The following is a 61,169-nucleotide window of genomic DNA, read 5'->3' as shown; positions in this document are numbered from 1 at the left end:
CTTTCCTACCTTTTTCTGACATCATCCTCCCCTTAAAAAAAAAAAAAGGCTCTGATGGGGAACGGTTAAAAGTAGGCTAGTCCAGTCCCCCGTATTACATTGTCCTGTGCCAATGAAGCATGGTTAGTATCAGCCCCCAGAGAGCTTTGGGGAGTGCAGGGAAAAGGGTGTCTAAACTTTCCTAACTCGTCCTCATCCTGAAGCATTTTCTCTTAGATTGTGTTGTTTTTAAAAGAAAGGCTTCCGTAGGGGTGAAGAGGATGGGGAGAATGGTAGAAATCGTGGGGAAATGATTGTATTTATTAGCTGTCTTTCTGCGGCTGTCCCCATGGAGACAATTTGTGATGGCAAAGAATGCAAGGAGGGGAGGCTGATGCCTGATTGGGATGCTTTGTATTTGGCAAAGTGGCTTCTGATTGGCCTGGGAGAGCCCCGAACTCGCCGGAGTCGATATTCATTCAGCTTGCTCAAGTGCTTGCTAAACTGCATCCAAACACTGGCGGGCCCTGGCTGCCTCCGCCGAGGTTGGCGGTGTGTAACCTGCCTAACGAGATTAGCAGGGAAGGGGCTCTTCTCTGCAGCGACGCGGCCGCCAGCACCGGTGAGAAAAGCTGCCGCGCGCCGGGTGAGTGTCCGTGCTTGCTTACAGGGAGGCCACCCCGGCTTCTGCCCACTTCAGAGCTATCTAACAAGATTAGGCGCCGAGCTGGCTGGCATTCATGAGCCAGTCCCCGTGCCGGTGTGTGCTGGGGCAGCAGTGCGGGGCGGTGGGCTGCGGGCACGCGTCGGCTGCGACAGGAGTTTGCCTGCAAGGAGGCGAGCTGACGGACAACTTGTTTGGGTGGCTGAGAACTTTGACACGTCCCCCCACCTTCCCTCCATTTGCTTGGTGCTATTTGAACCAAAGCTTCTTGCTCTTAAGTCTGCCCGTCATGTTTTGCAGGTTTGCCAAGGTTTGTCCAAAGGCGGATTATAAACTTTTCATGAGAAACTCTGCACGGTGCATCCAGTGAAATGGCATCAGACAGTGAGGTAAAAACCCTACTGAACTTCGTCAACCTGGCCTCCAGCGACATCAAAGCGGCTCTGGATAAATCAGCTCCTTGTCGCCGGTCAGTTGACCACAGAAAATACTTACAGAAGCAGCTCAAGCGGTTTTCTCAGAAGTACTCACGGATGCCACGGTGTCACCCCAGCAAACCCCCTGAGTGTGGCTGGCGCAGGGGGGCAGAGGATCGAGGCCATGGCCCCCAGCCCGAGGCACCTGACCCCAGCCCCCATGGTGGGGCTGCCGCCGAGAAGGTGATGCAGACAGCCGAGGCAGAGGAGAGCCTCACTGGGGAACGGGTTTTGCAGGAGCAAAAACCTGAGGCTGTCCGGCCAGACCAGGTGCCCATGAGGAAGCGACAGCTCCCTGCCTCCTTCTGGGAAGAGCCACGGCCAGCTCAGAGCCTGACAGCCAGGGCCTTTCCTGCCAGTCCTGAGGGGCTCCCAGCCCCCAGAGACCCTCCTCCCTATGAGGGGAAGAAAAGCAAATGGAGCCCAGATGCTGCTAGCCCAGAGAGCCCTCCTGACCCTGCACCACATGCCGGGGAGAAGGACCCTGCCGGGGTCCTCTCAGGCCGGGTGGGTGCCTGGACCTGCTGCCCCTTCCCTTGCCCCGGGACAGGGGTGTACCAGCCCCCGGGAGCGCTGCCCCCATCGCCCTTCCCAGGGCTGGGACTGTGGAGGAAGAGTGCAGCCACACTGCCGGCGGAGGTGCCACACTTCTGCAAGGAGGCCGATGGCACGGGGCAAAAACTCTACAGGCCCATGGTTCTGAAACCCATCCCCACCAAGCCTGCCATCCCCCCACCCATCTTCAATGTTTTTGGCTATCTTTAGCGGGGCAGTGTCAGAGTCATGCTGAACACGACAGCTCCTGAGGGTGAATTGAAACGCCCGGTCAGCCACCAGGCATGAGCTGCTGGCAGCGTGGAGCGGCAAGGGAAGGAGACCAGTGATCACACCCTCTTCCTCGTGGGCGGGCTGGGGGGAATTAGTAACTGTTGGGAAGCTACTTGGGCTCCACTCTCCTCTCAGTACGCGGGTGTAAATCGAGAATAAACCTTACGAAGCCGGTGGCATGGAGCATGAGGCAAACCAGGGCTCTTTCATGGATGGGCATTGTCTGAGGCGCGGTGAGCGGGGCTGCAGGCCATTCATAGCTGCACTTGTAACACCTAGGAGACCTCCTCCATGTGGGAACATCTTTCTGGGGCTACCCTGCAGCAGCAGCAGTGAAATGACATGAATTAAACCCATTCAAAAAGTTTTTGTACTTTAAAGTCATTCCGGAGAAGTCAAGACATTCAGGTCACTTGGTTTTGCATGCAGGAGACTGAAAGGACAGTATTTAATGTAGAAACCACACTTGTGAATGATTTAAGCTCTTGTTGTATGTAAATACTGAAAGAATTAAAAGAAAAAAATAAGGGAAGAAAGGAGGTTAATTTTATTTTGGTGATTCTGCAAATGCAGTCTGTCTAATTTTATCCCAGGGAGTAGACACAGGTTTTATTTGCAACTGGTGGGGAGATATGAGGGCTGAAATCTCTGCCTATGCAGATTGATATAAACTTAAAAGTAATTCTGATGCTGGGAAATTAGCTAGCATTAAGCTGGTGCAAATGGAAGCAGGATGAATTCCCACATCAGGAATTACTCTGCACTAACAGAACAAATGAAGAATTGTATTAGTTTAATACAAAACCATGAAGTATGATAGAAGGAAAAAAGTGTAAAGAACAGCCTGCCTTGATTTCTGGCTCACAGATGTTTTTTGTTTTGCCCGATTTTAAGATGCTATCCCAAGACCTGGCTGTAAATGTTTTGCCTAGTATTTTCCTAATTATTTCAACAAATTGGCATTGAAGAATTTATTACAATTTTTTTTAAAGTTAGGTTTCTCTTAAACCCATGGCGAAAGTGTTACTAAGACACAGAACATGAGATCTGAGATGTTTAATATTGCAGGTGTATTTATCTATTCAGTTATACTGGAGTATATCACTGAAGTCAAAAGAAGAATATTTTGAGGGGTAAAAGGGCCAGAGAATGGACACCTGTGATATCCCAAGGCCTGAACCTGTACTGTTGCTGGAGCTAATGGGAACTTCACCCAGGTTCAATAAAAAGTGGCCTTGATTGATTTGGTCTCTGACTAGTGAAGCTCTTTATGACTCCTAGTATCTCTGCAAGGGTTAAAAAACAGGCAACATTTCATTCAAGCACATTGCAGTCATGAAAAAATTATCATCTGAGGCAACTGTAGAATGCCATTTTGGATCTTCTGATGGGCCTTGGTGTTGTATAACCAGGTTGCAACTTTCGTTAGAATACGAACTACTCACAGGCTAAAAGTATTTAGTTCTTTCCCCAAACTTCACATATCCCAACAATGTTCACTTTTATGGAAACAACATCTGTAATGTGTTAGTAGAGCAAGACAAAAGTAGAATTGGAGATGGCTTTCATTGCTTTCTCCTTGCTACCAGCACTTAATATATGTATCAATCCTGCATAAACTATTCCTTTAGGAAGAGAGCAGGAGCTATCTTTGATAGCACATACCTGCAACTACATGCAAGGTATGAGGTGGTAAAGAGCTGATCTAGGGGTTAAAGACATCAAGTTAGCTCTTGATCCAGAAGTGAAGATAGGAACATACTTATATGCCTTTCCCTTTTTGGAAAAAAATCCTTGAGGAAGCTGTCCCTCTCCCCAAGGACACTAACAGAAACCAGAGGCAGTACCCCCATTGAAGTTAATTGGAGAGCAATGGCTTTTAATTTACAGAGCTGTAGACAAGGAATTTTTTACATGGAAATAAGGGTCCATCAATAGCTCTGGGTCACTGTTGTAATCCAGATGAAGCCAGATGCTGAACTCTGTCTCAGTGCTGTCAGTGCAGAGCAGCCTCCTTGGTGTTGGTCTGGGTGAGCAGAGCAGGTCATGGAATGAACTACAGGTATTGCAGAGATTGCTGTGCACAAGTGTTCCTGCTTGAATTCAGAAGGGAAATTTCACAGTGCTGTGTATCACACCAGCATATGCATTTCTATCAAAATTAAAATACTTGGCAAAGTGTATAGCCTCTGTATAAATTTTATTTCTGGAGAAATCCAGAGAAAGAAGAGAGTTAAAATCAAGTTTCTCTCTTTTGAATGTTAAATTCTTTGTTTTCTTTTTTTTCTTTTAAAGTCTTTCTTTTTTAAATGTATGTTGCTGCACATTTTCCATGTAGTAGAATAGTGTTTTTTAAAGGATCGAACCAGATCATTCTAAATGACTTCTGACTCAGATATTTATACTCTTACTCTCAGATTTAAACTAATGTTACTTTTTAAAATCCTTTGTGACATGGATGGCCCTTGCTGGGGCTTTGAACTGGAGCAGCAGTGAAGTAAAACATAAATGAACAGAAGACAATTGTTAAGTATATTCAAAATCACTGAATGGGGATGTGTGAGACTTTCTGAAAGGTTTGCAAAGAATAGCAACTCTGTCTCCTCTTTAGTAATATGTACTGTTCTCTCATCCCTGAGATTAAAATCAGAATTATTAATTGTTCAAGCTGGGATTGAATCAGAATTTTCCTGGATATTTTTGTGTTTGGCTGTTGTTATTCAGGACAGCTGATAGCTCTTCAGAATCTACTTGTTTATTCATACTTTGTTTGAAAGATGGAAACATAACATTTGAGAGCTGCTATTTACAAAAACAATGCAAATTTAAACTTTTAAAACCACAATAGCTTTTATAAATAATGGGAAGGGAGAGGTAAATGAAAAAGCTTTCATACAAAATGAAATTAAAAAAAAATCAAAAAAAGTGCACAAGAACATCAAGTGAATTGCACATTTTGCAGTAAAAAAAGTACAGTAACCTGGTCGTGAAATATTCCTAGAACATTTCACATAAATTCATTGTCTTGGAAGGAGAATATTTATCACACTCAGTAAAAACAAGCCACTTTACTTTGCACTAGAACTACTGATCTGCTTATAAAGCCTGGTTTGGTTGGGTTTTGGGCTATTTTTCTTTTCACAGTAACTTCTAAGCAGATGCATTAAAGGCACATTGAATTTGTGCAGATTCAGTATTTTGCACAAAATAGTATGTCAGTGACTGGAGCGGAGAGGTAGCAGGCTCCATTTCAGTGCAAATAGTTGTAAACTGAGTATGTGAAGTTTTGCTGTAACGATCAAGCAGAAAGGACTCAATAACATTGTAATTACCAGATTCCCCCTCTAATAGACTCTTCTCACCTCAGTTTCTGTGCACAGCATGCACTTATCCTTCCCACAATTGTGTTATATTCCCATCAGACCAGTGTTCTCCAGCTTAGTGACTCCTGCTCAGGACAGATGGTTGACAGCAAACCAGGACTTGGGTCTCCCAATAGAAATGAAGGGCTCTTGGTTGAAAGAAAAATGGGCTTTCCATATTTGTGCCATTCAAACCTAGTTTCAACTTCTCCAAGGACATAAAAAGAAATTGCAGCTTGCTAGACTGTTGTGGACACAACAGTGTTGGCTCAGGGGAAATTCCCATTTTGGGATAGCTTATGAAATCCCACTTCTCTGGTTATACCTGCAGTTGGTGATTGTGAATCCTTTCTCTCAGCCAGGGTCTCCAGTGCTGTCACCGCACACCAAACAAACACTAAAGTGGTCTCCAGCAAGCTGTGTTTGTATCCATCACCCTCTACAACTCTGCTTTGTTACACTTATTTAATTTCAGGGACTTTTCTTCTGATTTATATCAACGTAAGTAGGACCCAGGCCTTCGCTATTCAGCCTCAGAAAGTGAGAGATGGATGAACTCCACAGGTGATTTTCTGTCTCTCAAAGTACTGCTTACCAATACAGGGCCTCCACTGGCAAAACTGGTCTAGAGATTTTCTGTACCCCATCCTTTTCTCTCCACCCAGTATTTTTCTAACCTGATGAAATTCCCTGTTCACACTGGAGGAGACAAGGAGGTAGATCCTAAACTGACAGTAAAGGAAGTCACTGGATGAAACATCACCAGTGGAGGAATCTCACCTGACTTTCCAAAGCTTTGCAAGAAGATCATCGTTCAGTGTGAATTGAAACTCTGTGGGTTGTTCAACTTTCGCATCCAGGTAGGGGACAGCTGTGACAGAATGCTGTAGCTGTAACCAATTTAGGTTTGCTCTCATCCTGTCCCACAAGTGCTGAGCACATTTTGCACAAAGTCATCACAAAATCTGAACTTGTGTGCCCAGACAGACCTGTATGTGTGCAACACACTTTAGTCCTGTGTTAAGGTTTAAAACTCCACACAAATAAAAGTCAGTGCAATGCATTTTCCCTACTTACATTTCTATCTGATTCCATGCATGGTATGTAGACCAACAAATAAAACCAGATCTGCCATGTCTGGGGGGGACTCCAAGCAGACCATGATGCACAGCTCCTTTATCACCTAAGGAAAGAATGAGTGTGCTTCTAGCATAAGATCTGCATAGACATCATTCCAAAATTTCAGTTCTTTCATACTTTCTTAGGTGCCTATTCAGGAATGAAGCACTCATCAAAGCAGTTCAGCAAGTCACACCTGTCAGCTGAGCTGTAGTCACTGCCAATAACCACTCATGGGCTCCTTGGCCTCCCCAGCTGTGAGGGAATGTGACTTGTTAAAAACTTCAATAAAAGAATTTCACGGACAATTATAGTTGTTCAGCAGATAGATGGTAACTTGTTAAGCTGCCATAAATCAGTTGAGGATCTGAGCTGTAAATAGGTGACCTAATTTTCAAAGAAGCTAAGATAATAACTTTTATCAGTTTCAAAGGGAGCTAATAGATATTTCAGACTTCCAAAGTCAGAAAATTCAGGGCTAAATCCCAAGGTTTTTAGTCTACCTCACTAATAGATGACACTAAATGTGATCCGCCTGGCTTCAGTGGAACTACACCTAGTGCAAGCAACTTGACATTGTTTAGGCACCTGAATAAGGATTTGGAAGCCTAATTCTGGATATTCATTTTCATGAATTTTGAAGTCTGACTTTCATAATTTTGAAATAATTTCTCTTTCTTCCATTGATAGTATTGCTGTAGCCACAGAGGTCCAAGGAGTTAGGAAAGGCTGGGTTTTTTAGAGATAAGATCTTCTAGGGGAGGAACAGATTAAGTTTGTGTAATAGTGTTGCCTTTCTCCTTCACACCACTCTGTTCCCTGTCCTCTAGGGCTTTGTTTTGTTCTGACACCAGATTCATGACAGTGTAAACCTACTGTTTACAGTGCAGCTACTTCTAATTTACACCAAGAAAAGAAAAAAAAAGAGCTCAGATTTACTTTCAAATCCCCAGTCTAGGAAATTCTCTCAGAATGACAGAAAGCAGAATGACATTGCAAATGTAATACAGAATGAACTCCATTCACTATGTGCAAATACAGTTCTTACTTCCTCCTTAAATAAACCTTTCCTTGATTTTTAAAGGATTCATCATTTCTGGATTTTAGTCTGTTAAAGAAATCTGAGATTTGAATGTTCAGAAATCAAGTACTCTACTCAATAAGAAAGATACAAAAAAAGAAAGTAAAAGTGTTAGCAAGGTGGTGTAAAAGTATCAGAGAATTAGCAACCCGCACACTTAGCAGAAATCCAAACAATAGAATAGAAAATACAATAAAAATCTCAGTCAGTGAAGGAAATGTGATTGTCTTCCCAAATATGTTGACTCTCAACAATTTGTTAATTGTCATCACAGCAAGGATGCTAAGATTCACCACAACCCTTGGATACCTTTGTATTCCTCTCCAAATATTGGTACGACTCATTTGTCAGTGTCAGCTTTCATTTCTTGTTCTTTACAGAACAAGCGCAGAGGTGAATCATATGTGTTTGCTCTTGAAAAACCTAACAACAGTCCTATCTTTAGCTCTGTCTCCTCCATTTTCTTCTCACTCACGCTTCAAAAGCATATTTCTCTTAGATTAGTCATTGGAGGGTGCTTGACCAAGCCAGCAGCAATTCCTCCCCGCTGTGGGCCCTTGCCATGCTGGTGATGCTGGGTGCCATGCTGGAAAGCCACTGCATATCCATCGTGCCTGGGGTCACTGTCTGTAATCGTGCTGTAAGTATCGGATCAGTCTGTCTGGGAGAGGCAAGGTGTCAAGAAGCTTAATGCGATTTCTTCCAACCAGGCTTCGTACCTTGATGCGGCAAAGATGGGAAAGAGGTCGCGGAGGTTCTGAAAGACAGGCAGGTTAGAAGCATGAGCAGAACAGTTTTAACTTCAAATGGGCAGCTCAGCTTGGCCAGAACAGTGTGAAGAGGAAAATGGGAGAAGGAATATAAAAAGGGGTGGTTCTCTGTAATGAAGGGATAAGGCGTCTGAGATTGATAGAAGATCATCTTTCTGGGACATGACACAGGGAAGAAAGTGTGGTTGGAAAGTAGGGTGTTGTACCCATCTCAGCCTTAGAGGTGGGCTTTCTAAGAGGATCTGTATAAGCCACTTCAAAGTATTCAGCCTTCCCACTGAAAAAAAATGCAGTAGGTACCAAATTTACCTTGATACCAGAAACCTAATTCTAATACTGTCTATGAAAGACTTTGTATCCTGAGGGAAAGGATATTTAGGAGAGCTCAATACAAATAAAGACTTTAAAGGCCTCTGGTCATAAGACTGCTGTGGGGATTGTCACACTGCCCACCTGTCCTGACCTGACTGCACCCCAGGTACAGCCAAATGGGCCTTTCTGCATCACAGTGCTCATTCCCAGTGAGTCAAATCCATGGCTGGTGTATGTTTCACATCACAGTCAATGACATCTCAGAAATTTCTAGCGCCTAATACCCAGTCCAAAGTATAATTCAGTTACAGCAAGGAAATCCTTTCCATTTTATGGGATGAATATTTAGGTGATGGTGACTGAGGTTTTGAATCTAACAATGGGACTAGTTGTGTCAGATTCTCTCCTGGGTGACCATACCTGCTTTTTCTTTAATGACAGCCCAGTCCTCATAGCTGTCAATATGCTCCTTGAGCCGGGAACAGAGCTGCACATTACCCACATAATCCAGGAGAACATCAATGATTGGCCCAGCCCAGCGACTTATCTCTGGAGTAGACACCATTTCACAAAACTTCAAGGAAAAACAGATTGACTACAGTCAATGAATGCACTTGTGGAAACAGCAACAATAACAATGGCCCTGACAACTTCAATGGTCCCACCCTTCTACCAGCTGTGAGGGAAATCACCGGTTTCCCTTCAGAAAACTTAAAAGCCTATTCTTTGACAACTGAGATTAGAACCCCATCTTTACAATCCCAGGATGACACAAATCCCTGGTGAAGTCCTAGCTTTGGAGCATGGAAGAATGATGAATTGTTTACAAGTCCAAAGGTCCTACTTCCACAGAAGTGTGAGGGCAGGGGAAAATTGCCCCAAGTCAGTGAGGGGCTGCTGAAAAGTCCATGCAGTCCAGGGCACTATGACCAAGCATTCTGGGTCCCTTCCCCTTCTTGGGAGGGGCTCTGTGGGGCTACCATGCAAAAGGAGGCTTAGGGAAAGAGGGAGATTCAGCAGAGTACAGCACCTCCTGCTTCTTATGAACCCACTAGTGTCTGCAGCTTTTGGGGACCAAACACCTTACTAGAAACAAGTTGGGAGAATGGAAGAAGTCTCTACTCAGATGAATCCCAGGCAGTTTTACTCACTTACGAGAGAACTATCCTGGGCCTAATAGAGAGGCATCTTCCTTACTCAGTCCTGGATCAGGCAAATTTTCTGTTGCCCACAGTGCGAGCTGCAGAATACTGAGCCATTGCATGGTGGGCTGCTTATGGAGATACTGCAGAATAGACTTAAGGACCTGACTTCAGGCAGTCTCATTTCAAAAAAAGTGGTGACTTTTCGTCTCACTTTAATCTAAATATGTATATTATATCAGTCAGCCTCATCTGTCTCTTCTAGTGTTCTGCATCTGATGAAGATATCTGTGGATGTATCTGCATGTGAACAACCAGGAAGTTTAACATGAATTAAATCATGCTGTGTGAGTAAGAATTCAGGCACAGAGCTGAATCCAATTGAATGATGGTGGCTTAAGCACCATCCATCAGCTTAGTCACTGAGACTGTATGCAAACACCCTCCAAGCTCACACTAAATGGGAAAGAAAACACACCAGCTTAAACCTCTTTCAGTCTAAGCTCCTGTAACTAGATCAAATTTGATTATACATCCATGAGTCCTAACTCAAAATGCATTAAACTGTTGTGTGGATACTCTTATTCAGAAATAAAATTATATTATCTTACCTAGTAAGGAATAAAGCTGCAGAAAAGGCTATTTTACTCAGGGTAAAAGCATTCACAGAGGTGTTTACTACTCTTCTCTTATTTTTCACTGAACATTACTGTGTATTGTTTCCCAGGAGAACTAGATACAGTGATGTCTGCAGGATCGCAGTGGACAACCCGCAGTTTCCTACCTGGACTGCTTATAGGAAGTTCAGTCAGTATAGCTGGCTGTCACTTTCCAGTGCATATGCCACTGCCATGCAGTTATCCATAGGATGTGCCAGCTGGGGATCTGCACTATCACCTCCATGCAGCAACTTCTTTATCAGTTTAAATGAAGATACATGTAGAGCAATAAAACACTGGATCTTATTTGCTCTGTTCTTGTCTCTCGCAGAGACCTTGCCTGCTTCTTTCTGTCTTCCCTATTCACAAGCTCAATCTACAAAAACATTTTCTGGAATAAACGTGTTTCAAAAGACATTGCAGGAAAATAAACACAACAAAATGTAGGAAAATAATGCAAACCTGCAACTGCAGGCAATGGGATTGACTCAGGGACAAAGTGGCTGTGAGCCTTTGTCCTCAGCAGAAACCTGAATGCCCTCTTGCGGCAGTACGATACCGCTCTCCCCACCTTCATGGGTTTGACAGCAATTCTGGAAACGTAGAGGAAGGCAGCAACCATTTGTCTGCATTCACTTTCTCCAGGACACATTAATTTAGTGGCAACAGTAAGGATTTATAGTTATGCATTTTCCAAATCCACTTACAGTAGCTCATAGTCTTTTAAAGACTAATCATTCAGATTTATTACCCTTACGTAATCTTACACAAGAAAAAAGAAAATGCACGTCCTTTGTGTGGAGAAGGCTACAGTTTCATAAGATCCTCTGTATTTCAGAATACAAACCCTAGCATAACTATGTATCTTGAAGCTACACCACACATGCCTGACTTTTATTAACCGAAATACTAGCAGTAAAAGCAATTTAAAAAGAGTATTAGAGGGAAAGAATTGCTTTTTTTTGTGTATGCATTTGTCCCTTACTGCTCTCTCTCTCTAGGCACAGATAAAATTTTGTACAGCTTTTGCTACCTCTACCTCATGTGCTCTGACCTTTGAGGAGATGACTGTGAGTGACCTAATATTTTGTTAGTTGATAGTTTTAGGTGAGATCCAGAGGGAACGGGTTTTGAGTGGCTAGAATACCATAGAGGGCTACAGACAAACCATCTCTCCCTGCCCTAGAATTCCATCTCTCTGTTCACTCTACCTGCTACCATATCATGAAACAAGGACTAGAGTTGATACATTCTATTAATTTTTCTTTGACAAAATAAGTGGAATCTTGGAAGAATTTTGCTGTGGCAAACTTTCTCAGGGAAAAGTCAGCTCTGTTTGGGATAAAAGATTATTGTGATGGACTCTTACCATCCTCTTTATAAGATTTGTTTGTTTGTTTGTTTTTTTCTCCAGATGTTTTACTGGAGAGTAAAGTCTTTTGGAAGACAGGACTGATAATAAGATAAAGATTTCCTAGGATCTTTTAATATTTTCCTTTATTCTTTCTGCCGCTGAAGAACATTTATTGGTAACCATGTCTTTGAGATTCTTCTGAATCCCTCAAAACTACACTTAAACTAGATAGAAGTTGATAGCAAATTTTGATTGGATGGTCAGACTTCATTTGAGATATATTGGGAGGAGAGAACATACAGAAATCAGAAAAAAAAAGTAATCTGAGATTCTGCAAAGTCCATTAAGGTACTGAGAGTCCAATCCCAGTCCAATGGAAGCTGAGCAAGCTGCACTTTGGAAAGTACCGCAAAGATACATGTATGAAATGTGCATATGCAAAATCTGTCTTTGAAAATATGAAATCATGGATCTAAATCTCCTAACCTCTTGTGAAAACTTCAACTATAATTCACAGTCATATAGCTAATGTAATAATTTATGCTCTCTCTCTGTGATTGCTTAGCCAGTAAACTTAGAAGGTGCAAATATTTACATTCACTAGTTTACCCTCATAAAGTGAAGCTCTAGACAATTTTAATGTAATCAGTAGATAAAATTCTGTATCAGACAAAACAAATCTTACAGGACATATAAAAAAAGCAGGTTTCTACCATCTATATGCTACCACCCATACATCTGTCAGGAAAAAATGCCTCACTCCTGCACCTCAGGCCCAGAGGAAAGAATGTTATAGAACTGTCAGTAAGGCTGTCAAGATGGCTATAATTCACTGTAAATTCAAGCTGGTGCCACAGAGGCTGTTGCCTACCTTCCTGCTGTCACTGAACATGAACTTGGAACATTCACAGACACTTATTGAGCCTTTTTTCTGTAAATAAAGTGGAGATATTGGCAACTTCTCTCATCAGAAAGTTGTGAGAAAAAATACACTAAATTTCTCAAGATCTATGGGTAGGAGCTGTCCTCAGAAGTCCTACAGGTAGACTGGGCAGTGCTTACCTGTACTATGGTTGGCTCCTTGGTCAGCTGAGGATCATTAAGTCTTTCCCGTCTGTAATTTAATGCAGGGTGGGGGCCGTTCCCATACTGACACTCGAAACAGGAACTTGCATCACAGCCCAGATCCAGGAGATACTTCAGCACGGAGAGGTACTTCATTGAAAACATGATGGTAGCTGGAAATGTGGTGGGATGACTTGATATATAAGCATCAATGTTTGCTCCATGGTCAAGGAGCAGTTTCATGGTCTTCATGCAGCCATGACGGATGGAGATGAGTAATGGGTTGATGAGGTCAATATTGGGGTTGGCTCCGGCTTGCAGCAGGAGCTCTGTGGCATAGATATTGTTGTTAAAAACTGCAAAATAGAGAGGGGTGGTGCGTCTGTCCTCATAAAGGCAGGACCGTTCATTGGAGAGGGCACTGTTGACCTCGTAGCCAGCATCTATCAGCTCTTCCAAGATGTCATCATTGTTCCGTTCGGCCGCCAAGTGCAGGGGGCTGATGCCACTACGTTTGACGCGGGTGCGGCTGGTCACAGGGATCAGCATGGAGACAATCCTGCCAGCAGGAGAGTCAGTGAATAGCAGTGAGCTCTAGGGGATTTACAAGCCTACAGCAAATCATAGCTTTATGGCTGTAACCATAAGACAGAGTACTTGGGTACAGGAACAACTCTGAGAGAAACCGGGGTGTAAACTTTAAACCTATCAACAACTCCCTCTGCTCCTACCTTGCCAAAAATGTGAGTTGTATGACCCCCTCTCTCATGGAGGAACCCTTTTTTTTTTTGATTACCACCCAGTTTCTGTGATGTAATGGCAGCTACAGGACCGACATGCTGGCACTCGCCTACCCTCTTGTAACTTCACTTAGGTTCCACAGCCCAAATGGCAGACAACCAGCCAGGATCTACCAGATGTCCTGCACCTTCATCACCATGCTGTGGGTAGGACTGGAGGAAAAGGCAGATACCCCCCAGCCTGAGGTGCCAGCAGAAAGGCTGTATCTCCTCACCTTTGTAGGTATCTCCTACAGAAAGGCTGTATCTCCTCACCTTTGTAGGGATTGCTTTATTGCTCAGCAGAGAAGGGTGCCAACATGAAGCGCTGGCAGGTGTTGTGGGTCACAGCCACAGCAAAAGGCATAGGTTAAAATACATATTTGGTTCCCAGACCTCCCCTGGCAGATTTTACAATTCAGTTATTGCCCTGCATTGATCCCTATCCTGGAGGCCCTCACTGTGTGGCTTTTGGCTGTGGCAAATCCATGGGGCTGTCAATGTCCGTCCCAGATCATGGGGAGCCAAAAAGACAATTAGTAAAGGGGAGAAAAAGAAATAAAAATATTCTCCAGGCTGGTTTCCATGTTTTAGCCAAGGGAGAAAAAATGTACAGCCAAGTCCTAAACTCCAGTAGTGAGGGATTGCTATTGGAACGCATGATGTGGCCTTAAACACAACAACATAAATCAAGCTGCTCTCATTATGTAATGTGAATTTCAAATATATGATGTATAGGAGCCCTGCAGTTGCAAATCTGTGATAATTTTTATGTCTGCATAGGTGTCATTGGAGCTGCATGACCAACCCAATAGGTTAAACCTTCATTTCCTGCTATAAAGTTGGGTGGTTTAGCCAAGGCACTAGGTTGATTGTGTAGATACAGATAAGTCACCTTTTAGTACTTCAGACAGAGACTAGGGACCATCCAATGTGAGTCTGCCTGCTGTTTCCAGAGATGACCATGCTTCCTACATAATGTCTGTGAAGAGAGGGGTATCTAAATAGGAACTTGTTCAGCAAGCCAAGCACACCTTCTTCTTTTTTTTTCCTCCCATGCAGATTCCTCTATCTAGCAGCCAACAGCTTTGGTAACACACAAACATGCAAAGCTCAGTTTCCTACCATGTAGAGAGTCTCCTTTAAAATGCTGTGTATCTTCAGCATGACTGTAATGGCTAGTCCCAACACTGGGCCCTCAAACATATATTTACATAATGAACTAAGCCAAATATAAGTGCCAGTCTCAGTAAAACCTTTATTTGTGACAATCTGGTGATCCTGTGAAATGATCCTGTGAAAGATTGAGCCTCCAACGCTCCCAGAAGCTGAAATAAGAGTTGAAGATGCATTGCATTTTACAGGTTTATGTTCCTATTTACATGATGGACTATTGATGTCTCCAAGTTACTTCTAAATCTCATTTTTAAACAAAAATGTTTTTCAAATTATGTAAATATCTTGGGAAATTAAGCACTTTTTTTTTCTCTAAGCAGCTGCACTAGTTTTCCAGCACTGTGATACTCGCCAGGGAGCAGGAGGTTTGGGTGCTGGTGAGTTGGCAACTTCCCACCATCAGCAAATGTTCTGTAAGAGCCTAATAACAAAAAGGGCACAGAGCACTGCGAGGACACCATGCCAAGTACCAGCATTAGTCATCCCATGATCAAATGTTTTGAAGATTTAAGGGTCTGTTTTGTTCTTTCCCTCCAGCGTATGTGCTTCAGCCAGCTCTTCACATCTGAGTTAAAGAGGCACTGCATCATTTCAGTCTGCAAGGGGAACCTGAACCTCCCTGCAGGAGTACCACACTCAGGCTCCACATCCAAATGCTGAAGTGTTCTAGAGGTCAGTACAGTCCCTGTACTCCACATTTGTTTTGGTATGATAAGCAGGAATACATCAAATTTGTATCAATTTCATTGTGTAGCTCAAACTTGTCTCTCTTTCTTGCCCTTCAAAGTGGATTGGTCAGTAATATGGTGCCTCTATCTCTGCAGCCTTTCCTGTCCCTCTATAGGGAGAATGCAGCTCAAATGAAGGCAGCCAAGACCAGAGAAGTCAGACTATAGCCCATGTCTGTCACAGGGCTGAGCTTAATGTACCATTTTGAAATGGTGTCAAGTTTCTCCTTAGTCCCGACACCTGCTTCTGTGATTTCTATTTATTAGAAATTAAATGGAGCAGGAGGCAGAGCATCCTTAGTAGGAGTGTGCCAAGAGTTTACTGATTTCTATTTACTTAATAAATCTGCTCACATTTCAAAAAGTCTTCCCTTCTCAGCATCTCAGTTCTGAGGGGGAAAGAGTTAAATGACTGCTTGCAATTGTTCTACAGCTCATGAGATGACCCTTATGAATTTCTGGTCAGTATTGACAAGGTGTCATTTAAAATAAACAAACACCAAGCAACAAGAGTTGACAGTTGAGCCCTGGGACCACATTCTTTGCTTTTTGATGGTAAGGAGCCTTCGTGCTCTGGCAAAAAGTTGAAGTGTGGAATTCCTGCAGAATTACGTACTAAATCTGCAGGAATACAGAGGTCACCGTGAAGGGTGTTATTTTACTGAATACCAAAGGAATTAAGAATGATCAGCCAATTGGGCTAAAGCTTTGTCATTTAGATAAATATTTATAAGAGAATATCTCTTTCTTTTGTCTTTCTCTTGTACTTAGTTTGCAGCAGTTGTGCATAAAAATTTGTGTTCAGTCTTTTACAAGTGAAACTCAGAGTTTGGCCTAAATTCTGGTCTCATTTATGCTGCTGGTTGTCAGGAATAACAGATATAAGACCTGAATCAAGCCCTTGTTTTTATAATATATTATATATATTATATATATATAAAACCTAATATATTACATTCATAATAATCACGTTGCAGACTTTCCATGTAAATTTCTTTTCAGGTCATAGTGTGGGACTACTGAGGGGAGGAAAATATTAAGAGAGCTGGGCTGGACTTTATATAAAAACTGGATACAGATCAACTTACTGTACTTTCAGATAAACTTTTTCAAAACTGGAGCTGGGTTCTGTCTCTGGTGCAAGGAAATGTCTTTGTAAATCAAACCCTGGAGAAAATTTTGAGTCATGCCTGCATTAATCTGTGTGGGGTATCCATGAACATGTTGTAAGTGTATAAACCTGTTACATAAATCGACATTGAGCTTCCCTCTAGAATACACAGCTTGCACAGGGAAGTAGGCCTACTCCAACAACAGAAAATTAATATCCTCAAGTCTAACAAAGTGTTTGGACAAGCTTAATTGACAGTCCCAAGCAAACCTAAACACTAGGATGAAAAACTTTATGGGAAGGTGTAATGATGTCAAAAGCTTTTATTCCTTAGAGACTGTGAAATATGTAAGAATCCACTCTAGCAGTTCTCTGCAAAGATAGCTGTATTGTCCAGAAACAGTCATTGCAGTTGGATAGACTCTCTCATTTGCCTGTTCTCTCATTTGCCTGTTCCTAGAAGTATTTTGATAGAAACTGCAATAATCAGAGGAGTCCTCTACAGTCAGAAAAGGGGTTTGTCACTGCAAGATGTGATTGTGTTTTGCAAAATTAGCTGTGGGTCGCTCACCCTTCCAGCAGCATGGGGTTAAAGACAGGAACTAAAACTTGCTGTAGGATAAGAAGTACATGCTATGGAGTCCAGGCTCAGAAGCATGCTGCAATGTCCCAGATTTTGAAAGAGCCAGGTAAACGCTATTTACATGACAGTGCAACAATCCCATCCTAGACAGCATCTTCTATATTGATATACTTTATCACAGACTGTAGAGTTTGTCCCTTTCCCAGAAACATCTCTGTTTCAGAGGACTGTAAAAATCTACCTGATTCCTGGTTATTTTTTTCCATTATTTACTATTCTCACTGTTTTAAAGAATATGCTCAGCTCTGTCCCAAACACATTTCATTTGAGACAGAAACCACAGGGTCTTTTTATGCATTTGTCTGCTATAATTAAGAGTTATTTAATCACTCAGTAATAAAATATATTTTCCAGACCATGAGCAATTCTTGTCCTTCTTTTCTGAAGCCATTCCAATTTCCTGAAAGGTTTCTGAAAGGGAGGATACCAGAACTGAACACCATATTCTAGCAACAATCTCACTAATGCCCTAGAGATTCACTTAACCACTTCCTGCTGTCAGCAACTGAATTATTGTCAATAAACCTGAACATAGCAGAGATGAATCCAACATCTTCTGCTTGTGCAGAAGAATCACAATGGACTCGTAGGAAACTACGCTGCAAAAACTATTGACTAACACTCCCCACCAATACTTTTTTAATTTCATCTCAAGAATGAGGATCTCAGTTTAATCCACTTCCAAGATACATGATGTTATTTAGCTGCAGTAGGTGATGTCTTAGTAAAGTTAAAGAAATCTTTCACCCTTCATTCCTGCTCACCCCATCCCATCCCAACCTGCAAACACACTCTTCAGTGTATAATTTCTGGCCCAAGCTCTGCAAGCAGAAAACCCCATCCTCAACTAGTAGCTCCCTTGCTCATAATGCCAAGAATTAGATCTGAAACATTACATTCTCCTTTTCATAAGAATGTTAGATTCCTGTCTAAAAGATGAAACTATAAAATTAAACTTACTCGCAAATCCCTTTTTTGGCTGCTATGTGAAGAGGTAACAGACCATCCTTATTGGCTTTGTTAGCATCTGCTCCTTGGGACAAAAGAAACTCCACAATATGTACATGTCCATTTTTACAGGCTTCATAAAGGGCAGTGGCATTATCACTGGCTTGAGTATTTATATCAGCGCCTAGGAAGGAAGAAAATCTTTTAGCACCAAAAGGTTAAAATCAAATGGAAGGAACATACTTTGAATGAACACTACATCTCCATAACACTGGAAATACAAAATGATGGGTATTTTATGAGGGAGAGTTTGTCATGGGTAGCAACCATTAGTCCCAATCATGAATCCAGGCTCCATTCAGCTATAGCTCAAAGGAAAAAAAACTTTAAAATGGGCTGTTCTTTATATAGCATGGCCTTTCCTTCAAACACAATAATTCCACTAATATTTATATGTTTTCACTATGTATATACGCTATTCCTGATCAGGAGTTTGGACTAGATGATCTCAATAGGTGCTTTCCAAAATTCTATGGATATGTATTTATGATATATGTTTATACGCATCATTTATACTCTATATATTCACACTATATTTATAGAATTTATACTATGTTTTAGTTTTAGCACATATCCAGGCTAAAACAATAATCTCTAAAAAGACATCTGCATAGTGCCAAGCAAAAATTCTAAACAGGCTTTATTTGGGCATGTCTTAATTGATGAATATTGCATTTCAAAACTCAGCACCTGAGATCATATCTCTTCACGAGAGCTGAAGTTTGGCTCCAGATAGTTTTACAAAAAAAAAAATAATTATTAATGAGCTACTAGATCATGTGGGAATTTTTCTTTCTTCAGCTCTAATGTGTGTTTGGCTTAATAAACAACATGCAAGTATAAATCAAGACAATACTTTTTTGCCATGAACAATTTGGAATCTAGCCTTTTCTGTTATAGATATTCAAGGCCCAAAAGCCTGGGTTTTGACTGTCATATACTGTACCATGGTGTTCTCAGGCAGGCTGCTCTATGTGCATCCTAAATGGGAATGACATCTCACTGGAGTTTTGCTTCTAAACTCTAACAAAGAAATCATGTTTGATCATGAAACATTTCCCTGTGTTCTCACCCTAAGCTGAAACATCTGTGTTGTGTTTGGCCCTTTGAAGGTGCTGTAGCTGGAAACATCAGGAGAACTGCAGTGACAAAACATAATGAGGGACTAAGTTCTTAATGAGAAAGAAGCCCTTTTTATGATGAACATTGCTCGTCATAAACAATGAATGATATCATTCCTGGGATTTTCAGAGGACCTTTTCAGGCTTGATACAATTGGACAGTTTTATTGGAATTTCTCCTGTATATTTTTCTCAAAATTGAACTTTAAGGAAATCCTCATATCTCTCTAGTTTGGAACACAAATCACATTCTGGCTTAGTTTCTAACATTGTAGGCAGCATGATGGACTAACTGGTCATGTAAAATTTTTTTTACAAGACTAGCTGGGCAGCAGAACACATTTTTTGTTCCCCGACTCATATCTTTCTTAGCCATACTAACTGTTTCAGAAGTTTTATTTCATCTGTGTTAAGCTCTTGTTTCACAACTGCAGGACCCAGATCTTACCTGCATTGAAGATGTTAGCCCACTGTGAAAATAAAATACGCCTGGAATAATATTAAAGTATGCTGTGCTTAGTGTAAAGCTGTTTCACACAAGTGGAGCATTAAAAGGTATGCTTAGTATAAGCTAGATTAAAATTCACTCTTTATATGGCTAAAAATTTACACATAGGGAGAGCTAGTCTGCTTCTACTTGATGTAGATCCATTAACTCTACAATCGTACTCTATCTATTTTCAGCAGAATACATTAAGAGGAGAACAGCTAACATGGCCCATCACTGCACATGTTCATGAGCAGATGGGGTAGGCTAAAGTTCAACTTCTGCCGTCTATTACCACCTACATCTGTCTTTTATGACTGATTGGATTTTGGGCTACATGTTTCAGCAATGTGAGTTTAGAAAGCTCAGGAAATGCAGTTAGACAGCACCATATTACTTCCCAGAGTAGGTGACCATGAATGAATGCTGAAGAAGTGTACGTGTTTAGATCATGCTCTCTGAAAGACCCTACCCAATTCCACCATCTGGAACAATGGGGTTTTAGTGCCTCTGCAGGCTAGGTCTTGCCTCCAGAGACACGAAAAATGCGCCAGGGAGAGCTACTGGAAACTTCTAATTATTAAGAATTAAATGAATTAAGGCATGTAATGGCACGGCTGTACTCACCACATTTTGCAAGGTATCTCAAGGCTTCCAGCTGCCCACTCTCAGCTGCCACAAATAAAGAAGTGATCCCGTAGGCATTTGCCGACTCAATCTTGGCACCCCCTTTCACAAGAATATCAATAATCTCCAGGTCATTTCGGGAGACAGCCTCATGGAGAGCAGTCCATCCTCGATTACAACGATGGTTGGTATCCGCATTGTACTGTACCAGGAGTCTTGCGGCTTCCGCATTCTTACGCTCACAGGCTGTTTTGGAAAAATGGGAAGAGAGTAGGACAGGCTTTTGAAAATATTCTGGGTGTTGTATATTCATTTCATGTAGCCTAAGGCAGTGTAACACCAGTAAGCCATAGTAAGACTAAAGACCCATTCAGGTACGAGGGCCAAGGCTGCTGCCAAAAACACTGTCTGGGACTCCTAAAGGATGTGATAGTGAAAACAATCTTCAGCTGGGAGGTGGAGGTGGTGTCCTGTGCAAGGGTTGTGCCAAGCCTGGTACTGGGTGGAATCCAGCCCAGCACATTTGTACCAACTGGACACCACAGTGACCAAGTGAGGTGACAAATGTGGAGGAAATAATTTACGAAGAACAAATGTGTTTACATAAATCATATGACATGAACACTTTCTTTCCAAATTCTGTGCAAACTGACCCTTTATCTTACTGTCCTGGACTGTAAGATAAAGCTCTATATAGACAAGGAAAAAAAAAAAAGCTCAAACGAATAGGACCCAGTAAAGGATCCTTAGAAAACAATAATTGTGTGAGTCAGTAGCACTTTCTCCGCCTGAAACAATTTTTAGTTAAAGATCATCCTGAGCTAAAGAAAGGTTCTTAATCATTAATAGCACTTCGTTGATTTTTATTGTACCAATTTGTCCCATTGCTTTTTGAATCCCAAATCATCAGGTTTCCCACCCACTTTTATGGTGGGATCCCAAACCAAAGGTACCTAGGATAAGCAGCTACATTTACAAACTCCAATTAGCATTTGTTGTACAATGTACAATGTACAGAAGAGAGGTTGGCACATTTCATAGCAATTGGGTTCTTTTCTTTGAAATAATAGTGTCTTTTTTTCACAGAGGTGCCACCTTTTGGTTTTGATCCTTCCCTTGGGATATCTCCATGACTTCCTCTCCCATAAACAGGTGTCACTCGTGTACTGAAAGCAACTATGTAATTAGCTGCTTCTGTAATTACCTATCTATAGCTCTTAAGAGTTTAATTTGCTTCCATATGAGGGATGGCTACTTTGTTATGATAGACTTTTTTTAATTTGTTTTTTTTGTTTGTTTGTTTTTGTTGTTGTAAGATAAACTAGAAGATATTGCATCAATGCTAGCACATTGTTATTAAGAGTTTTTCTCTGGCTAAAGGGTTTTTTCATATCATTGTTGTTGTTATTATTATTACTGTGAGCACTACTATTACCACCACTACTGTGTGTTTAATGCACAGCTGAACAGCTTTCCTTTAGCCAACTAAAAGCCAGAATTTTAAACCAAAAGCATTTTAAACTGAGCAGCTCTAATGACAGGCATCCAAAGCTGGAGGTAAGATTGGTGTTTTAACCAGTAATATGTGCTTTTAACGTTTTAGAGTGCTAAAAATTGTCACGGCAGGAGCAAAGGCAGATTGACATGAAGGTGTGAGAGATCATCTCCTTCTATGAATCTTTGTGATGTCACGGATTTATTGCTATTCTGCTACAGAAAGAAAGTGTTCTCTCCAACTAGCAGCAAAGTAAGATGTCCACATTAAATACTTTATCCACCTCACTGAATTGTTTATAATTTTATGCCTCGCCATAGGACACAGCTTGGCCTGACTCACACAGTATATGAATCACTGGCATGTCTACAGTTACTGTACTCCCACATCGAACATCTACTTAGATCCTACTGTTTAGAAAAGCATACATATTCCAGTACTCTTCTACTTGTTGTAAGTTTGGGACATTGCCTAGACAGCCTGTGCTTAGGGCCCCACTGAACCTCTCACACCCCACCCTCAGCACCACATCAAAGCTTGCACCCTGCAGGGCAGCTGCTAATCCTGTTTCTGTTACAGATAAGAAAAAAGGCCGTGGCCCAGCAGGTCAGACGTAGGAGATAGAGGACTACTGCAGGGAAGTAGAAAACAGGAGCTAATTGCTGAGTTTCTGCCCTTCATCACAGGTGATCCTGCAGTTCTGCCTTGGTGGCGCCAGAAGAGTTCAGCATCCCTGGAAAAGCAGCTACACACCTTTGTAGAGCGGCGTTTCTCTGGCCTTGTTGGAGATGTCGGGCTCAGCCCCAGCCTGCAGCAGGGTGAGCAGGCAGTCCAGGTTGCCCCGGCTGGTGGCCAGGTAGAGAGCTGTCTCCTCATTGAGAGTGCGTTGGTCGATGGTGCTGGGGTACGCTGTGGAGGAATGGTGAGCCCAAAGTCATTACGGCGTGTAGTGCACGAGTATCTACAGCATCATCACCTTCCAAAATCCTTGGAGTTTCAAGTAAGTTTTTATTGTTTCTTTTCCTTTTCCATGATCAATATAAGTTAGGAATATACTATAAAGTTACTATAATTCAGATTGAGTATCTAAATCTGTCACCAGTTTAGATTAAAATGTTCAGCTATGGCTACTAGTGATGCAGAAAGTTGTTGAGTAACTTTAGCAGCAATTTGAAAACGAACTACAAGAGTTAACTGCCTTCAAGCACCAGCAAAGAGGTGATGGGTTGGATCTCCAGCCAGTGGGAAGTGAGGTGATTCCTGTCAGCTTTGGCAGCTGAGCAGCTCATAATAGTTGAGAGCTCAGCTTCAAGGCTTTAGTGTGAGAAATCCATGGCTTGGCAGGATCCATCCCAATATCAGTTTCTCCCAAATATCCTAACTTTTAAGGCTTCAGTTTGGAAACCTATTTTTCAAGAGAAAATGAAATTAATATACAGTCAGAGAGGTTGGAAAAAAGTTTCACACGCAGTCCCAGGCCAGGATTGGGATGCTGCTAATACTGCCTTTTAGTTTATTCATATTCTTCTTCTCCATTTTGTAATTAATTAGTTTTAATTTCACTGACCTTTTTGCAACAGGCTCAGGCAACCCACTTGGCCATAGTATGCAGCTTCGTGGAGGGGTATCCAGCCATCCTTATTAGGTTTAGAAAGGTTTTTTCCTGATTTCATCATGTTGCATACTGCTTTTTCATCTCCATCCTTGATCGCTGCCACTACAGGGTCAAGTTCTCTTTGAAACAAGATTAAAACTTGATTACTGCTTCCTTCATTACTGAGAAGCTTTTTGGAGCAACATTACTGTATCATTTGACCAAAATAGCGAACCCCTTCAGCCTATATACCAAGTATTTGTGGCCCTGAGGTGTCTTGCCACAGGTAAAATTTGTCTTCTCTAATTTTACCATTCTCAGCAAATAAGAAGAATCACTCTCTAGAGGAACTAATCTCTCTCCTCAGAGAGTAAGGAAAGCGTAGATGTAACTAATCTCTGACATAAACACTTATTTTAAGTATCTGGATTTGGGGAATACTAGCCCTGCCCTTGCTCTGTACACTGCGAATTGTCCATGGCTGTGATAATTACTTCACCTTGCTGTCCCATGTGGCATGGTGCTTCCATATGAGCTCTTTTAAACAAGATCAACTTTGAAGAGCATTGCCCCTGTTCACCCCGGAAGAAATTTTCAGATTTACAGGTGGCTTTAGCAAAAATTATCAATAAATCTTACTCTTGTATTTTGAAAATACTTCCTATTTCCTTACACAATACCATTTTCAGAATTTAGCTGATCTGGTAATCACAGAATCACAGAATATACTGAGTTGGAAGGGACCCACAAGGATCATTGAGTCCAACTCCTGGACCTGCACAGGACCATCCCCAAGAGTCACACCATGTGCCAGAAAGTATCATCCAAATGCTCCTTGAACTCTGTCAGGCTCAGTGCTGTGACTACTTCACTGGGGAGCCTGTTCCAGTGCCCAAACACTGCCTGGGTGAAGAACCTTTGTCTTGTATCCAACCTAAACCTTCCCTGACATAACTTCAGGCCATTCCTTCAGGTCCGTGTGAACATTAGGGTGTTTGTCTTGGCTCTCCTTTTTTTCATCCAGGGATGGCTGAAAAAAAATACACCCACCTGACTGAAATTTGAGCTGCCCTTCATCATGTCATCACAGAGATCCACAGCTATAGTTATCGAAAAATATATCACAGCTACAGCATTGAAAAAACAGATTTTCAGAAATAGTAACTACTTCAAACACTATTGACCTTAAAAAATATGTCTCCAGTGTCTCAGTAAGATATATGACATGCTGGACACTTCTGAAAATCTGGTTGTTAGCTGTTAAGTGGTTCATGACTTGATCCATTCTAACCCAACAAACCACTCACAGGCTCCACAGGGTCAAATAAGTTCTAGACACAAGGATTAAAAGGAATGAAAAACTATTAGGGAGGAAGTGAATATTTAAAAGTCTCTCCAGAGTTCAAAGTCATTGAAATGTGTAGAATCAGTGGATATATAAATAACATGTAAGTAATCTTTTATTTGGTGCTACCTAGTTCTGATACTTCCAAGAAGAGGCTCACTGTGAAAATCTACAAAAAGCATAAAGTGTGCTCCATGCCACCCAGCATGAGGCACAACGAACAGCCTACAAGTGCACTTTGACCTCACAAGCCTTCCCTCTGCCAAGGATGCATTCCACACACTTCAGGCAGTGACCCATTTCTCCAAGCTCTGTAAGAGTGGTTGCAGAGCAGGGCTGACCCAGGCACATGAGTCCTTCTGCAGAGCAACAGTGAGAGCTACTGGGAGTCTCCCCACAGAGCAGGGGTCACAACACTGCCTGACAGTCACCATGTCCCCAGTCAGCGGTGCCTGCAGCAGGGCCTGCTGCCCTCCTTCCACCTCATCTGAGGCTGCCAGGAGCGTGATAGAGGCAGGGAGCTGGGAAGTGGGTCCTCTACAGCCAAGTCAGGCAGGACCCCTGCCTGTGGTGGGCAGCAGCTCTGTGCATGATGCTGGGCTGTGCCTTCCAGTGTTGGCATCTTCTCGAGCTCCTGCTGAGCTGTGCTGGGACAAGGCAGCTTTCTTATTTTGATGCACTAAATAACTAAGCTCTAGGACAGCTAACATTGTAAAGGAAGAAGCACTTTTCCAGTTCTAATGGGAACTTGCAAAAAATTAATGTGGGCTATACTTTCAGAGACAGAGATCAAGAGGTTCATGAGAACATAGGAGCATTTGTGGTTTGAACTAACTCTATGGAGAAAAACTTGCAGTCCTGAAGCCAGAGAGATGTGGGAGACAGGTGTGTGTCTCAGAGAGATTGTTAGCATAGACAGGGTAAGAATACAGTATGTGTTAAAGGTCATGCAGGGTAGTGATTATGGGAACAACTTTAAACTCTAGCTATGACAGAATGAAAGTCTAAAATACCACAATAGAGTGAGATCAGAGACATAAAAATATGGGCAGGTTAGCACAGGTCTCCTCACAAAGCAGATTACTGGTACAACCTCTGTATTTAGTGCGAGTTACAGGGGCAACGCTGGATTCCATTGTCTTGCAGGGGCTGGACAGACCAGCAGCCTGAAACTCACACAGGAATCACTAATTTCAGTTTGCCCAAAGGTACCTAATCTGTGCCATAAACATTGATATTAGCATTGAAAGAAAAGTCACCAAGCTGCTTCTCTGAGGATAAACTCAGGGCCTTGAAGTAGAACAGGTGAACTCAATACCTATGCCAGAGAATGGGAGAAAACACCATTTCCCAGGTGAAAAAGTGCTTGGTGCCTCTTGCTCTTTCTCTACAGCTGAAAGCAGTGATTTCAAAACAGTATAGTCACAAAAATAGCAAGACTGGAATGGGGAGAGATATGGGACACAAGGTCAGGCGTTTTGCCTGAGAAGATAGCAGCTACAGCAGGCAGCTGTCTCCCTGGTCACAGCCCTCCCAGGAGGAATCAACTGACCTCCGATAACTGCCAGGCTAAGGTCTCAGGGACATTGCTGTAACTCTAGGCTGTTTAAAGTACCCTGGGGACTAAGCCTAAAATTGCTAATTTTGTACAGATAATAAGCTTTTATACAGGTGTTAGAAACTGAGCATTTTGTTGAAGTCAGCTGACAGCAACTATTGGCGTCTCTGGCTGGGAGAGGAGGCGGAGGTGGGGGATCTTCATCTTTCAACGCCTCTGGCACCAGGCTGCTGAAACCATCTGTTGTTCTGTGCAAAAGTTCGTGTTACACGTACACTGCAACCTCAGGATTTGGGCACATGATAGAGTTACCGGCACATAATGAGTTACTGTGTGCCAGGTGGACCACAGTTGTGGCAGGAGGCTGTGCATGGGGCTGGCACACAGCAAATGCAAGGTGAATCACGTTATCTGAGACCTCAGTGAAAGCAGGAGGGTACCTCGGATTTGTGGCAGGGTTAAAAATGTGTGAAGAATCAGTTACTATTCTGTTTAAGCCCTCAGATCTTGAATGAAGCAAACTTCTGTCGGGTTCCTTGACCTTAAATGATTCCTGAGTAAGATGAGGGGGTTTACTGGATGAGGCTGCAGATGCTTTAGCCAAGCAAATTCCAGATCAGAACAGAAAGTTTAATGAATCTCCATGTGAAATCCTTGTTTTCTGCCTGGTTTATAATTGGCTGTTATAAAACCCCAGCATATTCTTCTGCCTGGATTTCATCAGATATAGAAAAAACAAGTATTAAAACTATGATGTAAGTCTTAATATCTGATGAAATCTTAACCTTATAGGCAACTCAAAAGAATTACTGCATTTCAAAGGCCAGTAGCCAAGACAATAAATACTCATTGCAGATGAAATATATGGTGAGGTCAATTTGGAGTGCTGCAGAAGAGGTTCAGTGAAGTATGGAAAAGTTCATGAAGCTCTTTCGTTTCCTGACAGCCTGGAGTGATGCAGGTAGCATTGAAGCAACAGCACTTCCCCAGGTGAAGCCAAATATCATCCCTTCCTGGATCTGAGACTAGGATAAAATATCATGCCATCATGCTCTCCTGTGGCTTCCCAGCTATATTTTTGCTCTCACTTGGCAGAAGAGGAGGGCTGGTTTATCAGCCTTATCCCAGCCTTTTTGTGGGCTGAACTCAATCAAGCTGCTTGATGCAGAAGAACAGCCTGCACCCCATCCTGCTGCTGGACCCAGAGCATCATAGAGGCATGCAAGGAGTGCAGAGCACCTACTGAGAGGATGTGATTTCAGTGTGGCCAAGGGGAGCTGGCAGGTGACAGGGATAAGGCAGGCTTCATGCTGCAGCAGAAAGAGATGTTCACAATATCACGGAGGGCAATGGCAGCGGAGGGCCAGGAACAGACCCTCCATCAGCCAGGATGCAGGGGGAAGTGAGGAAGATTGTAGAGCTGGTTGAGGCATGAAAGGAAGAAGAGTGTTGGAGGAGTAGTCCCTGCAACCAGGCATCCAGGGAGAGACTCGTAACACAGATAAAAAAAGTAGATTTGAACTGGGTAGATAAAAAGGGCAGGGAATTTTTTTCTGCAAGGATACAGAGAAGTGCTGCCTACAACACTTTTCTCTTGTCATCTGATAGCTAAGGGCAGGTGCACGTATCTAGTCTGCCTGCAGAGAGCTGTAATAAACCTGTCACAGTCCAGACATTTCCACTACACTCCGGCACTGTGGCAGAGTTTAGGCCACCCCATTGCCTGTCTGCTTTCCTCATCCAAGACTCTGTTCACCTAAGCTTATTTGCAGCCCTCCCAACAGCAAAGCTCAGCCAGGAGGATCAGAGTCAGTCAAGCTAGTTTCCTCTTTGGGCAAGTAAGCCCTCTTCAGTGTGGCAGAACAGCACAGGTATGGCTGGGAAAAGGCACAGTATCTTGGGAGCATTTATAAAATATTTACTTTGAAGGACTGCACTTTTTTATCTCGTTTATATATGGTGATATATTTTTTTCCCCATTCTTCCCCATTGTTGAACCCTGAACTTAATACCAATGCAATATGCAATTACTATCAGCACCTGCCTGCCTCACCTACCGTGTTGATAAGTGAGCCAGTGTATATAAATCACACTGCATTTGTCCCTTCCCTGCTGTCCTTGTCACCTCAGAGCTACTGACTGACCAGGAATCCCCAGGACATGTGCACTGAAGGGATGCAGAGAGATGAAGAGGGAGAAGGGAACAAGGGAGGTTTGAGGTGGCTCAACTGCAAGAGCCTGGGCATGGTCTGGGGCAGCTAGGAGGCTGGAAGGAAGAGCAGGAGTGCAGTGAGGGTGCGGTGCAGGTGTCAGCAAGACCTCCTCCAGATGAACACACCATCTCCTCCCACCAGACACCATCACCACCCAGAAGTGATGTCTTAGTGGGAGAGTGGGTAGCAAGGCTTGTTTTGACTGTGGGGTAAAGCAGGAGAGGAAGAGGGAGACACTTACACGGACTGGGATGTGCTGCACAGGCTGCTGTCGTACCTTCGCCTGACACCCCAGGCTGCCCCCGAGCTGGATGGCTGAGCACGGCCTGTCTGCTGGGCCGCCAATCTGGAGTGGCGATGACATGAATGGAATAAGGAAAAATACTCCGAATAGGAGAAACAGGTCATGCTGAGGCAGAAAGAGAGACACACATCCACAGAAATGGAGCGAGAAAGCCTGCCGGTCAGGGCGTTGAATAAAAGCAGATGGCCACGGCTTGCACTGCACTGGATTCAGCTGCTCACTCGGCTCGAGTTTATTTTTGGCCCTCTGAGGAAGCGTCAGGGGATTCAAATGACCATATAAGACAACAGTGTGGTTAACCCTACCACCACCGCACAGGAAGCAGGCATGAGGCGAGGTGAGGTGACATTCATCGCCTCCACAGTGCCATGCAAGCAGGTCAGAGATGAGTGCAGAGGAGGACCCAGGGTGTCTGGGTGTCAGCTCCATTTCAGTTCGGCTCTCCCAGGTGGCAGAAGAGTTCAGCAGTGCTACAGATCTGGTGATACAAGCTGGAAAGATTTTCCCTCCAGTGGGAGGTCAAACTCTGCTGGGCTAAGGCAAGGGCAGGACAGGTTAATGCACAGAAATGCTAATGCTGCCTTTTGCCAAAATAGCAGTTATCAAAGGATACCCAAGGAGGACAAGACCAAATGGCCAGGGAAGCCCTTATTCTCCCCAGCATCGGGTCCCCACAGCACAGCTGACAGTTTAAGAACATAGTAATGACACTGAAAAGCCACAATCTTTGGTGGGGAGTAGGATTGCAGGCTATACTGCATCCTGATTCCACAGCTATGAACATGCTTACATTGAATTATCATTGAATTGTTCCCAGTTTCCCACCCTTGGAAACCAAACAACCACAGGTGTTAATGAGCAAGGCATCAGAGGGTGGAGTTATGACAAAGGAGGAGCAAAATTTTGGTTACTCCTAGTTTATTAAAAAATGAAAAATTAGTTTAAAAGGATATTTTCCCTTGTTTTGGAGGTGATTTTGGGACCTATTCCCTTTTCCCTTGAGAGATCTACCTTATATAAAATGAAAGGGGAACATGGCCTGTGTTCGAAACTGTCAGCAGGTCTCTGTGATGACAGCTCAGCATTGCAGGGGAGGGGGATGGTGCCACAATTTGGTATCTGGAGCTGTTCTTGGCTGAGAGTAGCATGTTTGAAATCTGACTGATCTGAAATAGCCACATCCTCTAAAAACTGGAGTATCTAAAAGGTAGCCAGCTCACATTATACCTATTTTTTGCATCTCTCTTATGTTTTCCCATAACAAATGCTGTCCTCCCTCTCTGTTAAAACCTTAACTTGGCGTATAGTGTGTCCCTGAGGGGGAAAGGAGCAGGTAGCCCCGGGAGGGCTTCTGTGGCTCAGGAAAACTTGTGCTTCTTTTTTTTTTTTTTATTTGTTACTTAAAACAGACAGCATCAAGTATATTCTCCTTTTGCTGTGAGCACATAAATTGTTGACCTCATTGGATTTATAGCAGACTCCGGCTTTCACACTAATGACAGGCTTGCAGAGGAGCAGCCTGGCAAAGCTAATTAGAGAGCACGTGGTCCGACAGGGGAGGCTGTTTTCCATTCCCGGGCAAGGACTCACTTACCTTTGCCAAGGGTAGATGCGGTAAGGTGGGTTGTGGGGGCTGGCATGGCTGGGGGTGGCCGCCGCACCAGCACATGCCACCATTGACTTCTGGTGGCTCTGGGCACCTGGCTGACCTGCGGGGTCCTCCTCCAAGCTCTGCTGAATGGCCATCTTTATAAGCTCATCTTCACTCAGGCTACTGTACAGACTGTATTCCTCACAGCCTATTGTTTGTCTTTGAGTATTTGCTGCCGTTGTAGCCATTTTTATTATTCTTTGCTTTCCTATAAAAAGAAATTTTGATCATCAAAATCTGGAAAATGAAAGAAAAACTCAACTGTCTTGTGCTCAACTATCATCTCTGCCTCTTGATTAGACTGACCAGAAAATCCTTCAGAAATCCTCCACCAGGGAGAGAATGTTATCAAAATCTGCATGTAAACTTAATGAACTAAGTCTTTTCTATCACACAGAAATAACTGGTTTAACTGGTGTTTTAAAAAGAGGAAGTGAGCTGTTGCACACAGGGCAGGTTTTTATCTGCTTCTTTTGGTTTCCAAATCTCAAGGGAAAATAGGTAAAGGAAATCCCCGTAAGATTAAAGAGGTACAGTTTTGAATTTTATTTCGGAGAAGACCAATGGATGTCTCTTTTTATTGGCTTTTTCTTGCTCTAATTGCTGGAAATTAAGGGAAGAGGTTTGTCTCTTTGCTGGTTTTTCTGAAAGGACAGGTTCTCCACCATGAAGTGTAAAGAAACTGTTGAGCAAGTTTTTCCTCCATATCTGGAGATCTCTCGAGCAACATGCAAAGCTATGCTTTGAAGTGCCTTTGTTTCACTCAGCAAGGAAAGCAACACAATATTGCTGTGTTTCACTTCTGATTTTTTTGCTTTTTCACAGAACAAAGTTCAAGGTCATGAGTGAGCTGGAAATGAGAGAAGGGGGAAATACTGGGGCACACTCAGCAATCACAGAATGACTGTGAACCACCAATGCAGCATGGACTAAAAAGGCCAGGATGATCCAAAATACTGAAGAATTTCCAGCAGTGATAGGGAAGTACTAATGGCATGAATGGTATGATGCTCTAGCAGGATCTCAATTGGATGCCAAAGAGCACTCTGGCCACCAGTGTTCAAGAGCCAAGGGATTATTTTATGGGAGGAAAAGGAAAAGCTTGCCTCAGAAGATGACAGCCAACATGGAATAGGTTTACTTTTTATAAGCACTGAGTGAGAACTGTGTAAAATAATGGAGAACAGTGGGATGAGGAGCAACAGGAACAAAGCTACCCAGGAGGACATGAGCATGACAGGGTGGGACAGGGACCCAGCAGGAGGGGGCTGTGGAGGCATGTCCCCCAGGTGCAGAGAGGTGAGGGGCTGGCTGAGAGCACCTGTAGGGTTGTCAAAAAAGCTTCCTGACTCCACCGTGTCTGCCGGTCCCTGTCCCAGCGATGCCACAGCAGGGTTGGTCTGCAGCTCCACACAGCCTGGCTGTGCCCAGGTTCAGGTCCTACTGATCTGGGCCACCCGGCAGAGCCACGAGCATGAGCACCACTGTGCAGGAACCTGCCTCAGCAGGAGCCTCAGGGGAGCCATCAGCTTCTCTTCCCTGTGCAGCTGCTCTCTCCATCAGGCAGAGCCTCTGCCCCCAGCTCACCAGGTGCCTGGGGCAGCCTGGCTTCCTGGGCACTCGCACCTACATTGATGGCAGACAGGTCCAGAATGCCACAAGCCTCACACCAGGAAAGTACCCTGCTATGGTAGCCCTTCCTGCTGCGTGCACAGCCCAGAGACGGTCCTGACCTGGAGGAAATGGTAGCTCCCCAAATGGCAACAGGGCCATATCTATGCATGTCCAGACCCTCATGTTTGTTTCTTTAACCATAATTTAAAAAAACCCACCCCCTCACAAACTAATACAGTTTGAAGAAATTGCAAGAACTTGAATTAGGCCATAAGTAACTTAAAATCTTGAATTTAAGGTTTTCACTTCAGACATGGTGGTATCTCCCACATCAATAGCCACCTCAGACTAGCCAAGCCCACCCCAGAAGTGTGAAGACTTCAGGGTAAAGGGAAGCCCAGCAGATTTCAAGCTGACATTATGACGTTTAACAACAAAGGATGTATTTCACATCCATGAAAAATGCCAAAATAAAACCTTCAATTGGCTCTAAACAGTGCTGCCAAATTTTGATGGTTTTTATTTTTTTAAATTTATTTATTTTGTTTATTTTTTTATTTTATTTTTTATTTTCATTTTCAGCTGTATCTCTCATGGCTACAGTTAGTTCCCTTCTCCAGTGGGAGCTGGTATGCCTCAGCTCTGCTATGACCCTTGCTGTCCCAAAGATCCAAGCCCAGACACCAAGCAACAGATAGCTCTTGTATGGAGCTGCTGCCCATCCTGCACCCCAGCTGCTCCAATACCTGTCTTTGGCTGTGCTCCAGTGAGTGTCTGGCCAAGAACAATGACACAACTTTGTTTCTCCAGCAGCTGCTGCTGCTGTTTGGCTCTCTCAGCTCCTGAAATGCTGAGCAGCACTTGCATAGCTGCCCATAGGTACTCACGTAGTAGCTGGTGAATGGCAGATGTGTGGAATCCACGGGCTGGAGTCAGAGGGCTTGTCTGAAGCATCCAGCACTGCATCCAGCACTGTAATGCCTTAATGTACGGACCTGGCCCCAGTGGTGACTCAGAGACCTAAACAAAGCCGTCAGTGCAGAGGGCAGGATCTGATCATAAGCTCCTAATGGAGGTGATGCACAGTGACTCTTTGAAGGACGCAAGAACGGAGATGAAACTGCTCCTCTTTGAGGGCAACCTGCACCAGTGCAACCTGGGACACAGATCCCTTCTCAATATCCTGCCCAATCCCATCACCGGCATCCTTATGCCACAGGAGGTAGGGCAGGCAGTGAATCCATCCTCACTGTGCTTCTGAGCTGGGTGTTGCAGTACTTTCAGGGGCAGTCAGGGCTTTGAAGAGTGTGCAGGAGACTACTGCGAACATGATGCCACACCCTGGCACAGAGGAGCTAACTGATTTAGCTATCTCACTAAATTCCCAGTGGATCTAGGTATAAAAGCCATTTCTGCACATCTTCCCCTCCTTTTGTTTCACACCTCGTTAAGGCACAGAGAGTGAAAGGGAGATTTTAAGTTTGCATGGATCATTCCTATTTCACCCGCTTATTCTTGGTAGGGGTTAACTGGGTCCAATCCACTTGCAGAGCAAAGGGAGAATGTTTCCTGCATGTTGGTGAGCCTCACTAATCTAAATATTTTGACAAGAGTTCCACAGAGTGCAGAAACAACAGTGTTAGCTGCAGCTCGCGCCACTGACTCATCCTGCAGGGAGAAACTTTGTAGGGCTCAAAATAAAGCTTTCACGTCTGCTCATTGAACTACACAAACATGATGAAGGTGTGAGGGTCATATCCTGGGGCTGCAGGAGCTTTTGGGCCCTTACTGAGAGCCAGAGACAGCCTTGACTGCCCTGAAACCCCACAGAGACTGTTATAGTTGGGCTTGAAGCCATTCTTGCATACCCCTGCCTGTGTCCCCTTGCTCAGATTGACCTGTGTGGTGTGACTGAGTTTGGCAGGAGGCACAACACATGCCTTCTCCCTACAGCTCCCTGTGTGACAGCCCTGAGTGGAGTGGAGCAGAGCAGAGCTACCACCCTCACCCTACCACCAAAAGCACCTGGGGATGCTTTTGTTTGAAGCTGGAGGACCACAGGGCACCAGCACTGGTCCAAATTATGTCTATAAGAAGTCACAGTGAGCCAGCTGAGCTGCAATGACAGGCCGAGCACATGCCCTTGGCTAGAGGCTAAAAGCACCAGCACCTGGTTCAGTTTACCCTTCTTTCCCTATGGCTGAACTTGGTGTGTTCCTGTGAGTTCCTGGCACTGCCCTAGCTCAGCTGATACAGCAGGGCTAAGGTTACCCCATCTGAGGCCATCAGTGAACTGCCAACCACAGCCTTATGAAAGCTCACTAGACTAATGTGCTGTAAGGTAAATATTTTCCACATCCTGTAATGAAGGTGTGAAAAAAAAAAAAAATCTCTGTTGCTAGAAATGTTTGAGCCGGTTTGGAATAGTGGGATCTGGCCAAAGTGGTCTTTCTAAATGCAGCTTGAATCTATTTTCTTGCCCTAAGCCTCCTTAGCGTAGGTTTACAGTATTGGAATCAGATTTATAAGTTAAATGCTGGGTTTACTGTTCACCCTAACTTCAGGTTTTGTGGGGATGTTTTAAGGTTTGGCTGTACCCTGCATTTCTCTGACAGCCCAAGATTCCATCCTCACATGCAAGTAGCACACAGCATTGCATCTACTGGGACAGCAGAACCTGATTTTTGAAGCTGTGCCCTTATTATTCCTTAGTGAATGCTTTGCCTTCAGGTCTGGATGGCTTCACAAGTGATCTCTCTTGGCAGAAACATATCTTAGGATGCTGCTCTCTGTGCTGCCACTTAGTAGTTCAGTCTGACAAGATCTTCAGGAATCTAGACTTACCACCATTTCCACCTAGAGTCTGATACTTATTTTTAATTTTGCTGTCCTGATTTCAGAAAGAGTTTGTTTATTTATATGTAGGAACCAGGCCTGTACTATACAGGGGTAACTTAGCTGCATCCAGTGACCAGAAGGCAAGGTTAGAAATGAAATGCTTGTGCCAGGGCCACACTGCAATGCTCTGTCTTGAGTTCGTGGGCAGCTATACCTGGCAGATCTCTGAAACCAAAGGTATTACTCAAAGGGTGGCTACTAGTAATCACCTCCTTGATAGCAAAAACCACAGACAAACACAATTAGGTTGCTATTATAGTTGGACGACAAGATCTGTCAACGTACAGTGTTTGGGAGAATGGGCCTCTGATCCCTGATGCAACATAAATAAACAAGGATTACAGCTGGCTTTGAACATGCAGAACCGTGCAATTCAATACCATTAGCATCTGAAACAACTGGTCCCCATTGATAGCACTTCCTTAAAGAAAAGCTTAGGGGAGCTGCCTGTCCTCCCTTAATAGATTCCAGGCAGCAGAATTAGCAGAATTACTTATTTCTGTCAAAGGAGGGTGGCAGGTGAATGACAAGGTCATTAAGGGAACAGAGCCAGACTTTGCCTGCCTTTGGCTTTTATCCCAGTCAGCTGGTAACTCAATACAGGACCTTGGTATTTACGGCTCAAGGTGTGATAAACCATATTTCTAAAAACATTACCGAGTCTCTGGAGGCTGCAAAAGAGAGAGGAGAAGAGCAGCTTCATAATTTTGTCTTTTGCAAGGAATGATTAAGCCCCAGCCTCTGCAAATATGTTTGCCTTTCCACGTATTTGTCATTACTTCTGAAAGCAGAAGGAGCACGTGGGGGAAGGCAAGCACGGCTGGATGTCTTCACAGCAAACCAAGCCTCCACTTCATTTCTTACTGCGGCACCTTTCAGGACAGATCCTCTGTGGGCAGTGGAAACCAGATCAACTTGCAGCACTCAAAGTACTCATATTTTTGCTGCATTTTAGGTCAGTTTCCAGATAAATCTTTGCAGTTCTCTAAGGATATTATGCTGGATAACTACTACAGGGAAGCAAATGATTTTTTAAAACCAGAAAGATTTCAGTGCCCATCAGATCTGCCAGATCTGAGACATCAGAAGAATGACACCTCATGCTGTCCGGCTGCAGCAACAGGCAAGGATTCTTTGTAGTGACAGCTTATGCAGACGGCTCAAGTTCTAGCCCAGTGCTGAAGGAGCAAAGCCAGGCTTCCCGAAGGAATCCTCTGAGCAAACAAATCCCCTTGTTCAGCCCCAGCTGTCAAAACAGGTCACCTATCAGCCTGGCATATGCTCTAATGCCACAAAATCATGATTTTGCACAAATTCTTTACTGGAAATCATACACCTGCAAGATTTTATTTCTTCTCAGAACACATTAATTCACACAGCAATCAGTGCAATATTAGCTTCTTTTCAAACCAACTAAACATTTATAAATTAAAGAAATCATTTGCCAAGGTGATTTTTCTCCTTCACACTGTGCCTTGTATGCTACATTCCACTTTAGTATATTGTAGCTACAGCACTGATTTCTGAGCAAGATATTCTAGGGACAAAGCATCACCTGCAAGTTAAAATAAAATAAGGAAAAGGCAGAGCTACTGTTCTGTTTAATACCAGAGAGTGTTTTATGGCATATTTGAAAAAAACAAACCCCCAAATAAACAAAAGCAAATCACAAAACTTTTCAAGACTGTGTTAGGGTGTTAGGTTACAAACTGTTGTAGGAATAAATATTTACATAGACACAGTAAACCGAGAAGTTGAAAATACTAATTAAGTTCAAAACATGCATATTTGCATTACCTTTTTGTTCTGAAATAAAAGGGTAAAAATACTGTTGAAATGGGTTATCTCCTTGATTAAGTCTTAATTCAGAAAATCCTTGCTGGTATTTGTCTCCCTGCTTTGCCTGGATGTTTCGATCAACTGCAGGACAGCTTGGAAACACTCTCGCTTTGAAGCCTGGAGTTTATTTCTGGATCACCCCATGATCAGCGAATACAAGCCAAAATATAAGTTGTTCCGAATCTCAGATTTCCTGTTTGAAGATGCACGGCAGAAACTTTTACTGATCCTGAAGTTCTTCCTTGTTGCGTTATCTGACAAACTTCACTTCATCGAGCATCCTGTAGCTAAATGACACAAACTTGACCTTTCTATTACATCATTATTTATTGTCCCTGACAAGTAAACCATATATGGACATGTTTCTGGAACCTAAAGAAGAAAAAAAAAATTGCCATGTAATTTTGAAGTAAAATATGCTGTCCTGGAGAGTTTTATTTACTTGGGGGGAAGTGAGCTCCCTTACCTTTTCTTTTAGCTGATGCTTGTTAAACAAAACAGCCAAACATTACATGAGTATTTACTGATGTTTTAGAGTTGTTCATATATTTTTAAGGCTGCAAGTTGGAGACTTCAGGATTCCAAAAGATGACAAAAGCAGTTGTGAACCTGTTGCAAGTAGTATTTGTAAGAGCTTACTAGTGGAAAAGAACTGCTCTTGTACCACCTAAATGTGAACAACAGACACTCTCTCGGACTCCTTGAGGCCATAAATGGGAAGTGATAGCCACCTTCCCCACATCTGGAAGAGGGCAAGCTGGCCAAGGAGATTCTGTGAGATAGCACTGACCCAGGGATGAGTTAGAAGAAAAGAGTCAGGCACATATAGGAGAACTGACACTTGGATCGGCTGGAACATTGAGATAATAATGCTCAGTTTGGGAAGGTTTCCATGTGTTTGTCCAGCTAACACAATGAATGAAGGGAAACTATAATACAGTATCAAAATTATGCCTATGCTTTTTCCTTCAGCTTCTGCTTTACTGATTGCCACAGCAAAATGTTGCATATAGAGAGAATAAAGCCTAGATTGCAGTGGCTCTGCAATCCTTTCTGAGTACCTTGTGAAGCCTCAGGCTACCTGTACATACCCTGTCAGTGCATAAACATCCCCATCTAAAGTTTAGCAAGAACAATCTTGAAGGGAAAAAATGTAGCCAAACCATATAATCCACTAATATGCAATTCCTTCCAACTCATCTACTTCTTTTGTAGGGTCTTTGAGGACCAGCATGATTTCCCTCTCCATGCTTGCTCCTCAATCCATTGTGCTCCAGCATGAGAGGATGGCCAGCACATGACACATCTCCCTTCCCTGCTGTCCAAAAAGCTGTCTGTCCCTCATATCTAGTGCTGGGGCTGTTGTTTTGTCCAAAGTTAGAGTCATTCAGCAGTTACTGTGACAGGCAGAGGAGCCCTGGAGGTCATCACCGAAAGTGTGTGAAATTCTTACGCCCTTGACAAGATGTCAGCCAACCCTCTGTGACTTTTAAACAATATCCAATGCTTTTTTTACCCTGATACTACCTCAAGATTGTAACTAGCCTTGGCTTAAAACCAAAACTGAATATCTGCTACTTTTAACCCTTCTGCTTGCTTTTTGGCAATCTCTCAGCAAATTCATGCCCCTGTCACGGTCTGGTTGATCACTGAACTCAAGAAAAAATGCTGATACTGTGATGCAGATTCACACTTCATACAGGCAAAGGTGTCTGTGTCTTCCAGGATGGACTGTTTGATTAACACAAAGATACTGGGGCTCGAGGTCCCGTAAGCCATGAACATTGTAGGTGGTTGCCCATGACATTCAAAGCAAGCACACTCTTCAGCTCCCTTGCAGAGCTCTGTGCACCCCCTTGATATATTTGAAACTTCTATAAATGCTGATGCACAATTTTCCAATAAAAGCACAGGACTCTGCTTCAGAAGATCTATTTTCAGATACCACTAACTCTCCCTTTTGTCTTGAGTAAATCATTTAGCTCCTCTGGGTATCATTTTCTACATTAGTGAAGTGGAAATAATCAAATGCATTAACTTCAGAGAACAGTCCAAAATTCCTTGCTGATGGGAAGCCAACAGGACTACTTATATGGATAGAGATTGCTGAATAAGGCCTTATTTAATTAGTATCTGTGAAATCCTCAGAGTAAGACCTCATAGAAGTTTGAAATTTTAATTACAGAAACAATACTGTACAGAAATGAAATCATACATTTGGGGGTTGGTTTTTTTCCCAATAAAACTGTGCTGTGTCTTTATTACAACACATCCAAAGCATAATAATAACAATCATTATGATTTATTAGCATTGCATCAGATTGGCTAATATTTCCCCTGGGGCATGCAAAGTTACAGATCTGCATTTTCAGCTTAACCCCAAGACATTCCAATAGATTACAAATGTCACCTGAAAAAATAAATATGTACATTTATACTATTTTCTGGAACAAATTTCAAGCTCAGACACTGCATATTAGATCCACTTGCTTTATCTTTAAATAAGAGTCATGGAAATGTCTGACATGCTGATGGGGGAGTCAGCTAGGGTCTCACAAACAGTGAAAGAGATTTGAATCTGCGAGAGGAAAAGAAGGATGACCATGTGAAAATGAATGGCAAAATGAACAGCAAGATAGCTTTATTCTTCATGTTTCCTCTAAACAGCCAGCAGAAGTCAGGTTAGGAAAGCACATTTAACATTTCTTTTGTTTTTGGATTTGTTCAGGGTCTCTCCTTCCTTTAGTTGAATTAAGTATTCTTCATCTCTACTAAGCTACACAGTTGAATCAGGCAGCTGAGGCTTGAGAAAAAACAGAGTTGATTTGTGCATCCCAGGGGACTGGTGAGCTTTTTACCGATCCATTCTGTATGCAGAGCTGCCATAGATGTGCCATCACATGATGAAATTCATGAAATTACCACAAATTGTATTCCATAGACTGTACCTACCTATGGTGACTAACTCAACTGCATCCAAACACTTGGCTCATGTGTGGCTGTTCTGAAAGGAAGAAAATGCTGATTAGTTCTGACAGTAACAGTTCCTGGACAGAAAATCCTCATAATACTTTCCTTCAGAACAGCATACCTCTTCGTGCACCAATTACATGGAACTGTTCCCTTGTTACTTAGATCTGGGCTGAACTTTTTTGCTGCAGAAGGGCAGCAAGGTGTTTATGGTGTCATATTTCACTGAGAGCATAGAGCTAGGGCACACATATTTTACCATCATATTCCAGCAAGCAGAGCTTTGCATTCAGTGTTGTCATGTTGTGCTTCCATCGGACACTCCCAAAGTTCAAATGCAACCACTAGAACCACAGGGAACTCTCCTGTGCCTCCTGCTACACAACCCACATTCAAATAACAAGAATATAGAAACTCTCACAGGGGAAGATGGTTTCAATTTCCTTTGCAAGAACTAATGATTGCTTTGGCCACAGTATCCCAAGAGAGGTGAGGAGTAAGAGGCACTTGTATGGGAAAAGGTGCAGGATGTCACACATGCCCTGGGGGAATGAATATGATAGACATTATTCCTTGCTGACTTTGCTGCCTAAATACTTCATTGCTGGAAAGATGTAGGTGTTTTGAGATCACTCTACTAAGAATATAATTCCTCTTTCATGAGGAATTTATCCCACTTTAATGGCTGCTGACACACACCCCGAGTCAGAGTGGTCTTCGACTCACTGTAGAATTTCCATCTCTGCACAGTGGCTCCTCACAGAATATTTTTCCCTTTCAAATCCAACCAAAATGAAGTCCTCAATCCTCTGGAAATATGACATGAGCACCAAGGGGAACAGCCAGTATCCAGGGTCCTGAGCCCCATTTCAGGTATCTGATAACTCAGCCCTGCCAGTGAGCTTTGGAAGAGTGTGCAGCTACTTCAGTCACACCTCTCTGCAAATGTCACCATAAGGTCACATCCACTGACTCAAACTGAAAGAAGAATCAGTCAGAGGGAACATGAAATGCTAATATGAAGTGAGCACAACCCAAAGACTGTATAAACAAATATATGTTCCTTGGAGGAAGAGGGAAATCATAACCATTATCATTTAGTTCTCTTTGCTGTGCAAATATCATTTATCTTATTTTATAATGTATGTTAGTAAGAACTCTGATGAAAGACTCGCCTTTACCTTGACCTTTAAGAAATCCACAAAATTCAGAGATATTGCTGCAACCCCATTGCTTTGAGGCTCTTGGAGGACGAGAACAGCAGCCTGAGACACAAGCTGCCATGAATAGCAAAGGTCCTGGAAAAAAACAGTGACTCCAAACCAGCATTGATGGAAAGATGAAATTAATTCTTACGAAAAACAACCTTTTCACAGTTTTTTAAAGGCAGTCTTTGGAAATATACAATGGTTTTTTACCTCTCCATTTGGTCCCTTAGGCTAGTTTATGAACAAAGTCTCTTTTGAAGCTTTTCTCTGGTACCCTCTAATTCCATTAAGACTAATTTGTTTCTAATTTTTTGTCTGCTGTATGTAAAAAGACCTATTACATTGCTCTCCTTTCCTTCCTGCAATGACATGAGAACAACAGGCTTACTATGTATGGATCTGTCTTTGCTTTAGATGCCACAGATAAACAGACCGTGAAAAACAAAACACCTTAATTCCGCAGCTTGCAGAAATGTCCATAACTTTTAACACAAGGAAGTTCAAGGAATTACGACTTTCTATATGCTTGGAGTGAACCTAAGATAGGTGCTAGTGGAGTGGCAAGGCAGAGCAGGGCCTTCCTGTGAACAGGCCCAGGGAAGACATGGGTGGGTTGGGCTCCTGAAAGATGGATTCCAGCCTGGGATGGATGCTGGAGGTTGCTTCTGACCAACCCCAATGGAAGTGGGTTCACTGCCACGGGGCTCAGAAACTCAAAACAGGGGGACAAGCTGCCATCCACATTGACTCCTGCCATGTTATTCTGGCCCACTACCCTGGTGAGATATCCAGGCCTGGGGCATTGCCGGTTGCTGTGCAGACAAGAGCAGTGGAGGAACCAGAACACTGTGCTAAAGGACACTGCACCACCATCTCTATTTACCCAGTGCTGGTTTTGTGTGCGGTCAAATTCATATGTGATAGATACCATACCTGAAGCCCTTGTCAAATGCACTCCTTTCTATTGCCATGGAGAAAGCTTCATTATCTTGCACTGACTGAGCATGCATGAGAGAAGAACAGAGGTTTATGCCTCCTTTACGTTCAAGTCACAAAGCAACAGGTTTGTTTTGCAGGGCTGACATTTAATTATTTGCCCTATAACTCAGGTTAAATTCAGAGCTAAATTTAGGACAAGTGTCTGGACAGAATGTCATGACACCAGTGTATATCTGTTGCACGACATACCATATGAACGAGTAATTTTCAACTCAGTTAAAAATAACCATACACTTACCTAATTCAGCAGACTTCTGGGCTTTGTCTACTGAGCTGGTAAGCAGACAGTGCAATAGTAAGAGTCACAAGTATACTGTGGGAAGAAACATCTCTAAAAGCAAGAAGACAAAAAATATCCTTCTGTGTCTGTTCTCTCTTTTTTTTGTGTGTCAAGTAACAAGTACTGTCCCATAGTAACATAAGTATGATATCTGGATTATCTTAAAAATCGATTTGAATAAGTAAATTAAAGTGGAATTGTGAAAAGAGTTTTTTCCCATTGAAGTGAGAGATCTCTGATTCCTTAAGGGCAGAGTCAAATGGCTGTTAATGCTCCCACCCCAACCCTAGAAGAGGACAGATTTTTTCACAGTAAAGAATTAGCTTGCTACTACCTGGTTTCCTCAGCTACAAGATGGCTATATAACACCAATTAATGTGGCTGCATCAGGGAGACTCAGATCTCCAAACTAAGCATCATTAGCTTCCTGAGCTGTGTTTGGAGATAATAGCTCCAGGGAAAACCTAAACACAGGAAAAACATACCTGTTGTACAAGTGTCAAAACCACAAAGGGAGGTAGCAAATCTGTTTAACACCTTTACAGATAAGATGAGAACAGCACAACGGCACAGATGAATGCTGGAGTAAAGAGCTGAACTTCAGCCAAGCTGCCTTGATGTCACCCAGAGCTGTAACAATAAGGAGAATTTATTTTCTCTATTTGAGCTGCTGACATGCTTCTGTCCTTTGGCATTTATCTAGACCTACCTTGCTGATAAGGAAAGGTCAGGGTGTTTTCACCAGGCCTTGGATGGTGGGGCTGTGGGCACTTCAGCCATGCAGGGGTGATAGCCATCAATATCGAGTCCTCCAGCTGGAGGAGCTGGCAGCCTCCATGGTTCCTTGCTGTGGAAACATCCTTACAGGTCCCCAGCCCCACTCATGTCCCTGGAGCTACAGCCTGGCAGAGGGAAGGTCGCCAGGATGAGACAGTAAATGCTGAATGCTGCTGACCATCAAATGGAGGGGCCAACAGCTGTAACAAGCAACCCAGCCAGTTATCGAGGTGCTCTGGGAGCACCAGGGCAGCTTCTGGGGCTGCTGAGCAAGCACTGATGGAGTGCCTGTGACAGCTGAGCAAGGAGAGGGTTTTTTTTCAAGGCAGTAGAAATGGGATACAAGCAGTTACCTGGGTCACTAAGCTAAAGCTGGTCCAGCCCAAATGGAAGGAGCTGGTACCTGACAGTTGCCTCGTAGCTGATGGGAGCCTGTGCAGGCTCAGTGTGGGGGCAGGATGATCAATCATATCATGGGCTACAGAAGGTACTGCCAGGTATCCTCAGTAAAAAAATCTCACCCTTAGGTGGGACAGTCCTCTGGGAGGAGAGCAAGGCACAGTACTATGACAGTGTAGGGAAATGTATCCATCTACTTTGTGCTTGCTCTCCAGATACAAAAGCACTTTGCTGTGAGGGCATGCCAGCATAACACCTTTCAAAAGTGCTTAAATCATGTTTACTGTTTTTTCCTTTAACGAGTGATTTCCTTTTGACCTGAGATTGTGAGACAAGATAATGTGCCAAACTATTCACACTATATATGAGTGAGGTTAGTGCATGCACAGTTTCAAAGACATTTTTCTTGAAACGCTGCAAAGACTGAGTCATTTCTTGGTTGGCACATTCTATTTTTCATGAAAATGATTTTGCTTTCTCTGCTGCAATTGTACATCATGTCTGTCACATTAGTTGTGGTCACTGTTACATATAATGGATTAACCTCTGATATAATCTTATTTTCTGTTGCTTGGCACCTAAAAATCAATCAGGCCATTGGTCAGCTTAGGTCAACCCCATAGGTTGACCCTGACAGTGGTAGTTTAGGAACATTTGCAAGAAACTTTGATCAGGATAAATCGTTTCCCTCAGAGACATTCTGCCAGTTCATGGTGACTGGTTTAAATTTTCAAAACTTGGCACTTTGCAATCTTTCCAAATATTTTTTGATTATTTACTCCTCAATAGTCCCATTTTCATATAACGCTGAACCCAGATTTGAATCTTGCTCAATTCTTTATCTCCGTGACATTTTGAAGCCTCGTGTCCCAGAGCTGCAAATAGCACATTCTTGTGCTAATGTTGTTCAACTTCTGGCAACCTCTTGCTGTGTACCAGCAAAGACCCACAAGTGGTTTGAAAACCAGGAGCAGAGACCTCACTCCTCAATGTATGCTGGCACTGTAAGTCAGGTTCTAGGGGAAAGCCAGGCTGCAGGCACCAACCTACCTTTAACACATTGAGTCACACGGAAATGACACTGGGGTGTATGCTGGAAACACGGACTTCAGGTTGCACAGGAAACTGTGGCTAGCTTTAAAATACAAAGGAAAAAATCCAAAACCTGATACATGCACCAAGGCTTCACTTTTACAGTCAGCAGCTCTTAGTGAATATGTCAGGAGACATACTGGGGCAGTCTGTGCAGCACATGGCAGCACCAGAGCTTGAGACACATTTTTGTCTGAAAAGAGCCAAAACACTCCTAATCTCAAAGAAAATGATTGATAGTGTAAATTTTCACCAGTGCTATGAAATGTTTCTGGCAATTGGTTCACTGCTCAGGATATGAAGACGAACGGAGTGTTTCATAACAATGTTATCAATTTTTTTTAATTTTTTTTTTTTTTTAAAGGGGAGAAAAAAGGAAGATTTACCAGAAACCACTGGAGTAACTGTAGGGTGCTGTCCTCATTACTGATCTTTGTAATCACAATCCATACCACATGTTTGGTCCCAGCATTGTTTTGTTTCTGCTCTGCAGCACATCTGTGTGACAAAGCATGGGAACTAATATCAGTTTGGTGGTATGTTCTGGTATGTTGGTTCAGTACCAGAGAAGATAATGGAGTCACACTGGAGTAAATGAGGAGTCAAAATACCCTAGGGTCTTATAACACACTAGAAATAAGTAAATATGCAAAGAAAGAATAGATCAACCAGGCATTACCAACTTTTCTTTCTCTGGGGTAATTATATTTTGTTACTTACGAAAAACTAATATTTTCTCTTCTGAGCCTCTTGTCATGCAAAGCACATGAAAAAGGACTCTGTCTCTCTCTTCATATATATATGTGCATATGAACATATATCTTACTGGAAATTTTGTATACTTGGGAAAAGACAGTGAAGTCCTTTACCTGAGGTATCCATTGCAGGTACAAATTAGTATGGCAAGAGAATAGCTGGGAAAAATATTGCAGAAGATGTGGGCTTTCTCCATCTTTCTTCATATAAAGAAATAGTTCATATAGTTAAATCTCCACTTCCAGACAATTTCCATCTGTCTTTACCTTCCTCACTGTATGCAGGAAAACTGACAAAGGAGGGCAGGCAATGCAGACTTTTGCATTTATTTATGTACAGAACAAGCAGATTTTTAGATACTATAAATCAGTACATTCCTGATTATTTTAGTGGAACTGTATTTAATTGTTTCCAAAGTAGGAGCACAAGAATCACTTCAGGGAGAGACATGTATGTTCCATCAAGAGATTTTTAAAACTGTGCTTCAGATCCGTGAAACAAAGTGACACACAAATGGTGCACTGCAGGTGATTATGCTGAATTGGAGTAAGCAAACAAAAGAGTTTATTGTAGTAAGTATATATCTTTACCATCCTGGGTGTACAGGTCAGAGTTCTGTACTGGCTAAGCATCCTCAGGAAAAAATCATCATACAGGTTAGCAGCATAGGATGCATATTAGCACCGAACCAAAAGAAATTATGAGAAAGTAAATCTGCAATTACATATAACTAAAATGGCATAACCCAGATACAAGCATGGGACTCTGCACCTCTTGCTTATTTCATAGAGGAAAACCAGGCTTTGCTGTGCAAATGAAACAAAATACTGCTGAGACAACTCCCATTTAGAAGAAGAATAAAAAAAAAAAGATAAAATTTTTGTAGCTCTGCACATGCTGCAGTAAATATGCACAGATGCACCACAGATGCAAAGAGAGAACTAGGAACCATGTGGAAAAAGGACAGCACCAAGAAAGCCAAACAGCTTCTGAAAAATTAAAGACATTAAATTCCAACCCTCCAATTCTGTTTGTAGCATTTGTATTTTGATGCTATCCTGGGAACTGATTATACTGATTTTTTTGCAGTTGATTTTGAAGCTTTCAGGTTGAAAGTTCCCCCAAGGTGTTACATGCGGCAAGGATGGGCATTTGCCCAGATAAGGTTGTTAACATGACTTGGCAGATCTCTGCACAGTGGCAAGCAGTAGAAATATTTGCCAGGGTAAGCCTGATCACCTGGCCTACCATCTCTGCCTGGACATGGCTAAGGCTTCTGGGGGAACAGGGCTTACAGCTGTGGCCAGGAAGTGGCTCTCCACTGCTCCCCTCTGCTCAGCAGAGATTGGCAGGAGATTTGCATCCATCTTGAAATTTATATTTTTCCAAATCATAAATTGGTATAATTAAAACAAATGGGGCTGGATTTTGTTGATGCAGGCAGAGGCTGTCAACATTTCCACCCCCAACTCTGCTCCCTTTCTTTTCAGTAGAAGTCATCAAAATGCATATGGCTTACTGAATAGAGCACTGTGTGTTGGGAAAGGCTCCTAGTATGCTCCCAACGTCATGTGAGAAACCAGGCGTCCCCAGCAATCTCAAATGAGGTATTTGCTGCATGTGAAGAAAAGCAAAGAAATGTTTTGTGACCCAGTTGGGTGAATTCAGGTAGGTGACTTCAAATCCCACCACACCCTTGAATATAAAAGAAGAAACCTTGATGGGGAACATGGTGCTTGGAGACTCTCAGAAACAACACTGCTTCTAAAGAATTTAGGACAAAAGGGAAGAACAACTGAGTAGTAACTTTCCTGTACATGTAAAGCAGCTCTATCTGTAAACTTAGCGTTGTACATTTAAGGGTGGCATCCCACAACATAAAACCAAACTGGTTGATCTCAGTAGACACTGACTGAATTTAAATTTGTTTTGCAACATGGGGAAGGGAAATTGTAGAAGACAGTGAGATGATTCATAATTGCAAAATCAGAATTTATAGCAAATAATATGGAGTCAATAAAAATAAAAAGACAGAACACCATGATTAATACAACACATATGTGCACAAGTGGTTGACTCAGCCCCAGAAAAGCCTAGAACTGATCTGGGAAACTGAGTATGTGCAGCTGCTGCTCACATTAGTCCATCTAATCCATCCGTCATCTCTAATGTGCCCACCACTGTGGTATCTATTTGCATAGCACAGAGCTCAGGCAAATACATGTATTAACCTACTTTATCTAAGTTGCTGCACAAACCTACTTACATAGGTGCTTAGGGCTAGCTGAATTGCCCATCAGCCTTCTCAAAATGGTGCAAGAGGTCCAAGAAGCACAGTCCTTCCCACATATGTTGACAGTATTTCTTTCCAGTAGAGTATCTCTTCAAAAGAATCAGCCAGAAATGCCCATTAATTTTGCACATTTCGAGACCATTCTCTTATAGTTCGCCTTCAAAGACCTCCAACCCCAGTAATAAAACACTCCAGACTTCTAAAATTTATAACCATAAACAAATCAAATATGTAAGATCACATAAGACATTTTGTATAGCACTAATCCTGGAACAGAAGGCTCATTTTTCATATCATATCTCTCAGACTTATTCTGTGCCCAGTGGAAAATCTGTAGCTGGGCCTATATCTCACTTTCTTTTTTGTAAAACCTATGAGACCAGGTACTTTCTTCAGTATTCCAACAGTTATGCCCACTGAATTAATCTCTGCAGAGGTGGCAAGAAAAACTTTTAGCCTGAAGAAAATCTTCAGGAGCTGCTTAGCATCCATCAGTACCAGAAGATTAATTCAAGAGACCATCACACTCTTGAATTACTCTGATAAATATATGTCAATCTTGCTGGGCAGGACCCGAGAGAATGCCCTGAAGTTGTGTCAGAGGATGTTTAGGTTGGAAATTAGAAGAAGGTTCTTCACTCAGAGGGTGGTGGTTGGGCACTGGAACAGGCTCCCCAGGGAAGTGGTGACAGCACCAAGTCTGACAGAGTTTAAGAAGTGTTTGGACAATACTCTTGGGCACATGGTGTGATTCTTGGGGTTGGTCTTGTGCAGGGCCGGGAGCTGGATTTGATGATCCTTGTGGGTTTCTTCCAACTCAGCACATTCTGTGATTCTTCGACCTGGGCTCGCATATCTATAAAATTTCAAATTTTTGGAATTAAACAGTGATTCCAAAGTGCAATTTAAAGGCTGTCAGGTTGGTAATTTTTAGGTTGACTCTTCCTGTTGGAAGCCCTGCCTGCCTCCTTTGTGCCCTGCCTGCCTGCCTTTCTCCATTGTGCAATATGATGCAACATATTTGCTGCCTGGCCCCTGAGTGCAGTGCTAAAGTATAATCTTTGCACCAACTTGTCAGGAAGCTAGACAGGTCTGTTTTATGTTCCCTCAATCTGTATTTAGTCCACTTTGTCTTCATAGGGAGCCCTGCCCAGATAGATATATACATATTTATAAAAACAGCCATTCATTTTATACACAGAACATCTCAAAGTACAGCCATGTCTGTAAACATTTGGGCCAAAACCCCTCTGGCATTGAAACCGCTGATGCCAGAGCAATGAAAGAAACTCTTTTCTTTGTCTCAACGCAACCCTTTCTCATCTTTGCTATGATGCACTACCGAGCAGAGCTGTGTGACCGTATGCCACGACAAAGCACCACATATCATTGCTATTAACAGGCTTAAGAAAGGTACTAGAAAGAAAATCTCATTACTGCAAGCTGATATTTCTCATACAAGGTCTGATTCCAGATGCAAATTCTTGATCTGTTTGTAAACATGAAGTGGAGTCTTTATTTCTTTTTACATTCCATTTAACTTAATATTGAACTGAAAAGGAATGGTGGAATAGCAAAAAACACTGGAATGACCTTGCTTCATAAAATAAAATTTTCCAGGTAGTGTAATTGTTTTTGAAACCAATCAAGCTTTATAAAACCCAGAATATTAAACTTCCCCTATCATCGATTCATAAATTTTTAAAGAACTTTTCAAACAATTACTGTATTCAGTATGCGAAGGACAAATCTACAAGAGATAAGGAGATGCATCCTGCCCTCATCTTTTCTAATTAACCTTATTGTGACATCAACAAATGCAACTGATTCCCTTTCAATTCACATCAGCATCACTGAGCTTATGACTTGGCCAAAGAATTAATTATGTCTCAACAGAAAATCTGTAACTAGAAATATCATCAAAAGAAATACAATGAAGGCTGTTGCCCGGTCTGTCTTTGCTGGCAAATAAGTAATTTTTTAAAAACATGTCAATTGAGTAATTTCCTGGCTGATACAAACATCTTGTCCCACATCAATGGTGTTACCTGCCAGCAGAGAGAGTCCAGGTCTGGAATGAAGATAACCAAGGTGACTTGTGATTTTGCCTGGCATGGCCTAGGTGATAGACAGCATCATCAGTACTAACATATGGACAGTCCCTTCTGCTGGTCCCCAGGGGAGGGGAGGAGAAATTATCACCTTCAACCCTCTCTGAGAGATGAGCTCTTGCTCTCCTTACTTACATATTGTGGGTATGAGATCAAAAAGATTGGAAGTCCTGTATGACATTTTGCTTTTTCTGCATATCCTTGGGTAACTTGATTCTTTAACAACTTTACACAGGGAAAGTCAGCTGTGAATTCTTTTCTAAGGATGAAATGCCTGCTGAAGCCAAAGGTCATTTCACAGTGTACAGGCAAGTGAACATGGAGTAAGAAATTAATGATTTTAGTGATGCTTTGGTTGATTTGATTGACTGTTGTATATTTTCCCATGGAGGAAGAGGACAGACGTGTCACTCATGTCCCCATCATCCAGCACTATATGATTCAGGGCTGCACTCGGCATTTCCCAGCTTGATCTAGCCATGACTATACGAGACCCTAAGGACTGCTCAGACCCACCTGTCAGTGTCCTACCAGCCTCACTGGTCATAATAGTGTGAGTACAGCCCAGCCTAGCCCACCACCTTCTCCTTTACTGCACCTTAACTGCACCCTGATCAAAAGGTGCCTTCCCACTTTATGCTTCTTGGGGGTAGTGGCAGGATGGGACCTTGAGTCATGGTGGCTCCTTGCATGCTCGCAGGAAGTCTCATGGTTTACTTCAACCAAACAGGGAGTTCCTAAAACTGTCACACTCCTGTTCAGGTTTGGGATCACCATATAAAGAGTATGACTGTACTGTGAGGGTCAGGAGTTGGAACATGACATTTTGACCAGATTTAGGACAAAGAGATTGTACTCTGAATTGGCTTTATGCAGTCACAGGGGGATTTGCTGTGTGCCTTTACTGGCTTGCAAAGCTGATTTTCTTTGTAGGCCCCCAGCAAGACACTGAAAAGCAGTGCAAGTGTGCTCCAGAAGACTCTGCTTCTAAAGAGAGGTCAAAGTCAATTGTGTCACAGCAGAGCTTGTTGCCAAGTGGCAAGAAATTAAAGTGAGGATGAAATCTGCGTCCCAGCAAAGAGCAGAGCTGACCACCAAGCACATCAAGACATAAGCATCCTTCTCCACTGTGCTGGGAGAGGAGAGCCCTGGCATCAGGGTTTAGTCCTGCTTCATTCCTTTGTGACTCTCTTCTGGCTGTTCATGGCTAGTCTTTGCACATTTACACACATTGCAATCAGTAGGAAATTTAAGCAACAGGCATAGTCCATTAGAGCAGGGGAATTGCTGCAAACTAGTCTTTCTCCAAGGGAGAGTAAAGTGCTCGCCGTCTCTCTGGGGGACATCCCACATGCAGTGACAGGAGTGACTTTCATAATTTACCATGACACGTGACTCAGTGCTGCAGCCTGCATAGACTGCGGTCTAGGTCTTTGCTCGCGCTGTAAAATCCTTCAAGTTGGATTTAGCAATGGCACTGAGGTCAGTTATTACATGAACATCTTCCCCTGCGCTCCATTCCCAGTGTGAACACTTCAATTGTTTGGGACTTGATCTGATGGAAGCTAATACATCTATCCATGGCACTGGATAATCTGTCAGTTTACCAAGACCCTGTGTGGAATGTCTCATCCCCCTGTTAAATGCAGCATTTCACTTCTTTTGTGCCAGAATGCGAATCAAACTTTTAATTTTCATAAGCTTTTTCAGTGGGAAAAGAGGAAATGAGGCAGCACAAACTGCCAAGCAGAAGTAGAGTCAAATGAAATGACAGAGGGATCGAAAAATAAACTTGTAGCAGAGCTGAAAAATTGAGAGTGAGGTAAGGGCTAAGCTTCCCCTGCCACAATATCCAACTGGTGCATCTCCATTGTTCCATCTGTTCTGTTAGCAAAAAAAAATTAGCACAACAGTACAGTATTGGTAATAGGAGCAAGGTACTAAAAGGGACTCATTGCAACTGCAAGTCTTGTCCCCTGCTGTTGTTAGTAAACATTATGTACAATCCTCATTCAGAATATAATGAGAGCCATCAAAAAGGAGCAAGGAAATCTGGGCTAAACACAGTAAGGGGCTTTAAGAACTGCTTAGCTTGACAAGATAAATGGTGTTTTAAAGCCAAAATGGACTCAAAATCTGGGAGCTCAGGTTCCTTTTGCAGTCAGTGGAGATTAAGGTCTGTTATCTAGCCTGTTTATCAATAAAGCAGCTGTGTAAAAAATGTGGATGATGGAGCACTGCCTCCCCCTCCTCTAGTCATGATTAAAATACAGTGCCTCTTGATCATGGTGAGAAGCTCTCCAGGTTTAAATCCTAGGACATCAGTTGGTGATCAGCTACTTTTGATGCAGCTGAGAGATGAGTAAAGAATGAAGCTGCTCAGCCTGAGCAGTGCTGGGCACATGGTGATGCACAGCCTGCAGCTCCCAGGAGGCTCTCAGTGCCTATGGCAGAGTGCTAAGTGATTTAGGCACCTCCAGCATTAGAGGGCTTTCAAGAGGCTGTAACTTGCAATGACAGTGTGCCAAGGGATGGTGTCCAACATGGCTGTAGCCCCCCTAGCTCCTGTTAAACCCAGGAATATAGTGTTCAAGACCTCTTTCCTCTGATTACATGCTTTCTTCTAATTGACTCATGGCCCTTTATTTCTTTTGCTGCCAACTCTCCTTTAGCTTAACTGGCTCTTTGTTCTCCCTAATGTTATGCCCTTGCTTTATTTATAGAAAGCACTGGTATCCACTCTGGGATACCAGTGATAACTTTCTCACTAGCGGTGAGCCAGCCAAGTTCCCGTTGTCCCAGACAGGCTCTCAGCTCCCCTGCTCTGCTCAGCTCTCCCTACGGCACCTGTGTGGTCTGAGTCTGCCTTTCAGGAACACTGCATGCAGCATTTGGGAGTAGATCTCATTAAAGTCTAGTACCATGGGACATTTATACTTGCTATTATTAAGTATTATGATTATTAGCATTCCTATTATTTCAGGAGATCACTGGGAGGCTGAACAGTCAGAACTGCTGGATTTCCCTCTCAAAGGATAGTTGTTTTATATACTACTCCAACATCATGGAAATCCTCCTCACGAGGCATAACACAATTAAAAGTTCCTTTGACACCAAAAGATCCTTTTAACAACATACTTCATTCTTACTGTTAGAACTAACTCTTCTAAAATAGTCATGTGTTTCTTCATTTTCTTTTTGGGCAGCAAAAGGTAGAGAGGAAAATTGCTAAATACAAAGTATTTGAAGGTTTTCTGCGGAAAACCAGTGACAAATTGCCTAATGGTGTTACTCTAAGGCACCTGCTGTTTCCTTCACTGTAATAGCAGCAACTGACACTGCCTCCCTTTGCTCCTGAGCTGGGTCCAGTACTTGCAGCCAGTCACCAGCACTCAGCTGTGCAGAGGTGTGCTGGGCTGCAGCTGGCACCTGATGGCAGGAGGAGCAGGTAGCGAGTCACACCGACTGGGACTGAGCCTGCATGCCTGGTTAGCACTGTCAAGTGGTAGGCAGAGGATGAGGGAGCCAGATCTCTTCTATAATAGCAGCATCCCAGTTTGACCCTGGGATCTACATAGCCTTACAACTGGGAACTAGGAGCACAAACTCCTCCAGGTGATATCAAGGGACAAAATTCTTCAACTTACCAACACAATTCTGCTTGTGAAGAAAGTAAGTCAGGACTGCATAGTGCAGCTTAGCAGCATCACCACAATTGATTGATAGGGTTGTCTGCTTGGGAATTAGGTTAGGCCAAGATGACACGAAGTTGCTGAAAGGATTCACAAAGTATATGGTTCATTTCTGCCTTGCTCAGCTTGCTACTGAAGATGGGGTCTAAAGCATGCCTCTTGCACAGGAAGCTCTGAGACCTGCAAACACCAACCATGTACCACAGACAGCAGGTCTGCTGAGCCCGCAGAAGAGGGCTGTGATACTTGGATGGCTCCACCACATTACCCCTGCAAGCACAGACTGGACTGAAAGTATTCTGAGCCTCCTGAGCCCTGTTTCCCACTTCCATCATTGGCTATTAGCTCTGTTTTGCTCCTGGCTCCACAAAACCGTACAACACTAAGGTGGAGCCAACTTGAAGAAACCTGCCTGGACAAATTGCAGCCTACTGGCCTTGCTTAGCACTTTTCTCAGACCACATAGGCACATTCTCAGGCCTCAGAATTTGGGTTTTGACTATGGTTAGATTACCCCCCTCCCAATGACTGTGGATCTTGCCCTGAAATGGCTCTACAGCACATGCTTGCATGGGAGAAATGTGGATAAGACACATTTCTGAACTTCTGCTTCCACCCTTTTGTGAGTGACACAGTCTGTATTTCTCCATTTCTTTATTAGATTAGAGTTGCAGTAGAAGATACTCCAGACTGTTTTATAGCTCAATATTTTTTAGCAAACTGGTTGTGACCCCTGTAGTCCCATGCAAGACAACCAAGAGGGCTGTAATATGTTTAAACTTTTATTACACTATAAAATTAATACAGTCCTGCTCCCTGACCTGCCCGCTCCTCATATCTAAGGTCAGCTATGCTCTGTCAGCTTATCCAAACAAGCAAATCAGTCCAACAAGCTTTGATACTTTTTTCTCCTGCTTTTATAAAAAATATACTGGAGTCAAGGGAATATTTGTGTTAGAACGAGGGGGGCTACCATCCAGTGGAGGCTGTTAAACATAGATCCAGTTTGCAGAACGCTAACTGGGTGCAGATAAACCCATTTGTGTTTTAATGCTGTATTTAAACACTTAGGTGATTTTCTTTTAAATAAATCACTGTTGGGTTGTTTACATACGGGTGAAGGACCTGTTTATCATTACTAAAATCTCTAATCCTGCTGAGTTACACATACCTTAGAGATGACACATTAAATGCATTTTCATAAATGCGTCTTAAATCCTATCCAAATACTTTCTAGCATTCCAGGTCTTTGGGTTTTCAGTCCAGTCTCAATCTGGAGTGATAATTTTGCACCAAAAGATTTACCAGACAGAGTTATTTAACACCTAGTCAGGTGTTAAGCCTATAAATAGTTTATCTCTTGGCAAGATTTAGACCTTGAGCCATGAAAAGTCACTGGCTTGTTTTCACTGTGAGGTCAAGTCTCTTTAAGGAGTAGCCTGTTTAAAGGATACAGAAGCCCCCCTGCAGACTTTAAAAAAACTACAAAACATAAAAAAACCTACAAAACCCAAGCCAAAACCCAAACCAAAGAGCTTTTTTTAAAAACCATTTCACTCATTGTTGTGAAATCTCATGCTGGATTGATTTCCTAGTGGGAATACAGAGTCCCACTGTATTCATTCTCTGCTGATGGAGCAACACCTTACTTGGTGAAATGTTTTCCTCCTTTCTGTCTTTATCACTATGTTTTCCAGAAATTAGATTCCCTGGGATTAGAATTTTAAAGCCCTTTGACATGAAATCACTTCGGCTGTGCTGTCTTGTTTTCTTACCTTTCACATTCTCTGAGAAGAACAGGGTTGTTTCCTTTTGTCAGGCTTTCACCAGCACAGGCACTTCACATAATTTTCTCACACCTCAATCTAGCGCATGCTTTGGACTCAGCAGATTAAGTAGCAGTCCCTCCTGTTCAGGTAGGGGTGAGAAAGAAGACACAGTGTGGTTTTGCACAGAAGTCTATTTCAAGCCTTCTTCAAAGTTGCAGGAAAACCTGCAGGTGATCTGAAAATGTGAAACTCCCACATTTGAAAACTGGCAATTACAAAGGAATCCCAATTTCTATTTTTGGAATTCTTCACCGTTGAGATGACCTCCAGATGTGGTAGAGGGGAGCAAACTGAGAGCTGAGATACGAGTGCTCCTAATTAGTCATCTTGAATCAATTCCTGCTACTAGACACACTCCCCAGAAGTGAGATTAGGTTGTTATGCAGAAGTCCTGATTCTTTCTGGATTTTGTAAGGTGTAGTCACTTCCTCAGAGGTCCATGAGAATAATATATCCCACAAGAAGAAATCTGCACATCAGCAGGATTTAGCTCCTACCATGACAAGAAAGGACCATTAGGTATATGTGACAGATGGTAGGTGGCACCTCTATCCACTTTGTGGTCCATTTGCCTTCTGTCCTTCGACCGATTATTTGGAACTTGTTGGGGAACTCAGGGTAAGAGGAAACACAAGACTCAGCTACAAACCAGAACTTGATGAAGAATTTAGTCATCCTGTCAGATGACCACAAAAAGAAGCCAGTATGACCTTGAAGCCATGCTATGGGAACATGATAGCACAAAAATCATGATGTTAGTAAGCATGTTATTTATGGTTTATAGGGTGGTATGTAGGTCAAGTCACACCACTTAAAAATCAAATACTTTGTAGTGAATTCCATCTTCTTGCAAGAATTCTTCTTGCAAGACTCACATATAACAGCTGAGGAGGAGAATGTTTCTCCACTTATTGCTGACCATAAATATAAAATATATCCCCCTCATTTGAACAGGGTAGGAAAAAATCCCTTTTGTCAAATGAGTGGTGTCAGTGGCAACTGCACAGCCTGGATACCCTCCCTGTTGGAATCTCTCATGGATATCAAGTGGGTTCCTGGAGGGAGGCCAAGTGCAATTCAGGCCACGATGATACACAAACATGGTGACTGAAGCCTATTTTTGAGCCATGTTTACAAAATATTGCTACTGAGGCTGATTTCTATGGTTAAAAGAATACTCACAATATTTTTGGTTAAACTAATCACCCTTATTCATTATTTAATTGGTATAAATTGAGAAACCATGCCCTTGCTGGGAGGGAAGGCAGTCCCAAAAAGCCTGTCTCCTAATATCATTGCCCTGGATCTGATCAATACTCCAGGCCAGGTCCGAGGGAGGCTCCAGTGGTGCCCACTGGGTGTGGGCTGTGTCCAGGTGGCACTACTCCTGGCACTAACCTTTCTGCTCAGCAATGGCTGAGTGGTGATGCCAGAGCTGCTCAATGGTTACCTCAGCGTTGATGGTGAGAGAAGGGAATGATCCTACCAGCAAAGGCAAAGCTGCACAGCCCCTTGCAGAGCCTTGGTGCCTGGGGACCAGCCCAGCCTACACTCGTCCCTGTCCCAGAAGCAGGCTTGGTAAATTCAAAGACTCTTCTAGTCACTAAGAAAGCTACTTGGTAACTGGAAGCCATTGCAGCCAACAATCGTTCTGCAAGCGAGAGACACAACAGTGGGTCAACTTTCTGCACTCTTCATCCAGATGCTGATGAGTTAGCTTTCCCACTCCAGATGAAGGGCAGCATCTTGTGGAAAAAAACCAGAGGTGGAGCTACACACCAGCCAGGAGAAAGGTCACTTCAGACAGCAGGTGAGCAGGTTGCATGAGGGCAGACAGAGTCACAGGGAGGAAATGGGGACAGGGACAAAAGCATTAGTGTCATTGGGCAGCTGCCAGAAGAAAAAGATGATCTCCAAAGGGATTTGTACTGGGCTGAACCCCAGCGAGTTGCCCTGCTCACCAGGCACTCTGGCAAATGCAGTACCATCCAGACCAGCAGTTATGCCAATGGCAGCAGGAGTACAAACAGCCAGGAACAAGAAGCTCCAAACTGTCTCTCAGCTCTACAAGCAAGCTACAAAGAGACTGGGAAAAGGTCACATAACACCATGTTTCAATTTTCCCACAAAGAGAAATATTTCTCTACCTCTCGCTTTTTTTTCTGAAAGTAAGCAGATATATTAAAGAATTGAAATACTGGGGGAAAGGTTTTAAAAAGGGCTACATATGATCAGCAGCACATGCACCTATGCATGTGTGGTATGCACATTACACAAACCATAGTCCCACTTGCTGCCAGTCTGCAACATTAACAGCATTAATGGATTCAGCTCCTTTTAGGTGATCTGACAACAGACAGGCTATAAAGCCAGGACAGGGAGACTTGTACTTCTTGGCCGAGATATGTCACAACATGTTCTTCAAAGCCGATTTTTCAGGATTCAGCCCCTGGGAATGTAAACGTGAGGAGCAGAGTATCATTGGAGAAAGCCATAGAGCATGCAGTCTGCTAGGATAAATAAATCCACTTGGAGACTGCCTAAGCTTAGCTATATATGGACATTTCTAGAAAGTGGGAACTGCCATGGTTTTACCATTAACATTTCAAGGGTTTTCTCCAGCCTTTTCCAAAGCTCTGTATTAAAGTGGTTTAGCAGAATAATCCTGTCTTAACAGAGTGATAACAGAGACATGGAGAAGTGCTTGATCAGAGGAGGAGCCAGTGAAAGGGCCAATAATAGCATCCAGACAGTTCCCAAGCTGTTACTGCTTTGGGTTTAACTCTGAACATTGCCTCAGATCTCTCAATCTTCAGTTGAAATCCTGGCCCTACTGAGACAAGACAAATTACTTTACCTTGCAAAAATAAAAAGGGAAGAGGAAATCAGTTGAGCTTCATGGTCTCAAATCTCAGATTGTGGACCTAGTCTGTATCTATGTGCATTTCTTAGCAAGGACAAGAAAACCTAATGGTAGTACATGCTAATAACAATATATAATCCCAGTACTGGCCAGGACTAGTTAATGATGTACAGAAACACGCTCCTTCACTTATTCTGATCCACCCTGCCTGCATTCCTGGCTACAGCATGTGCCTGCAACAGACAGCACAGCCCCATGACAATACTATGGTGTTGGGCACAGGCTGAGGGCAGCAGAGCTGTAAACTCAAATCCTGTAGATTAGGAGGTTACTTAAGGCAATTAATGGTTTCCTGCAGAGGAATTCCCTCTTTTTCCTCACCAGAATTCACTTTTGAAAAAATTCATATCATACACTTAGTGACACAGACTGATGAATCTGGAACATTGCCATTTGGAGCTGGAGACCAGACTGGAGACCAGACTCAGTGCAAGATGCCTCAAGGAAGGCACAAAACAAGCTGATGGTGGGTAGTGGTGGAATAATACAATGTGGTGATAAAAAGTGGAAAGCATCCACATGGCACTATTTTAGATGAATGTACTGCTGCTTCAACCCATTAAAAGTGCAAACCTCAGCATTAGGATAGCTGGTTTTTGTAACCAGTTCTTCTTCTAATGCTCCTTTTCATTGCTTTTCCATGCATATCCAACTTCGTAAAAATAGATGTAATTGCTGCATAATAGAAACACACTGGTAATAGAAAATATTGACATTTCACTGGTTGTGCTAGGAATCAGTGGGACCAGTGCACACTTTGGTGCACTCTGATTCAGAGCATCCACTTTGAAATCAGTGCAGAACCCCTCATGTTAGTTCCTTCTTCTTTGGGAAAAAGAAGGTGTTACAAAATGGACAAATTATTACCTACCAGAACACCGTGTGGGTGGAAGAGCAGAGGCTCTCCAGGGACAGATGATGTGAGCAGGAATGGGGGAATAAGAAAGGGTAAGATGCAAACCCAGCATCACAGAGCTCATGATACCATGACAGTACTTTGGCCAATAACACACACACTGTGCTGTGTTATCACAGCATCCATCACTTTGTGATGGATGAGAATTTAATGAGAAGTTATTCATTACCTATGAAACACAGGGGCTTCACTGACTTATGCATGGTGAATACCTTACCCAGGATTTCCACTGGAATAACAGCATGTTCCAATCAGTTTTTCTGCAAGCTGCCAAATCTCTACACTAGGGCAAGCTTGCTAGAAAGCGCCAACTAATTAGAAAGGAAGCATCTGACATTGCTTTGCACCAGGTTGCAGTGAACTAAACCCCTGACTTCTTCCTCACACTCATCTAAACAGAAGAGCAGGTTGCTAAAGTTTTGTTTCCTAAGAGTCATATCATTAGGCACTCCTAAGTGACTCACCCGCAGATGAAGCTGGAGGCACTAATTGCAGGCAGCATGAAGTTCTTTCAGATCTAGCATCAAACTTGTTGTCTTTTGTCTCAGTCCAAAGGTAGCATCAGTTTTAATAGCTCAAACCACTCCTCAAGATCAGCCCTCCTTGAGTCACAAAGAATTATCCAGCTAGTAAAAGCCCTGTGTGACAGCAGCTGAGTACTGGTCGTGCCCTAAGTTTATTGCCAAAGTCAACAAGGAGTGGTACTGGTGCCAAGGATGCTAACCTTTAGGACAGGTAGGCAAGGAATGGTAAGAGCTTGCACTGGTGTCTCTGGCAGGTGTGGAGCTGTGTCCAGAGCGCAGAGCTAGATTCACAAATGCTCTCCAAAACGTCCCACCACCATGCTGCAGATCCTGCTCCCCTCTCACCTTGCTCTCCAATGAGGGTGTAGTAATGATGGCTCTTCATCCAAAGCATGAGCCAGTGGGCTAGAAAGCACTGGGCTGCTCAGCGGACTGCACTGAATAATGTTTTGAATGAAAATTTCTTCTGATCACACAGAGGATGGAAGTAACACCTTTTCTCCAGTTGGATCACAGCCCCATGTGCAGTCAGTCCACTAGTAAACGAATAATAATTGCTTCTTTCAGAAAAGAAGGTGTTCTTTCAGAAAAGAAGCAATTGTAAAAAGTTCCTCTTCAGCTCTCCTGTAGCCCCCTTTAGGTACTGGAAGGTGCTATAAGGTCTCTCTGGAGCCTTCTCTTCTCTGCCTGAACAACTCCAACACTCTCAACCTGTCTTCATAGGAGGCATGCTCCAGTCCTCTTGATCATCCTTGTGTCCCTCCTTTGGACTTGCTCCAACAGGTCTATGTCCTTCTTATGTTGGAGCCCCAGAGCAGGATACAGTACTCCAGGTAGGGTCTCAAGAGAATGGAGTACAGAGGGAGTATCACCTCCCTTGGCTTGACTCAGTCATCCCAGATTCTGCTAAGTTCCACATTTCAGATTTTGGATGATTTTGTGATACCATAGTTACTATATATAGTGCTGCTGTATAGTTAAAGACCCAGAATAAACTAGTACCTCTGTGGTTTCTACAGATATAAGTAAAAACCCGAACAAAATCACCAAAACCATATCACCTGTGCTTACTTGGAGAAGGACATAGATTTTCCTTTGGTGTTGAAGGCTCAAATCAATAGTGTTTGGAAGCTGATGCTGTTTGATAAGTAGGAATTATCAAAGCTCATTTCACAGCTTTGAAACCTTTAAAAACATCCCCTTTATAACAAACGACCCTAAAATCAACCAGGACCAAGTCAGAAGAACAATCAACAGCAAACTAAGTTGTACAGTAAAATAAAAAAGAAAATAAGAACGTGCCTAAAGACCTGAGGGAGGCAAGTGTTCCTGTTGCTGATGTGTTAAGAGAAATGATTGCAGAATAGTTTATGCATGTGAAGCATGACCCTGGTAACT

At 42.9% G+C, this 61,169-nt stretch overlaps 2 protein-coding genes across 3 annotated transcripts; one reads left to right on the top strand and one right to left on the bottom strand.

The window, feature by feature from the left end:
- Positions 1–525: 525 nt before the first annotated feature.
- LOC108504601 (protein FAM181A-like) lies at positions 526–2,903 on the top strand. The gene is made up of 2 exons (XM_017829800.1): positions 526–625; positions 944–2,903. Exon 2 carries the CDS (start codon positions 1,015–1,017, stop codon positions 1,882–1,884), a length of 870 nt encoding a protein of 289 aa, XP_017685289.1. The 5' UTR covers positions 526–625; positions 944–1,014; the 3' UTR covers positions 1,885–2,903.
- Positions 2,904–4,684: 1,781 nt separating this feature from the next.
- On the bottom strand, positions 4,685–47,021 carry ASB2 (ankyrin repeat and SOCS box containing 2). 2 transcript variants are annotated; one of them, XM_017829797.1, is made up of 13 exons: positions 47,003–47,021; positions 45,114–45,225; positions 39,955–40,006; positions 36,961–37,283; positions 30,595–30,859; positions 28,938–29,042; positions 23,554–23,720; positions 22,740–22,895; positions 20,492–20,737; positions 18,209–18,380; positions 12,809–13,370; positions 9,012–9,165; positions 4,685–8,266 (listed from the first exon to the last, which is right to left on the bottom strand). In XM_017829797.1, the coding sequence occupies exons 5-13, from the start codon at positions 30,837–30,839 to the stop codon at positions 8,130–8,132; spliced, it is 1,944 nt and encodes a 647-aa protein (XP_017685286.1). In that variant the 5' UTR covers positions 30,840–30,859; positions 36,961–37,283; positions 39,955–40,006; positions 45,114–45,225; positions 47,003–47,021; the 3' UTR covers positions 4,685–8,129. The 2 variants fall into 2 exon arrangements, with proteins under 2 accessions (XP_017685286.1, XP_017685287.1); XM_017829798.1 differs by lacking the exons at positions 28,938–29,042; positions 39,955–40,006; positions 45,114–45,225; positions 47,003–47,021.
- Positions 47,022–61,169: the final 14,148 nt, after the last annotated feature.

The sequence above is a fragment of the Lepidothrix coronata genome, unplaced genomic scaffold (assembly GCF_001604755.1).
Source record: "Lepidothrix coronata isolate B3197 unplaced genomic scaffold, Lepidothrix_coronata-1.0 Scaffold169, whole genome shotgun sequence".
In the NCBI taxonomy this organism is placed as follows: Eukaryota; Metazoa; Chordata; class Aves; order Passeriformes; family Pipridae; genus Lepidothrix; species Lepidothrix coronata.
Note: the sequence above shows the minus strand (reverse complement) of the source record. Positions and strands in the feature narration are given on the sequence as shown.

Coding starts and splice junctions, on each gene's coding strand:
- LOC108504601 (XM_017829800.1), top strand. CDS start 1,015: ATGGCATCAGACAGTGAGGTAAAAACCCTACTGAACTTCGTCAACCTG.
- ASB2 (XM_017829797.1), bottom strand. CDS start 30,839: ATGGCTACAACGGCAGCAAATACTCAAAGACAAACAATAGGCTGTGAG. Junction 23,721..28,937: donor TGCAGCACATCCCAGTCCGT/GTAAGTGTCTCC, acceptor CTTGTTTCAAAG/AGAACTTGACCCTGTAGTGG. Junction 20,738..22,739: donor AGAAACGCCGCTCTACAAAG/GTGTGTAGCTGC, acceptor TTTCCAAAACAG/CCTGTGAGCGTAAGAATGCG.